General features: G+C 41.9%; 2 protein-coding genes across 2 annotated transcripts; one reads left to right on the top strand and one right to left on the bottom strand.

Annotated features, from left to right (window-relative positions):
- Positions 1 to 11,834: 11,834 nt before the first annotated feature.
- FASTKD2 (FAST kinase domains 2) lies at positions 11,835 to 30,026 on the bottom strand. The gene is made up of 12 exons (XM_047085653.1): positions 29,979 to 30,026; positions 28,364 to 29,184; positions 24,752 to 24,855; positions 23,951 to 24,059; positions 23,530 to 23,653; positions 23,120 to 23,259; positions 21,814 to 21,986; positions 17,461 to 17,624; positions 15,698 to 15,907; positions 15,215 to 15,302; positions 13,413 to 13,527; positions 11,835 to 12,051 (listed from the first exon to the last, which is right to left on the bottom strand). The coding sequence occupies exons 2-12, from the start codon at positions 29,084 to 29,086 to the stop codon at positions 11,932 to 11,934; spliced, it is 2,070 nt and encodes a 689-aa protein (XP_046941609.1). The 5' UTR covers positions 29,087 to 29,184; positions 29,979 to 30,026; the 3' UTR covers positions 11,835 to 11,931.
- Positions 30,027 to 30,341: 315 nt separating this feature from the next.
- On the top strand, positions 30,342 to 55,168 carry MDH1B (malate dehydrogenase 1B). The gene is made up of 11 exons (XM_047082181.1): positions 30,342 to 30,363; positions 34,187 to 34,299; positions 37,570 to 37,704; positions 37,900 to 38,042; positions 39,626 to 40,122; positions 43,157 to 43,298; positions 44,614 to 44,777; positions 47,181 to 47,320; positions 47,862 to 47,913; positions 50,418 to 50,498; positions 55,137 to 55,168. Exons 1-11 carry the CDS (start codon positions 30,342 to 30,344, stop codon positions 55,166 to 55,168), a joined length of 1,521 nt encoding a protein of 506 aa, XP_046938137.1.
- Positions 55,169 to 67,803: the final 12,635 nt, after the last annotated feature.

The raw sequence follows: 67,803 nt of genomic DNA on the forward strand, positions 1-67,803 counted from the left end.
TTCAAATAACTATTGTCTTTCAAAGGAGTCACCTTGAAGCCTGTACTGTCATTCTAACGACTAATACTCATAACACTTCTGAGTGTCTGTTATGGAAACTGCCTGCAGAGCTGTGAGTTGCACCACACAATCTCCTGTTATATGATGTCACGTGTTTAATGAAAACCTGGCAGAGATTCCCTGATGTCAAGTAGTGTACGTTTTTCAGGCCCATCCTCTGACGATTTTGATTCAGTACATGTGGGAAATAGTCCAGGAGTTGGTATTTTCATGAGGAATTGAAGTAAATGTCATCTTCAGGAAAGTCTTAGAAATACAAGTGCAATGATACCTGCACGAGCTTTGGGGTGACACAGACTTGGGTTGTGGATCTAGGTCAGTCTTTCTTCTAGTTGTGTACCCCTAAGAAAGTCACTAAAGTCCTGAAGTATCAAGTTCCTCATCTATAAGATGATATTAATATTTATTAATAGCCACCAAACAGAGTTGTGGTATGGAATGAATGAGATTATGGATGTGAAGTGCTCATATGGCTTATAGGAGGCACTTTGTAAATGGTCATTGCTATTGTAACGTAAGCATCCTTTCGGTCATCAAATTTGTTCTATGTGACAAATATTTCCAAATATTAAATCCATGGTGAAAGGATATCAGGACGCATAAAATATACTACAGTAACATGTGCTTAGTTCTAAAATTAACAACTAAAGACTCATAGGAGAGAAGATGAAAGATAATAGATCGATAGGGACAGAAATATGTAATCTTTAGGGTATGCAAATGCTTAGGAAATGAGAAACCGACATTTAAAACAGTTTGACATTCAAGAGAATAACACGTTTCTGGGAAAAAAAGAAAAAACCCACACACATTATACAAGAGATGGAAGCAACCCAAGTGTCCACGGATGGATGAATGAGTAAGTAAAATGTGGTACATACATACAATAGGATACCATTCAGACTTAAGCAGGAAGGAAATTCTGACTTATGCTACAGCCTAGATAAATGTGAAAGATGCTATGCTGAATGAAATAAGCCATCACACAAAAGGACAAATACTGTATGATTCCACTCATGTGGGTGCATTTAAAAAATGGTTCCAGGGGTTGGCACAAAAACAGACACTCAGATCGATGGAACAGAATAGAGAACCCAGAAATGGACCCACAAACATATGGCCAACTAATCTTTGGCAAAGCAGGAAAAGAATATCCAAAGGAATCAAGACGGTCTCTTCAGCAAGTGGTGCTGGAAAACTGGACAGCGACATGCAAAATGAACCTGGACCACTTTCTTACACCAGACACAAAAATAAACTCAAAATGGATGAAAGACCTCAATGTAAGACAGGAAGCCATCAAAATCCTCAAGGAGAAAGCAGGTGAAAACCTCTTCAGCCTTGCCTGCAGCAACTTCTTACTCAACACGTCTCTGGAGGCAGGGGAAACAAAAGCAAAAATGAACTGTTGGGACCTCATCAAAATAAAAAGCTTCTGCACAGTGAAGGAAACAATCAGAAAAACTAAAAGGCAACCGACAGAATGGGAGAAGATACTTACAAATGACCTATCAGATAAAGGGTTAGTATCCAAAATCTAGAAAGAACATATCAAACTCAACACCCAAAAACCAAATAATCCAGTGAAGAAATGGGCAAAAGACATGAATAGACACTTCCCAAAGAAGACATCCAGATGGCCAACCGACACATGAAAAAATGCTCAGCATCACACATCATCAGGCAAATACAAATCAAAACCACAATGAGATACCACCTCACACCTGTCAGAATGGCTAACGTTAACAACTCAGGCAACAACAGATGTTGGCAAGGATGTGGAGAAAGAGGATCTCTTGCATTGTTGGTGGGAATGCAAGCTGGTGCAGCCACTCTGGAAAACAGTATGGAGGTTCCTCAAAAAAACTAAAAATAGAACTACCCCACGACCCAGCAATTGCACTACTAGGCATTTATCCACGGGATACAGGTGTGCTGTTTCGAAGGGACACATGCACCCCCATATTTATAGCAGCACCATTAACAATAGCCAAAGTATGGAAAGAGCCCAGATGTCCATCGATGGATGAATGGATAAAGAAGATGTGGTATATATACAATGGAGTGTTACTCAGCAACCAAAAAGAATGAAAGCTTGCCATTTGCAACTATGTGGATGCAAGTAGAGGGTATTACACTAAGCGAAATTAGTCAGAGAATGACAAATTATCATATACTTCACTCATATGAGGACTTTAAGAGACAAAACAGATGAACATAAGGGAAGGGAAGCAAAAATAATATAAAAACAGGGAGGGGGACAAAACATAAGAGACTTTTAAATATGGAGAACAAACAGAAGGTTACTGGAGGGGTTGTGGGAGGGAGGATGGGCTAAATGGGTAAGGGGCATTAAGGAATCTACTCCTGAAATCATTGTTGCACTATATGCTAACTAATTTGGATATAAATTTTAAAAAAATTTTTAAATTATAAAAAAATAAATTAAAAAAAAAAACAGTTCCAGGGGCGCCTGGGTGGCTCAGTTCATTAAGCATCCAACTTCAGCTCAGGTCATGATCTCACGGTTCATGAGTTTGAGCCCTGCATCAGGCTCTGTGCTGATGGTGCAGAGCCTGTTTGGGATTCTCTCTCTCTCTCTCTCCCTGTCTCTGGCTAACTCTCCCTCTCTCTCTCTCTCAAAATAAATAAACTTAAAAAAATTGGTTCCAAAATATGTGTATTCTACCACAATTAAGAATATTTTTAAATTTTAAAAAAACCACATGGGTGTCAAAATCAAAATGAAATGTGGCTTCTAGATTGTCTTGCTGGGTTTGTGTTTCTTTAAAGAGTGCCACGTGAGACACTCTGGCTTAGAAATGCATAGAGCACATTTTTTTTTTTTTAAATGAGCAAGTAAATTCACAGGTACTTTTACGTCCACATTCTCCAAACTGTGACCAGCACCGCCTTGCTCGCCTCTGTTTTTCTTTAAAGCTACATGGTTACCCACGATCACCCAAGAAATATTACTGGGCAAGGTGGGAGGCTGAGCCTGGAAAACCTGTTCTGAGTTCACTGCCCGGGCTTGAGGCGGGGCTTCGAGAGAAATGGCTGAGGAGCATGGCTCTCCCGGAGAACATTGAGGGAGTGCGCTCTCTTACAACACTGCAGCGTGCACAGAGTCCTGCCCAGGGGCAGCTGGGTGAAGAGGAGGCGCATCAAAGGCACAGCCCATCCAGGACTGGACTGTGTGAGCCCCTCTCGACTGCAGCCCGCAGCGGCAGAGCGGATGCAACTTGATTTGCACCGTAAGCTGGTGAAGAGGGCATTGCCTCGTTTCAGTTAACTGTGATTTTCCTTGAGACCAGCATTTAATAAGATAGATGGGGTCTTTTCTGATGAGTCTACGTGACATCGAAGCTCTTCAAAGGTCCCCAAACTATGATGGCGTTGGCTTTTTGTCTAATTTAACTTAAAAGTCATTACTTTTAAGATGAAAGTACATATTTATCAAATTCCACGTCTTTCCCCATTTGTGGCACTTTTCACAAAAAAGACGAATGGATTTCCTGAAACAAGTGGGCAAAAGTTAGATGCCATTCTTTCCCTCTTCAGGGTGACGTGGGTCCTGGCGTACAGAGGTCACCTGAGATGGAACTGGTGGGCTTCCGGAGTTGAAAACTGGAGAAGTATGGTGACAGCTGGGTGCACGAGTAGAATATAAAGGCAGGAGGGCTGGTTTCACCTTTCAACTGCCAGGGAAAATTTATTGCTGTCTAAAAGAACCCCCTGAGGGTGAGGGACGTGTAAAACCAGCTGGCAGCATCCATGGATGGCCCTGGTGGCTCTTAGTAACGTAATGGATGTCTCTAGCCTTGAGTGAGACTCTTCAGAGCAAAATTCAGAAAGTGTTTTTAAAAGGTATCCCATTTTTGGCTCTGGGATAGATAGATTAGATAGATAGATAGATAGATAGATAGATAGATAGATAGATAGATAGATAAGATAGATAAGATGGATAGATAGATAGATAGATAGATAGATAAGATGGATAGGTAGATAGATAGATAGATAGATAAGATAGATAAGATAGATAAATAGATAGATACATACATACATAGATAAGATGGATAGGTAGGTAGATAGATAGATAAGACAGATAGATGAGATAGATAGATAGATAGATAGATAAGATGGATAGGTAGATAGATAGATATATAAGATAGATAGATAAGATGGATAGGTAGGTAGATAGATAGATAAGATAGATGAGATAGATAGATAGATAAGATGGATAGGTAGATAGATAGATAGATAAGATGGATAGGTAGATAGATAGATAAGATGGATAGATAGATAAGATAAGATAGATAGATTAGATAGATAAGATGGATAGGTAGATAGATAGATAAGATAGATAGATAGATAGATAGATAGATAGATAATGAGATGGAGAGGTAGATAGATAGATAAGATAGGTAGATAGATGATAGATTAGATAGATAGATAGATAAGATGGATAGGTAGATAAGATAGGTAGATGATAGATAGATAGATAGATAGATCGATCGATATGTTATAGTTCCTTTATCCATCAACACTCGGTAGCTGATAACAAAAAGCACTCCATCTAGCTCCATCTAAGCTTAAACACCATGTGATTGGATGTTAACTTCTGGCCATCCACAGAGCTTGCTTCCTCTTTCTTACAAGATGATTGGGAGAGCTAACAGAGCAGCCTTTAGTCTGACTTCCGGGTGTGACTCTTGGACCACCAGCCCGGAACTGGCTGTCTAGAAGAGCTCCTAGCCCTGCCCACAGCACGGACATCGGAAAATCACGGTGCCGCTGCCTGCTTGTTAGTTCTAAGGCCACAGAACCTACCGGCAGAACGCTGCCCCACATCCCGCTGGAGCATGCCCTATTTGCTATCCAGAAAAATCAGATGCTCCACAGTCGTGGCCAGAGAGAGCAGACATAATGGTTTCCATCTCATCTGGGCTTCCTAATCTCAAACAGGAACATCTGCTTGGAGGAAACCAGGTCACATCTGGAATTCAAGCCATAAGGGGGTGCTTGGGAAATGTACAGACTTCAGTTCCCTGGGCCCCTCCGCGAGCCGTAGCGCATCCATGTGCCGCAAGTGGGTTAAAAGTGTATCACACACACGCGCTCAGAACTTCATCATTACTTGGAAATACCTGGTGTGAAAAAAATTCAATTGCAATTCAAACCCATTTGTATTAGCACACACACACAAAAAAACCCACTTCTCATTTGTCAATGGCAGAACGAGAAGAGCTATTAGGCTTTAAATAGAATTTTCAATTTTTGAATGGATTTTAAAAAATGGTTTCAAATTGTTTCAGCAGCTACTTACATAAACCAAGTTTCTCGTCAATGGTGATTGCCAAGAATTCGAAGAGCTCGTCATTAAAATATCTTGATCAAGAATTGGATATAGCCATTTCAAGCATACAACTTGATATTTAACAGTCTGGAAAGCAAGATCAAGTTTCTCATTAAGGCGTTTTAAAAAATGTATTTGGGAATTTTGCACAAAATCAATATTCCTCTCAAATACTTTGGATTTTACTGATTTTAGTTCTTATAGCGTATGGAGAAAATACAATATTTTGTTCTACTAAACTCCAAATAAAAATCTCAAAATAATCTTTAGCTTTGTGCTATGAAAACACTGTCAATTTCTTTTTTTTTAAAGTTTCTTATTTACCAAATCTCATTCTTTTTTAAATGTATTTTAATGTTTATTTATTTTTGAGAGAGAGAGAGAGACGGAGTGTGAGTAGGGGAGGGCAGAGAGAGACACACACACAGAATCCGAAGTAAGTTCCAGGATCTGAGCTGTCAGCACGGAGCCCAACACAGGGCTGGAACTCACAAATTGTGAAATCATGACCTCAGCCAAAGTAGGACACTTAACAGACAGAGCCACCCAGGTGCCCAACACTATCATTTTCTATGTGCACCACAACGTTAAAAAGGGAGGACTTGGAATGGAGGAGAATGAGCCACAGTCTACAAGATTTCACAGTAAATTTAAGAAAATTATTTACTTGCCACATTGACATTCTAAGCAGAGGATCATGCTCTTGTCTCCTTTCCCTTTTAAAATTTAGTTAGCAGAATGTATTACATGCACCACCACCATCACTATTGTTCCATCTCATAAAAAACCCGCAAGAAATTTTCAGATTATATATAGTCTCTCTTTGTATGTTACCCAACCTTGTTCATTCTCCTCTGTACAGCCAGCTCTGAAAACCCAACTCGGTGACCCTTTCCCTCTGACCTCCTCTTCCCTGTTCTTTGGGCCTTTTCGCACATCTCTTGACAAACAAAAATGGCATCTTATCTCATAAGCAACTTGAGAGAATCCCTGTCTTTTTTTTTTTTTTTTTTTTAACGTTTATTTATTTTTGAGACAGAGAGAGACAGAGCATGAACGGGGGAGGGTCAGAGAGAGAGGGAGACACAGAATCTGAAACAGGCTCCAGGCTCTGAGCGGTCAGCACAGAGCCCGACGCGGGCTCGAACTCACGGACTGCGAGATCGTGACCTGAGCCGAAGTCGGACGCTCAACCGACTGAGCCACCCAGGTGCCCCGAGGATCCCCGTCTTAACGTCTTTATATCCCCCCATTATTCTAGGTATACACTAAGTAAGCTCTTGGTGGTTATCACTAATTGCTAAAATGCTGTTTGGAGAATCAAACATTAAGAACGGATGGAGATGAACTCATGATTTGTTTTCTGATTTTAAGTGTAATACATATTCATTCTTGCAAATATGAAAAATAAGGTATGAAGAAAATAAAAATCACAATTCTGTTTTTAAATTTTTTAAATGTTTATTTTTAAAGTTTATTTATTTGGAGAGAGAGGCAGCACGATTAGGGGAAGAGCAGAGAGAGAAGGAGGGAGAGAGAGAATCCCAAGCAGGCTCCATGCTGTCAATGCAGAGCCTGACGCAGGGCTTGAACCCACAAAACTATGAGATCATGACCCGAGGCAAAGCCAAGAGTCAGACACTCAACTGACTGAGCCACCCAGGTGCCCCAAATGTTTATTTTCTAGAGAAAGAGATACAACGTGGGTGTCACGTTGGAGAGGGAGACAGGATCAGAAATGGGCTCTGCACTGACAGCAGAGAGCCTGATGTGGGGCTTCAACCCACAAACTGTGAGATCATGACTCCAGCTGAAGTAGGACACTCAACCTACTGAGCCACCTAGGTGTCCCCATAATCACAATTCTATTCAGAACTATCATTCTCTCCATCTCTTTCCTTCCTATCTTTTTCTGTACTACTATGCATTATATAAGCTGCTAAGAAAATTTTTTTTTGTTTATTTATTTATTTAGAGAGAGAGAGAGGCAGAGTGAGAAGAAGAGAGAATCCCAAGCAGGCTCTGGACTGTCAATGAAGAGCCCGATGAAGGGCTCGAACTCATGAACTGTGAGATTATGATCTGGGCTGAAATCAAGAGTTGGACCCTGAACTGACTGAGCCACCCAGGCACCCCTAAGCTGCATGTTTTAAAAATAATATTTGGATCCCAATATGGAGTTGGTGTTTGCTTTTCCATTTAATATCATTGTAAACTTTCCCCGTCAAGTAAATTGTAGCACATCCAGATATTTTACAACTATTAAAATGATGTCTTAGAACAGTGCTTCTCAAATTTTAATGAGCATACATTAACCTGGGATATTGTCAAAATATGGGTTCTGGTTAGTAGGTCTTGAGATGGGTCCCAAGATTCTGCATTTCTATCAACCTTCCAGATGACGCCAACACCATGGGTCCATGGACCACACTGAGTAGCAAGAGCTTAGAGAGTATATATATTCCAGTAATGATGAACACACATAATTTTCAATGTCTGGCTCATATGTGGTGAAATATCACATCAATGGAGCGATAAGAATCCTTACACACAATGCAGGAGTAATACAAATATTTATCACGTATATACTCTGTATGCATATAGGCACAAAGATCATTAAAAATCTAATGCTGGTCAATTTCAATCCATATCAATATTTCTAAGATCTGGATGCATGCACCCAAAGGACATTCCATAGAGACAGAAAGCAGATCAGTGGTTTGCAGGGAACAAAGGCAAAGGCAAAGAAGGAAGAAATTTTTAGGGGTGGTGGATATGTTCACGATCTTGATTGTGGTGATATTTTATATGTAAAATCTGATAAAACTGATCAAATTGTACACTGTAAACATACGCAGTTCATCGTCAATTATGCTTCAATAAAGCTATTTCTTTTTTTAAATCCAGGAGGGAAGCCACAAAATGCATCCCACAAAGGTATTTACATTCCTCCAGCAGTATACACAAGTGCGTGCCTCATTACACCTATGGCAGCATTGTAATTCTTAAAAGGAAGAAAAAAAAAAACCACTGCTAATTTGAAAGGCAAACATACCTCATTTGTTTGAATGTGCATGTCTCTGATTGGTAGTCGACTGAAATTTTTTCATGTTGATCAGCTCTTTGCTCATTTTTCTTTTGTTATGTTAGTGTTTCTTGCCAACTTACAGGAGCTCTTTCTTTAGCTAGCTGTCAAAAATATGTCATCTATATTTTCCCCTCAGCTTGATGTTCACCTTTGTGTATACTTGATGGAATGTAATATAAGTAGACATTTTAAAGAAGCCCAAGAATAAAATAATCATAATAATCATCTTGACACTGCTCCAAATACACACAAAGCTCAGAGTCTGAACACAGAATCAGGTATAAAGAACATGGAAGTCTTTTCTAATCACCTAATTTCTTTCACGAGGTGAAAGACCGATTACCAGAGACTACATGAGAAGCAAGCCGTCTATATAAACACGTCAACTTCTAACTTTCACATTCATGCTTTGGTTGGTTGTTACAGTAAAATAGGTTGGTTCATCCTTTCTAGAGTGGAGTTAGTGGTACTAAGATACAAAATGTTTTGTGACTTGATCAAGAGCAGTCAGAATTTGAATGTATAAACTCCCACCTTTTATTGAAACCTCTCAGTGTATGAGAAATGAGTCCATGAAATCAAACCGGGGTTGTGTGGTTTGGGTTTTTTCGCTTGTTTTGTTTTCTTTTGTTTTGATCCACTGAATACCAGGAAAGGAGAATATGTAAATATCCTCCTGGAATGGGAAGTAAATGTTTCTATCCTGAGAAGACTTATATATTATTACTTAAACGTTCCCCCTTCACCATACCTGGAGTCTCACAAGATTGTTTTTAGACCAAAAACCAACGAAGAGTGCCGACACTGGTAATACCTATTTAAAGAGGAATGCCTTTTTATGTACCACGACAACTGGTACAAATGCAAGAAAACGACTTCCCCAAAAGGTAATTACAAGTATTCATAAAACTGTCCCATCCTGGGCACCTGGGTGACTCAAGTCAGTTGAGCGTCCAGCTTTGGCTCAGGTCATGATCTCATGGTTTGGGAGTTCGAGCTCCGCATTGGGCTCTCGGCTGTCAGCACAGAGCCCACTTCGGATCCTCTGTCCCCCTCTCTCTCAAAAAAAAAACAAAAACTGTCCAATCCTTTGACTATGAGCCATAATTAAGCCACTAGAAGCAACAGATACACACAAAACATTTAAAGAATGAATTTTGGTTTCTTTAGTCAAAGATTTTCAAACTTCATTCTGAAGCTTATAAGGGTTAAAATCATTTGGCCGAGGCCACAAAGCTAAGTGCCGTCCAATCTGAAGCCAGAATCCAGATCTGCTGAGACCCAAGCTAAAGGGCAGTAGAGGATGAAATGAAGCAGCAATCAATGATGGGGCTTAGACTCCAGGAAAATCAAGTTCCTGGAGCTTTAACCTCCTCATCCATAAAATGAGGTGAGTTAAATGATTGCTAAACTTCCTTTCACCCCGAACCTTTTCTAAATGCTGGATAAGCGGGTAAAACCTCAAGAGTTGCAGTCCTGTGCTGGACCTTTATTGCCACTCCAGGGTTCCTCGACTCTCTCTTAAGCCCATGTCACCTCAGGCTCACACTCCAGCCCTGCCCTATGATCTGCATCGCCGTGGCAAATAATCTATCTTCGTTTTAGAGATAAGGAAGCAGGGGCCCCAGGAGGATCATAAAGAGAGTTACGATACTGGGAAAGAATACATCTGAATACTTGGCCGGGTCTGGCAGAGAATAAGGTGTCCAATAATTGCATGTCTGTGTATTTGGGGTATCTTAGTCCATCCGGGCTGATGTTAACAGAATGCCATTAGTTGCGTGGTTTATAAACAACAAAAATTCTCAATAGATCTGGAGGCTGAGAAGTCTTGAGATCAAGGCTCTGGCAGACTGTGTCTGGTGGAGGCCCTCTTCCTGGCTCACAGATGGTCATCTTCTGTGTCCTCAAATGGCAGAGCACCAAGGGAGCTCTCTGGGGTCTCTTTAGGAGGACCAACACCACTCATGAGGGCTCCACCATCATGGATTAATCACCTCCCAACGCTCTACCTCAAACACCATCATGCTTGGGTTAGGATTCGACATAAGAATTAGGAGGGATGACAGAAACATCCAGTCTTTTGCATTGGGATAAAATACTTATTAAATTACATGGCACTCGGGTTTCATAAATGAAATTCACTATATCCACAGTGAGTCAAACACTAGGTAGACAGCTATACTGCAAATTTGAACAAATGTTGTTTGGTTGTTTTTGTTTTTTTTTTAACATTTATTCATTTTTGAGAAAGAGAGACAGAGCACAAGCAGGGGTGGGGCAGAGAGAGAGACACACACAGAATCTGAAGCAGGCCTTTAAGCTGTCAGCACAGAGCCCGACGAGGGGCTTGAATTCTAGAACTGTGAGATCATGACCCGAGCCAAAGTTGGACACTTAACTGACTGAGCCACCCAGGCGCCCCTTGAATAAATGTTTCAATGAAGGAATAAACAAGAAAAAAACGGGGGGGGAGTGCACCTACAGGTGGCTCAGCCGGTTAAGCATCCAACTCTTGATTTCGGCTCAGGTCATGTTCTCACAGTTGTGAGACTGAGCCCGTTGGGCTTCATGCTGGGTGTGCAGCCTGCTTGGGATTCTCTCTCCTCCTCTCTGTCCCTCTCCGGCTCACACTCTCTCTCTGAGGGGGAAAAAAAAAAAGGAACAAACGTAACTGAAAAATAGTCCTCAGCTCTGACTCACAACATAGCTCAGCTATATATTTAATTTAAAAGACTTCCTGAAATGGTGGGGAGAGGGGAAGAAAGGGAAAAGGAACGACCTCAATAATGGCAACAACAGTTACATGTCAGCAACCCACAGCCTAGCAGTTTTAATAAATTTAGACTCGTTGCCATGTCTGTACTGTCTTCGCTGTGCAGTTCTTAGTGTGGCTCACGAGCCACTTCCACCTAGAATGCCTGTTACAAAAGCAGACGCCTGGCCTGCAGGCATTTGTCACATCATTTCTTAAATTCTGTGATTTGAGCACCGGGTCCAATGGCCACGAAAAAGGCAGTCCGTGCCTGAATTCTAGAACAGCGTATGCAGTAAGAGTGCAAATATGCAGGTCTCGAACGCAAGACCACCGTGCCACCTTAGCTGCTGCCCTTCACAACTAAGAAGCCAGTGTTCAATGCATCAAAGCTCACGAGCCAAAATAAAACCTCATGAATCTGTCACATATCTGTGCACTGGAGGAAACAGGTTGGGTTGGAAAAGTGATCCCCCTGGAGTTTTCTTAGCACCTTCTAAAATGCCAATAACAACACTCTCCCACTCTTCAAATTAATTTTAACAGTGAACTGAAGTGATACTTTTTGTTATAGTGACTAGTCAGGTAGATTCCACTGACAACTGAATTACAGTCTTTATTAAAGTTATTTTACAAATTTACGTCTCCCAATATGAAAAGGCGGCTTCCATTTTAACACGTGCTTTGCAGATTTACATCAGCAGTAGGAAAGGCTTCAGCTGAATAGAGTTCAGTCTTCAAAAACGTGACTACATCCTTCATCTGCAGTCTTTCTATCTCCCAGTTATGGACCTTACCAAAGAAAGGAGAAAATAATCAGTTTGCAAGAAGACAACACGTAAAATAAAAGCTAGTTTCAAGATCCAAGCATATCAACGTGATATCAAGCCAACTGCTCTTCAAAAGCAAGTGCTGGGGCGCCTGGGTGGCTCAGTCCATTGAGAGTCCAACTTCGGCTCAGGTCATGATCTCACAGCTCGTGAGTTCAAGCCCCGCGTCGGGCACTGTGCTGACAGCTCAGAGCCTGGAGCCTGCTTCGGATTCTGTGTCTCCCTCTCTCTCTGCCCCTAACCCACTCGCATTCTGTCTCTGTCTCTCTCAAAAATAAATAAAAATATTAACAAGAAAAAATTTTAAAGCAAGTGCTATCTTATGATTACTCATATTTTACAGGGTAAGAGAATGTGCCAGGTAGGGTTGAAGAAAGCTCTATCAGTGAAAATTCTAAAAAGTTTAAAGGTCTCTGGGGCACGTGGGTGGCCCAAATGGTTAAGCATCCAACTCTGGATTTAGGCTCAAGTCATGATCTCATGGTTTGTGGGATAGAGCCCCATGTCGAGGGCCCTGCTTGGGATTGTCTGTCTCCCTCTCTCTCTGCACTCCCCTTCTCAAAAATAAATAAACGTTTAAAAAACTAAGGTCCTCTAAAGGGTGAAAAAATCCCTTTCTTGGGATAATCTTCCTTAGAATACATACAATATCCCTTATGGGGAAAAAGCTTAAACAGTAGCCCATTAAGAGAAATGTGGCATCTTAACCTCAGTAATATACATGTAATCCATTTTTGGATAGGAAAGTATCATAACGTAAATGTGAATGTTTACATTTCACATAATATGCAGGACCAAATGAGTGGCAATTAGATAGATCCCAATGCTAACATATATATAAACTCATTCACAAGGTTCTTGCTCCATACAGAGACATCTGGAAAGGCTGGTCACGCAAAGCTGTGGAGTTGGAATCAAGATGAGATGTGAGCTCCCCTCTTATAAGCAGCTAGCTTTTCCTGGAGACATACTTCCTACAGTAGCCTCACACCAGCCCATGAAAACAAAGCTTAAATTCTCATCTTTCTTTCCCTTAAGGAACTCTGCGAAATGAATATGATGTCATGGGTCTTAAATAAGAAATTTTTCCTCTTACCAAAAAGGATTAAAGTTGACCAAATGTAGCATTTATAAAACTCCTAGTAAATGACAGCTATCAGCTGAGTAAAAACCAAATCACGTACAGAAATGTTCTTTTCCAAAGAATTACTGCAATACTGCTGACGATTCCTCTAGAGTCCTTGTGACCACCCTCAACCACAACATCCCCAGCAGAACAGACATCAGTCACTGAAGAGTATCTCATGTGCATTTTCTTCTTACCAAGATTACATGAAAACCCATTACTTTCAAATGCCGCATTTTCATAGCAAGGAATCCTCTGGGGTGGGTTAAATCCAAACAGTAAGTAGATCTAGGAACACACAGCACAGCTACTCTGAAGACAAAAATGCACAAAAGGAGACCCGTTATTAATGAGATTGCACGTACAATCTGCTGTGCTCCTATTCTTTGCAGATTTCATGGCTGAGCTCTCTGCCAACCATAGGCCTCACCGTTCCCCACTGCCCCTCCCGTCCTCCACCTCCTTGTTACTCGGCCTTTACAAACACTCCAGCACATGAAGGCTGCTTTAGAAACCAAAAGCTTGCAATAATGCTTTACGCAGCTATCCCTCAACCACCTTCAAGGATGGCTACATTCTTGATGAGGAAAATATCCAGATAGGAAAGCATTTCAAGGCTTTCCTGTGCAGTGTTCAATCTCTGACCCGAATATAATTATTTATGCTACTAGAAGTACTGATGTAGAAAAACGAAATGGCAAATGTTCTCCTTGTATACACATGGTCCAGAGAGAGCAGCATCTGAAAACCAGAGAGACCAAATACAAAACAGGAAACGCTAAGAGAAAGGCCAAACTGTTAAAAAGATAAAATCTGTATGTGTAACAAAATATGGAAGGCGTAATTTGTTTTTTCATTGTTCTTGGCCTTTTGGAAAGATTAAGTTGGCTGGGGGGAAAATAAGACATTTGTATCCTTTCTCTCTTCTGTTATACTTTGGCTGTTATCTGAGATAACATAAGAGAAATTTTATCTTTTAAAGGAATGCTCACATTCCTTACTTCTCCTCAGGACTTTAGGCTGAAAGCTTGTATATTATTAGGCCAGAACAATGGAGTACCTGAAAAAGAACAATTAGCTTTCACAGAGGTCACAGAGAAAGCTATTCCTTCAGGGGAGATGGGTGACAGTACAGGGAAGATCACAGTGAAACAGATGGACAAGGAACAAGCTAGATGGATTCAGAAAAGGGTAAAGTTAAAGAGTCGTATGAGAATGGAGAGGGATGAGCAGGTTAAGAGTCTGAACGCCTACAGATCTGTTTCTATACCTCTCCCTACTGTATTTACGTGCATGTCCTATAAAGCAATCGAGAGACAGTTTCCTTGGGGTCGGGATCCACGTCTGCCTCTACTTCGTGCACCCCGCAGGGCCTAGCAGAGCCTTTGTACGAAGGCTGACCGAACACGGGGTGTCGCAACATGACCGGAAGCACCTGCTTCACTGGCTCGGCAGGACATGCTCTGGAGCACAGTATCACAATTCTCCAGAGACACACGGTTTGTAGTATGCGAGTCAAGGAAACGGCTTATGATTAACTTCAATACAGTCTGACCCATACACGATACAACTTCATTAAAAAGCTAAAGTTTCTCTACCTTTGGAAAGATCCTGGTGGTAGAACAAAATATTTACTGGGTATTTAATTTTCATAGATGCCTTCATTTTTTATGATGACTATTACACTATCTTGTCAAAAGTTTATATTGCACTGATAGTTTCAATCATGTTGACATTGTTTTATTGTAGTATTCAGCTTTAAAACCTGATTTTTAAAAACTTCCTATTAAAAAAGAAAACACACACACTGCCTATTTAACAGCTCAACTCCAGTCCACTGTCTTTAATCAATGTCCACATTTATACCTAAGGAGATTAATGGATGAAAAGTCTCTTGGTACATTATAAGTTCTACACAAATATAAGGTCTTAGTATTGTTACTGCTACTTATTATGAAGTCTTTGAGAATTAAGATTTAAATGAACATATGCAAGCAACCTTTGAATATCTGCAGCAGAAGTTACCGCATCCATATGGGAAAATGGAAGCACTTGACTCCTGTTAACATCCATTCTGACTTCAAAATCTGAAAGAAAAGAATTTTTCAAACATTGCTCAAAGTGATTTTCTGTTTCAAAATGTATACTACCACTACTAATAACGATAACGGCATCAGACAAAAACTATGTTGAGCTTACCACGTGCCAGACTCTAGTCTGGATTTCACACATATAATCTCATTTATTCACCATAGGAACCCTAGGAGGTGGGCACCACGTTTACTGCCGCTTCACGGACAAGGGGCCGGGGGTTGGGGAGGGCCCGAAAACACAGCACGAGTACGCACAGAGCAAGAGCCCAAATCAGGCAGCCCAGTCTGGGGCCAACGCCGCACTAACCTGCTGCGGAAAACCCATCTTTGTCCAAAATAAAGGAAAATAAATAAAATACGATAGAGGAAAATCTCATAAAGCCCCATACCGATATGGTAATTATGTGGCAACTGTACATTTCTTAAGAAGTATCCTTCTCCCAGAAGGCTACTTAGTGCGTCTGCCACCTTCGCGTTTGGAAATAGTGGTGTGGAAGGCAGCGGCGGCAGCGCTAAGTCTATGGCCTTGGGACAAGAAGTATCAAGTTTTAGGCAAGCGGCCAAAATACGAAGCTTGTGAACGTTCCTCTCTATGTCACCTAAAAAAAAAGAGAAAGAAAATCTAGAGTTAAGAAAAAATATTTAGTTACCAAAAAACACTAGTGCCACAGTTAAGACATTCTATTCACGTATGTATGTTTCTGATGATTTGTTTCCTATCGAGAGGAGTCTTTGTGTCTCCCTAGTTCCCAGAGTCTAGATCAGTGACCAGATCAGTTCAGTCTAGATTAGTTCCCAGTGTTTAGATCAGTATTTGATGACCTCTTACAGTTTAAAATCTCTCTCAAGATCATTTAGTCTAAACTCTTCACTGAGTGATGAGGGAAGGCCCAGGAATGTTCAAGTGCCTCATGATTACCGAAAGGCAAAGTCGGGACTAGAATCCAGGTTTCCTGGGTTCAAGGCTGCTTCCCCCACAGTAACCACTTAAAAAAATCAGCACGTGGTGTTCCTCCTTCACAATTCAACTTCAGAATTTCCTAACATTGCTTTTTCAAAGAATTTAAACTTCTCTGTTCTCAGACACATGATCAAATTTTGTACATCCGGCCAGATATTGCTTTTCTTTGCTTAATATAAAAGACCAAAAGTCAAAAAATAAATTAATTAATTAATTAATTAAAAAAAAAAAAGGGGGCGCCTGGGTGGCGCAGTCGGTTAAGCATCCGACTTCAGCCAGGTCACGATCTCGCGGTCCGTGAGTTTGAGCCCCGCGTCGGGCTCTGGGCTGATGGCTCAGAGCCTGGAGACTATTTCCGATTCTGTGTCTCCCTCTCTCTCTGCCCCTCCCCCGTTCATGCTCTGTCTCTCTCTGTCCCAAAAATAAATAAACGTTGGAAAAAAAAAAAAAATTAAAAAAAAAAAAAAAGACCAAAAGTCAACAATTAATTTCGTTTCAAGAGTAAATAAATTCACTACTTTGGGAACTATTTGATTGCTTGACCTAGGGGGTGTACCCTCGTTGTAGGCCACGAGTGACAAAGTGTTTAGAGCTGCAGAAGCTGACTGAACTTGGCTTCAAAGGTGACACGTAAGGATTAGGAATTACAAACATTTCCGATCAAGGCATAGAGAACACCTTGAACACTCGGCCTTTGTACAGGTGCAGACAGCGTAAATAAAAGGAACAACAGGGGCGCCTGGGTGGCTCAGTCGGTTGAACGTCCAACTTCGGCTCAGGTCATGATCTCACAGTCTGTGAGTTCGAGCCCTGCATCGGGCTCTGTGCTGATGGCTCAGAGCCTGGAGCCTGCTTCCGATTCTGTGTCTCCCTGTCTCTCTGCCCCTTCCCTGCTCATGCTCTGTCTCTCTCTGTCTCAAAAATAAATAAAGAAATTAAAAAATTTAAAAAAACATTAAGAAAAAAAAATCTTAAAAAAAAGGAACGATGACGTGTTTCTTATCCTTGCCTTCTGTATCTGGGATCTGTCATTACAGGAGGCTGGTTTGCTGGTTTAAAGCATTGGCCTTCAACTTCATCATTTGTGGTTCTGTCCTCAGTAGCATCTGCTCCACCTATGACCCCGTTCGGAATCACAAGGCAGCCAGGGTATTGCCTTATTTTAGTCACCATCGTACACCGACGCCATACCTGATGTCAGCAGCTCATTGATGATGTCCTTTTGGAGAAGCTGATTAATAAGGGCCAGGGGAAAATGGTTCATCAAGCAAAATGAAGACACAGCTTTCAAGAGGTTTTCAGAAGAGATGTGGTGAAGGTAACCAGTCAGAGAACGAGCCATAACTTCCTGGAACCTTCAGGGGAACAAAGAAAAGTCAGCTTTCAAACATGAACAGAACACAAGGTCATGGTGAGGCGAGTTAGGTGCCAGAGAACCGATGGCTTTAAGGAGTCCAAAGAAAGGAAGTAAGAAAATCAGACTGGCAGGAAGTATTCACATGTCCCTCAGGTCAGGTGGCTACCTCATAATAAAATGCTAGGGAACTACTGTTATATGTCTTATACAGAGCAAATACTTCATAGGCTTTAACTCAATCACTACTAAAGCTTTATGGAGTAGGTATTCTTATTATCCTCTTAAAAAAAGACAAGTAAACAGGTTCATTGAGGTTGAAGAACTTGTCCAAGAAAAAACAGCCAGGAAGTAGCAGAGACAGTGTTGGAACCCAAGCTGTCGGGCTCCAGAGCCTTTTAACCATGATACTGGATTTGTACGATGAGTATGTCTGTAAGGCCTAAAACACCAGTGTAGATTCTCCAGCTACCAATATTCTGAGTTAAAAGTAAAAGAACTGCAAGCCTAATCCTACCACCCAGAACCAGTGTTATACAGTGTAACAAAGCAGTTAAACATGCAAGAAGAGAGGAAAGAGCACAGTAGGAGAGGTCACTTGCCCAGGGTGACACTGGTGATAAATAGCACAGGCAGGTTCTGAACCCAGGTCAGTCAGAATCTTAGACAGAAGCTATCTATCATTATGGGACATGCAAAGCACTGAGATAGCACACAGCAAAGTAAGTAGATAGAGCTTTGGGGCTAAGGAGAATTTCAACAAGTGGAAAAGACAGGAGAAGGGAAGATCATTTGACACTGAGCAAAGAAATGGACCCCTGAGAGTGTGTGCTATCTATGCTATTGTAAGGAGCTGGTGGGGCCACGGTGCGGAGCGAAGGCAAGCGCGCCCGTCAGCGAGCCCTTTGCACAGTGAGCCTGTAGAGGAAAAAGTCTCAGATCAGCTGGTAGGTCCCAGGGGCAGCAGGAGGGGGTGAGGGAGACAGTGGAGGCCAGGGCAGGCTGAGCAGGACTGTGGGAGTTACAATGGGATGGGAAGAAGGGGAAAGATCCCAGAGAAGGCAGTGAGGCGAGAAAGGGCGGGCTGCAGATGACCGCTTCTGGAGCCTGGGTGCTGATCACCTCTCGAATCTTCTCATCCCATTCCTGCCGTTCCTCGTGTTTTAGCAGCACCCAACTGCGCGTCCTTCCCTGCACATGCTCTGCTGTTTCTTTCCTCCCAGACTGAATATGGAGTCCTTTCTGCTCAGAATCTTCCTTCCTGCTTATCTTCCTATGGTTACCTCCTACTGCTCCATCTTTTAAGATCTGCTTAGGAACCACCTCTCCAGGCAGCACTGGTTGGCATTCATCCTGAACCTCCAGGTCACCAGGCTGGCTAGTGTCCTGGCACAGTCTTCCTCTATTGCCATTTATCCTGCATAAAATTCTCTCACTCCAATTTGTATGCTGTATTCAATTGCCAAAATCTACCTTACCCATTACATAGAATCCTGGCAAAAAAGGATTGTGTCTTGGGGCGCCTGGCTGGCTCGGTGGGAAGGGCATGGGACTCTTGATCTTATGGTTATGAGTTCAAGTCCCACGTTGCATATAGAGAGTACTTAAAAATAAAATCTTAAAAAAAAAAAAAAAAAAAAGGATGTGTCTTATTCATCTTTGTCCTAAGTAGCCACATGCTTAGTATACGTTTTCTGACTAAATAAACAAATTTAGATGAGGAAGACATGAGGAAGGTTAGTAGAAAAGAATCAAGAATAATGAGTTAAAAACTCACCAAGTTGGGTGCATTAAACATGTAGTTTTTTACATGTTAATCAGACCTCAATAAAGTGGCTTAAAACATTACTTTACATAGTATTTAGTAAACAGTAAATAACTGCTGGAGGAGGAAGAGGAGGGGGGGAGAAGAGGAGGAAGAAAAGAAAGAAAAAGAAGAGGAAGAAGATACATGGTGACCACATGCAAACCACAGAAGTCCTGGAGTCCAGAGGCACACTAAGGACCAGAGATGCAAATCTGGGATTATTTACAGGGTGGTAAGTACAGATCAAGAAGAAACCAAAGGACTGAAAGGACAGCTTAACCGTTACAATGTTTTCTTCCTTGGGTTTCAAACCCAGGAACATATTCTGGATTTAACACACCCTGTCTCCCAGAGGCCATCACATAAACAAAATGATTAACGTACAACAACAAAATGATTAACGTACAACATGTGCATATACAATACGCTCAGCCAAATCTTCTAACCGTTCTCTTCCAGTCAACTTACTTCCCAAATGCTCTGAGCTGGCCTTCTTTTAAAATCTCTGCCGCTACAGCCTAAGACCCCAGCATCCTTTCTCTCTCTTCCGGAGAGTGTTCATTTGGTACCTACCATTTACTTCCTTCCTTTGGATATCCACGCCCTGTCTCCTTAAGCGGAGTAGAAGAACAGGGAACACAATGTAACAATTTCGACCAAGTTGTCTCTTGCAATGCTTACAATAGGCTGAAAAACTCCCTAACCACCCAGTGCTTTTTCTCCTAATACCATGGAATCTGTGCAGCTGTTTCTGGAGTTTTAATTATCACTGCTTGACGGTGTTTGTCAAGAAAGTGCAGGAGGTACATGGGAGCCAGCCTCAAAGACAAGCGTGGGAGTAGAGAAAGACCAAATTTGGGGGTACTTTTAAACCTTTATTAGATGCCTATTCAGTGCCAGGTCTTGTGCTCAGTTCAGAATAACAAGAACCTGGGTCTCACTCTAGAGAGCTTTCCAACTGAGAAGCAGAGACAGGCTTATTGATAAGTGATTACAACTCTGCGTCAGGGCTCCACCAGAGATTCATAGATACGGCAAGCACAAGGGGTCTGATGGGGACAAGTAGGGAAGGCATGGGAAATGCAGCCCAGACTGAGTTTTCAGTACGATGGAGGGTACAGTGGGCAGCTGCTTTTCAGTGGGCCAAGGATTCTTGGGTTATGTGCTCCAAAGTGACGGGCATGTGACCCAAACCCAGTCAACCAGACTTGCTGTTTTAGAAATCTGAATCCTGAGGGAAAACCACAGGGACAGAAAGCAGCTGCAGTCAAGTAACTTACCTGATGGCAAAGCGATGGCCTGTGACTCTTGCCACTGAGACCCTCAGAACTGCCCTAGTTTATTCCTGCCAGCCTGTGACCTACGCTGTAAGTTTTTTTGTAATCTAACAATTACTATGTGCCAGGCACTGCTTTAAGAACCTAACACAGGTTAACTCGTTTAATCCTCACAACAACCCAATGTGATTAGAAATAATTCTTACTTCTGATCCCCATTTTAATAGATGATGAAACCGAGGCACAGACAAGTAACTTGCTGACAGTTAAGTAGCTAACAAATGGCAGAGCTGGGATTCAAACCTAAGCAGACTCCAGAGTCCGGGCTTTTAATCACTCTTCTAGCAAGTGACATTTTATATGCATTTTGGGTTTCAGTGAATCCAATCTGATCTAGAAAGGGAGAAAAGATGTTCTGGGTGGAAAGCAGAGGTATGAAAGAGCCCAGCACGTCTGAGGAGCTGCTGCATTTAACAGAAGTGCATGGCTGTGGTTAAAAATGAATTACAGGGGCGCCTGGGTGGCGCAGTCGGTTAAGCGTCCGACTTCAGCCAGGTCACGATCTCGCGGTCCGTGAGTTCGAGCCCCGCGTCGGGCTCTGGGCTGATGGCTCAGAGCCTGGAGCCTGTTTCCGATTCTGTGTCTCCCTCTCTCTCTGCCCCTCCCCCGTTCGTGCTCTGTCTCTCTCTGTCCCAAAAATAAATAAACGTTGAAAAAAAAAAAAATTAAAAAAAAAAAAATGAAAATTACAGAAAGCAGTAGTCTGGGACCAACTGAATAGTCAGGGTGAAAACTGAACTATGAACTCAGGAGCTGAGGGAATAAGCTGGGAGAGTTTGAAATGAAGACTCCTGTGCTGAATTAACAAATATGTCATAATGAACAAAGAAACAAGCAAGGCAAAAAAGAAAAAAGAACAGCAAAAATAAAATGAAGTTCTGTTTAACTTCTCAAATAAAGTATACTAATGTTTTATTTGTTGATATAGATAATGACCATGGATGTGTTCACTTGTAACAATCCATTAAGCTTATGATAATATGTAATCTTCTGAAGTATGTTATACAGCAATAAACAAACTAAAAAAAAAAAGAACAAGTACATACTCTTGGGTCTGGCATTTGTCGAAGTGATTGAGAGAAGAATACACGTGAAGAATAGAGATAATGCTTTTCATGTTTAGAGAAGCAGGATCATCTATCACTTTTTTCATGAACAAGTCCATCAAATCAGTATGTCGGAAGCCAAGGTCTTCAAGTAAAATGAGGAGAAAGAGAACCTTTAAAAGAGTGAATTGAGGAAAAACTTTTAATAATTATAGTATGCTACCAGTAATTGTTTTAGATCTCAAAAAATTTAAACAGCAATAGAACTGTCTGAAGAGAATATTCTCCACAAAGAAACAGTTCTCTCTTCCTCACAAAATCTGTTCCAGTAATTCTTGAATCAGATATTAATACTATCTTTTTATAAGCTGAGAACCAGAGCATACAATGGTTTCCATATTTCTAAATCATTTCCTATAGGTTTTTCATACAACAGATATGAAAACTACTTTAAATACACCTTTTCTGAGGTTTTTCAAAATGACCGAATCATCTTGAACTATTCCCTCTTCCAAACCCAGACACTTCCTACATCCAAAAGGAAGAGAGAACATGTAAGAGAGAACTCAAAAATTTCTCTATTCCACATTGAGCTGTACAAATGAGAACAGAGATGAAATACTATGATTAAATTAAAATTTTCAGTCCACTTCTCATTTCCCTCTTGGAACTTCTCACAATTAGTGCTTCTCTTTCCAAAGAAAATTTCCATGGCAATCTCAACATATACTTTACCCTCCAAGGTAAAGTGAATCTAGTGATCTAACGCAATTACCACTGCTTCGTCACAAAAAGAAATTTTTACCAGCTGCTTCTAGATATTTATATCGCTAACACAGCCCCCAAATTTAAAGGTTCTTACTCTGGAGGAAACAAGACAACTTTTCATAAATAGAAAATAGGCATGATCATTAAGTAATGTCATTTTATTCTTCCAAATGCATAAGCCTGCCACATTACCCATTTTTATTATTCTAAATCTAAAAAAGTAAAAGCAGAAACGGAAATAATCCTAATTATCCAGAATACCACACAACTGGTTTTTTTTGAAAAACAAATAGAAGAGCAAACTTTGGACAATATAATTTTTATTTCAGAAAGATAGTCAAAAGATTGAATAGTATATTAACAGGTAACTCCTAGACATAAATGATAAGGAGCTGATTTTTCAAAAGTAAATCCAACATTGGAATATTTTGCTCTTTTAACTGCTATAAAGCTGATAGAGAAATACTCAGAATGGGAAATGAATTGATACGCTTCTCCCAAGTTTCTGAGGCTTATTCTAAACTGCTAACAAACTTACTTGTTTTAACTTCCAGATGTCAATAGTTGTAGCCACATAATCTGCTATTCCCTTAAAAAGATCTAAATTACGGTATCGGAGGTCTCTGCAAGACTGCAGTATGTTGATCAATACTTTAAAAGGACACCCATGGATATTACCTTTAAGAATGAGTTAAATAAACAAACAAAAATTACCACATGGCTTTGAACGTAACATCCAAGACACTCTACACTCGATACTTTTGTTTCTTTAGAAAAAAAAAAAAATAGCACTGTACTTTGTAAAATACAAAGGCAAAAATAAAATTCAGATCTAATCATATCATCAGATAGTGTCTGTATAACAGCAAAGATCTTAAGACAAACAAAACAAATACAGTCCTCAACAGTAGGTCAGATGCTAAGAATCATGAAAGAAAAATTCCTTACCTATGACCATCTTACTGCATTCATTCAGAAGTGTAATAGAGCGGTGATTCATGGCAGCTAAAGCCTCAAACATGTGCTGGCTATTCAAATCGGAAAACCTGTCTAATTCTCTCAAGGCTTTCATCTAAAGAAAACAAACTTTAATTTATAACTTGTGGCAAAGTAAAATAAATTTATCTTTAAGTAAAAAGGATAAAGTTTGAGCAGAATGACTCAAATAGATACACAGGTTAAATACATATATTTGTATATACAAAAAATATAAATCTGCATCTATTATTTCACTTTAGCAAAGTTATAACCCAAAAGCACAACAATGTCCTCCTAAAAAACTGACTTCAGGAACTGATAGCAGGTCGTAAGAAATTTTTTTTTTTTTTTTTCAAATCCTGCCACTAGAGAAAATCCAAAATGTGCTTACCTCCAGTTTCCTTTTCAGAGCAATTGGTGCGTCTTTTCCAACACATTTCATCACAGCTTGTAATGTGAAGACACGTTCAATTTTCCAGACTTGCTGATCGGCTAGTATCCTGTAATTATACACAATAAACACCACAATTCTAGTATCTGAAAACCAAAGTTATCTTAGAAGTCATTTGGTCCTGCTCCTAATTCTAGGCAGGGAAGATGAAGCCCATAAAAATAATGTGCCTACCCACGGGGGAGTGTAAGTAGTTAAAGATGCAGGGCCAGCCCAGCACTGTCCTCTCACGTTATTCTGCTATCATTATGAATAAACAAATCACATCAGGAGATTATAATAAGATATCCCAATGCACAGTCAATGAAAAAGGAAATTAAGTACTATCCTCACAGACCTATGACAACAGATCAGTTGCAGCAATTTTATAAATTATAAAACTCAAGCCCCTTTTCAGGCCAAGTCAGCGCCACGTAACCTCCCCATGGTGCCCAAATAACCGTGATGAGCGGAACACATGTCAATTCTCCCCCAGCCCACATCAGTACTGTGTTTTAAGATCAATTTAGAATTCACTATTGCCCACACTTTTTTTTTTTATGGTAGACCCTAAAAGAAGTATTATTTCTAGCTTTTCTGATCCAGAGTCAGGATTTGAAGTTTACTAAGGTACTGAAGACTATACTGCAACAAAGTCTCCCCCCACCCAAAAAAGGCAGGTCAGCTTTCCTCTTGGTTTTTGATTGGAGATATAAAAGGGATAGAGAATGCCACATGAAGAAAGCGTAAGACAGGACTCACCGCACTCCTGCTCGAAGAACATCCACATTCTTGCATGGCTCCATTGCCTCTAAAACAGTTGACAAAACTGAAAGACATTTCTCATCACACTCATTGATACGTTCCTATTGAAATATAATTACAAGAACACTGCAGATGATAAGCCCAGAGCACTCTAAAACAGTTGACAAAACTGAAAGACATTTCTCATCACACTCATTGATACGTTCCTATTGAAATATAATTACAAGAACACTGCAGATGATAAGCCCAGAGCAGACGATCTCACCAAAGCAAAACTGCTGAACTGATGCTTTCAATTATATGACTAAGTATCAAACCCATAATTCATAGCCAGCCCACAAGAAACAACATCTTTGGGAAATGAAATGTATTATGAAGTGAATTTCCCAAATAACCAACACACGCTTTTGTGCACCAACACTTTTTACATTCATCATTACCACTGAAAATCCATTTGGTACTGATCATATTCAGAAGCTTCTGAAGTGACTTTTATCAAACATTATTTTGACTTCTTCTTAGGACTCAAGTTCAGCATGAAGACAACAAATGCAGTAACGTAAGAGCTACTGAGGTATACACGGTAATCTGTCCACCCCCAAAGAAACTCAGATAGCTGTTCTCTCACAATTTCTCTCTGTCCTTTCCCGGTTATCATATTGTAGCTTCAGTTGTGAATCTTCTGATCCACATCTGCTATCACATTTTACCACTGGGTCCCAAGGGGGGCTCCAGGCCCCCAGCTCCATCTCTCAGATCTCCTGGATTAGGGTACTAATCTAGATTCTAGAAATGGCAGTGGGCATAATTCGGAAAGTTAAAAGTGACAACACAGTGTATCTAGTACTCTACAACTTAATCACAACCAGTTCATACACCTCACAAAAGTAGTTGTGAACACATGTGAGAAAACTTAGGCTGCAAGAGGTATGCTCTTCTGCTAAAATGGCATGACTAACAAGGCACAAAGTCTTAGCTTAGAACCAGGTAATGAGAAGAAATGGAGAAGACCGAAAGAAAAAGAAAGGTCTCATTCCCATGGGAGGGTTTCCATATCAATTTGCAACATTCCATCATTATCTGCTGTGAAAGGAAAGATCAAGTAACTGAAGGACAAATTCAGCAATGACATACTGAGCTTTCATCTCTAGCCAAACTGTCTTTACAACATTCCAACAGGTCAGCAAGACACGATTGTACCTAAAGATATACTGACTCCAAATATCCACTGCTCATACCTCACCAATGCAGAGGCTATGCTGATGGGGATACTTGTCCAAAATCCAGTAAGAGCATGGCTAACCAGGTGGTGACTAACTGGAATCACTTTTAAATAACTGTGCAGAGAACACAGTCTACCAGATAAACAGAATAAAGATATATTCTGTGGTTTAAGCACACACACACACAAATAAAAATTCATTCTTAATGAAGGATGGATGGAAATCAGAGTAACATAAAAAGTTAAAGTTAAATACAGTTATATGCCTATGAGCTTAATTCTTCAATTCTATAATAGGAAGGACTACACGTGAGATCATCCTCAAGAAATGTAAAAATTATTGGGACACCTGAGTGGCTCAGTCGGTTAAGTGTCTGACTTCAGCTCAGGTCATGATCTCACAGTCTGTGAGTTTGAGCTCCACATCAGGTTCTGTGCTGACAGCTCAGGGCCTGGAGCCTGCTTCGGATTCTGTGTCTCCCTCTCTCTGCCCCTCCCCTGCTCATGCTCTGTCTCGGTCTCTGTCTCTCTCTCTCTCAAAAATAAATAAACATGAAAAAAATTAAATAAAAAAGAAATTTAAAAATTATTTAATTCTGATCATTGAGTTTAAAAGACGAGATGTCCACCCTTAAAAGGTACACAATTAGTTGAATGGGCTATCATTTCATCATCACATCTGGTGGTGTTTCCACTCATACAGTGATCTAAAATATAAATTTGAACATGTTGACACTTTGCTTAAAATACTTAATGGATCCCCATTGCCTATAGGATAACTCCAAACTCCTTACCCAGACATAAAAGGCTCTTCATGATTGAGCTCCGCCCCCCTTTCCAGTCTCGGTCTTGCCTCTATACTCATAACCCCTCCTCCTTGACCACAATAACACAATTTCCTCCGTACTACCTCAAACACACAACCCCAATATTCTACACTTCAGCACCACTGAACTACTTTCAGCTCCCCCAAACCTGCCAAACTTTTCTTCTGAATAGGCAATCTTCTCTGCTTCAAATACCATCCCTTTCACTATCAATCTCTCACAAGCTGCTGCTCATTCAACTTAGATATCATCTCCTACTGGGCTTGAATCCTTGTTCTACTATGAACTAGGTATTTGCTAATTTACTCAGCAATTCAAGACCTACAAAGAGTGACATTCACAGAAAGGTAACTTTGGCCAGATTATTTAACCTCTTTAAGCCTCAATTTACTAATCATTAGTAAGATGATAGTATCTATTTAAAAAAATTTTTTTTAATGTTTATTTATTTTTGAGAGACAAAAATAATGAGTGGGGGAGGAGCAGAGAGAGAGGGAGACACAGAATCCAAAGCAGGCGCCAGGCTCTGAGCCATCAGCACAGAGCCTGACGTGGGGCTTGAACCCACGAATCATGAGATCGTGACCCGAGCCGAAGTCTGGCGCTTACCCACTGACTCACCCAGGCGCCCCAGTAGTACATATTTTAAAGGCTACACTGAGGATTATATGAGACAATTCTGTTTTCAAACTTTGTACGTGTGTCTCTGCCTCAAACACTAACCCTGTATCCTCCTCCCCTGTCTCTTCTTCCCATCATGAAAGCCATCTCCTGACTAAGCTGTTAAGTCTGTTACACACTCTTACAAGACTATAGTTTTCCTTCATTGCACTTAAAGCTCCATGCGGCCGTTATTTTGTTCATAATTATATCCCCTTGCACTCAGCACAGTGCCTATAATTTAGTAAATGTACGAGTTATTAAACGAATGTTGGTTATTTTTATAATTGCCTACAAAATATTTGTCTTCCCTTCCCTTTCCCTTTCCATAGGGAAAACAGGCATGAGGTCTCCTAAATCTTTCTCTCTAGTAGCAACTGCAGTAACTGATACACTATTGATACGAAATAAATGTTAATTGTATGAATAAATGAATCCACTAGCTGTCTGACTTTAGCCAAGTTGTTTAACATCATCAACTCTGTTTTTTCATCTGCAAAACTGAGGTAAACATCGACCTTGCAGGGCTATTGAGAGGATTAATTAAACTAGGAAAAAGTGCAGGTACTCAACAAATATTAGTTCTCCCCTCTTCCCTTCTCTCCTGCCTTCAACTAACCAACATTTCCTTGTATGTTTTGTATCTCTCCTCATTTTAGTCCTCACTATTGGTTAACTCTGGAGAAGAAAAAACGGCACAAGCTTTCATAAATGTCCATAGCAAAAGGAAGGAAAGGCCCAGTCAACTTAAGGTCTCTAAATCACATATATGCAAAAACAAATATAAACTACCATTCCACTGATAATCTCTTTCAAGGAGGATACTTCTCTATTTCCCCTCAGTCTTTCAAAGTATGCCATGTCAAGAAAAACGGTATTTAAGTCGCCTTTTGATTTTACCTGGACCACTCTCAGCAAAGTCTGTACCAGCAGACTGTTCTGAGGAATTCCCAGCTTCACTACAGCATGAAGACTGAACAGCAGGTGGTCACAGTGCATGATCTTGGCTTCTCTCATCACTTGTTCACACAGTTGGCTAAATGCAGGGTGGTTAAACATCAGTTGTTTCTCAATGCGTTTCTGGTCATCAGACATCCTTTTGGCAATGGTCCACATTGCTGAAATATAGTTACTACTGGGAAAAGTAGATGCTTCTGAAAATGTATCTAACACATCACTCAGAGAACTACACTCCTGAGACAGTTTTCTATAGTTGACAGGGGTTGGTTTTGTTTCCTTGGTGAGAACATTTTCATTGGAGGCCTCGTGATGAAAGTTTATCTTCAATCCCTCGTCAGAGAAAGGAGAGTGTTTTGAATCAAAGGAGAGTCTTCTAGGACAAAGCACTCTGCTAACTGTAAGGACTGTTTCAGTGCTTACGCCCTTTGTTTGAAAGTCGTCTCTTGATTTAAAAATTAAGGCATCCTGAAAAAGGTGCCTAATAGATGACTGCACTCTATTGCCAAAGTCACTTAAAAGAAGGTTTCTTAGGTTTGAATTGTATGAAAAAACAATTCTGGGTCTGGAAAATCCCAAAGGATACAGCCTCATAGTTCTGCTTGTTGGAACGAAAGTACTGAATTGTCTGAGGTTCCATAAAAAGGAACTTGCTCTGTTCATCATTTTGCTATCCACTCAAACACTTTCAACTCGCTTTAAAGTAGTCTATGCAACACAAATGCCACTTCTATGAGTGAAAGAGAAGACATGCCGTTGTTTTCCTGTGGGGGAAAGGGTTATAAAAGGAATACAAATCAAAGCAAAACTTTTACTTAAAGAAACGAAATGAATTTAACAGAGACTAAAGTGAGAACCAATGGAGACATTAAAGATTAAAACGGTAAAAGTGCTTTACCAACATGGGCTTCCTCCGCATCCACCAATGTGTACACTGTCTCAGAGAAGCCAGGTTACTTTGGAAGTAGTCATCGTATAAATGAGTTTTAAAAATAAGTAAGTAGAGTGGGGTTTCTGGTGGAAAGTGTTCCCACACAGTGTCCTTTTAATAAAGGAATTTTATGTTACCATTGCCTGGAGAGAGCTTCACTGAGAAAGTTTTAACGTTGGCGGATACTTTTTTTTTTTTTAATGAAATTTATTGTCAAATTGGTTTCCATACAACACCCAGTGCTCATCCCAACAGGTGCCCTCCTCAATGCCCATCACCCACTTTCCACTCCCTCCTACCCCCCATGACGGATAGTTTTCAACATGAAGATTTAGCAACTGCCAAACCCGGACTTGTAAGAATAGGGACTGGGACAAGTAGAACCGCTGAGGAGAGGAAGCAATAAACCAAAGTGACGCTCGCATGCGGCCTGCGCTTAGGAGATAGATACATGAGCCAGTATCACCAGATCTCAGAAAATGTTAGGAGCCAGTGCTGAGCCACCCAATATTAACCCACCTCCCTAAACTTAATGCCCGAGCAACTCCTGAGACTTTTCTCCAAAAAGCAAGAAGTCTATGGTACAGGGCTGCAAACTGTTCCCGCCTATGCTCGTCGCCCACTCACCTGAGGTCAGAACCCCGTGGTTCTATACAGGCGCAGCCATGACAGCTTCCCCGCGAGCTGCGTGTATCGCGAGGTTTTACGGATCCCTCATAGGTCAAAAAGCTACCGTTCGCGGTAGTTGGAGAGGTTAAGTTCCTGAGAAGAAAGCCTACCAAAGAGAATGACTAGTTTTCTTGGGCTTAGGGATAGGGACAGGGGAGAGCATAAGGCTTTTAAATACAATGTGTGATCGTGTACCCCAACACCTCACGTCTGCGACAGGGCCTCAGACCCCGCGCTCTGCTTCAAAGTGCGCCTGCGCCACGCCGTGGTTGCTAGGGAACCGCTGAGCCGCCGTTCCTGGTCCTAGGTCGCGGCTTTAACATGGCCAAATTCGTGCTTGCGGGTGAGTGATCCCCAGGTGCCCCCCCCCGTAGGTCTCTCAAAACACCCAAACTCTCACCTCCTTTGGCCAATTAGCAGTGATATTCTTAACTTTTGTTCTAGCGACTCCAGCATCTATATGGACCACCTCAAGCTTCTTCTGCATTTATTCAAAGATGTTTATTGGGCAGCGCCCTGTGCAAAGCACTCCCGCCCACTGGAGATACAGTGGGGGAAAACAACACCAGGGCCTGCCAAGAGCTTTCGGTCTCACGGAGTACAGCAGCATGTAAACAAGAAATTTAGATCCACTGGAATTAATGAAATAAGGGAGATGTGCACAGGACTCTGGGAGGCATTCCAGGAGCTGATTTGTGAATATTTGCGATAGGGAGGCCATTCCAGATAAAAGCTAGAAGAGGCTAGAGGTCTCATGGCCTAATGGAGGAACAGTCTGGACCTGGGGCTAGAATGGGAGCAGCAGTCAGATCCTTGCACGTAAAGTACACCAAACAAAGGTGTTTGAACTGTATCTTGAAAGCAATGAGGAGTCTTAATTTTTTTTTTTTAAGCAGGAGAGTATGTGTTTGCATTTTAGGAAGCCCACCTGTGTAGCAATGGAGGGGGAGGATTGAAAACGTCCACTGGCGTCCAGAAAAACCACTAAAGGGTCTCAGGAAAAGCAGCAGGCTATTGTACCTGCCTCCTTCCCTTTTCTCGGCAAGTTTCTTGAAAGAGCAGACTGCTTTCTTGTCTTCAGGTCCTTCCATTCAATCTGGCTTCTGCTTCTACCTCCTTTCAGATATGGCCCTCACCAGAGTCACCAGTGACTTTTACAGAAGCTGTCCAGTCCTTATTTGAAGTTTCTGATGCATTAACACAACTGGAATCTCCCATCTGCCTGGAAACCGATTTTGCTTGCTTCTTTATTCATTCAGAAGAACATTTTTGATCACTGACTGACTATTTGCTGAGAAAGCAGTGATACAGAAAACTTACAGAGACGGTGCTTGTGTGTCAGTGACAGAGCAGGTTCTGTAGGAGTAGTGTGGCAGGAGACCTCATTTAGTGGAGTCAAAGACCTCCCAGAGGGAGTGGTTTTTTAAGCAGAGATCTGAAAGATGGGGAGTTACCTAGCAGAAAGGAGGTAGGGAAGAAGAGAGGGATTAAGCATAGGAGTGGGGTTGGAACGAGGAAAGCTAGTTTGGTGATGATTGAGAGTGTACAATAAGCAGAAGATGGAAATAGATTTAGTAGGATTGGAGTAAAGGGTACAAAGGAGAGAGTATCGTAGGCTGAGGCCAGAATTAGTTAATATAGATTCTTGTGAGCCATGTTTAGTATTTTAAACATTATCCAAAGTACATGGAAGGCTTTGGAAGGAGAGAACATAATCAAGTTTTCATTTTACCTGAATGTTATTCTCCATTGGAAGAGAAAGATTAGATGCCAAGACCCCAGTTAGGTGCAATAGTCCAAGAAGGAGATAGTGGCCGGCCTGGTCTGGGATGGTGGGCAATGGAAATGGAAGGAAGTGAATGGACTGGAGGGATATTACAGAGACATAATTCACAGCACTAGATATCTAATTAGGTCGAGGAAGAGAAGTAAGGGAGAAGAAATAGTTAAAATTATTTCCAACCAATGGTTTGGAAAAATGGGTAGATAAGGAGTCACTGAAAACAAAAATTGGAAAAGTAGGCTTAATACCCTGGATACTCTTAATTCTCTTAAATAACTACGTAGTCAACATAAAGAACATAAGAGAAGGAGCAGATTCAGTGGGGGAGTTTGGGAAAAATCTGCCCTAGACATGCTGAGTGCCTATGAGACATTTAGAGGGAGATGGAAAACTACAGGAAGGTGTAAACATCTTGGATAGTTCTGAACTGGATGTACAGATTTCTACCTGAAACCAAGAGAGTGGAGAAGATTAGCCAGAAAGAATGCAAGAGTATGAAGATAAGAGGCAGTGAAGAATGCTCCTTTTAGGGGATTGATAAAGGAATAAGAACCTACAAAGTATGGAGAGGATGGCCAGAGAAGTAGGATGAAAACCCGAAGAGTGACCTGACCGTAGTGGGTGTTTCAGAAGGATAGAAGAGGGCAAATGCCAACAAGAAAATGTCAATGAGAGAAGGATCAAAAAGTATCCATTGGATGTAATGACGTGGAGGTTCTTCCCTGATGTCCCTCCAGAGAGTCATGGCTAAAGCCAGATTGAAATGGGATAAGAAATACATGGAAGTGAAAAACTGGAGATGGCAAATGTAGAGGACTCTTTCAAGAAATTTTCATAGAAAAGGGCAGGTAGAATGCGTTAGCTAAAGAGGGACATAGGCTTTTTGGTTTTTTTAGGACAGGAAAAACTTAAATATAACTGTACTATATTTAAATATGATGGAAAAGGAACATTAAGAACAGAGATAAAATGCTGAAAGAGAGGCAATTCTGAAAGCAGAAGAGGGTGGTATTCAGAGCATAAGTGGTGAGATTAGACCTGGAAAGGAGGTAGGAGCCACCTTCCATTGAATAGGAGGAAGAAGGAAAGGATGAGTCCAAATGCAGACAGGCTTATAGGAATGATGGTAGGAGGTTGGAGGATTTACCAGCTGATGCCTTTTTGTATGATTTGGGTTTGTTTTTGTAAAGTAGAAAGCGAGGTTTTCTGTCACCTTCCAATAGTAGTGGGAAAATGGAGACAAGAGGTTTGCAAGAAGCGGGCCAAGTTTAGAAGGGTAATTGTGAAGAACAGAAAAGAGTGATGATAAAACAGAAGGAGTTCCAGGCAGAGTTGAAGGCCAGTTGAGGCTAGTGACCATGAATTTATAATGGCGCCTCTCTGTTTGGTTCTACCATGTTTTTCCAGGGGTGCCTAGCAAATGGAACCCAGCAACAGGAAAGGCAGGTACGCTTTTACCGGGCTGATTTGCCAGAAGCATAGTAGGGCAAGATAATTTACAACATGAGCCAGAGAGTGGTTGAATTCATGAACCATGGATTTGAACTAAACAGGGAGGCTAACAGACAGGGAGTGGGTGGGAAGTTTGATGATTGAGAAGTCACCCTGAAGTTGAAGAACTCATGATTGGGAGTAACTGGGGAAGATTGTTGCAGAGGGGGTTCTGCCCTTGGCTCCTGCCCCTCTCCTCCTACTCCCTCAGACACCTAATCCCATCTACTGTGGTGGCTTTAACTTCCTGTGTGTTGATGGCTACAAAATCTGTATCTTAATCCCTCACATGGGTCCTGTACTTGAGACTTAACATGTGAAGCTACCTGCTGGTCATATTCGATTAGATATACTGCACATACCTCCAATGCACTTGTCTATAATTAAACTTCTTACCTGTGGTTTCTCTCTAGTAAGTGCAGGATCATCTGCCCAAGCCAGAAAATAGAAGTTATCCCAGACTCGTCTTTCTCCCTTCGGCTTCTCCTCCCTTTAGCACCATGTGATTTTACCACCACTCCTCACTTCATACTTGGCCTTTTAGTGGATACTAATGAGTAGTTCATTACTAGTAATTCATGCTTAGTTAGTAGCACAGCAACCCTTTAGAGAGAGTGAGATCTAGCTAATGCTGGAAGAGAGTAAATATCCAACAGTCTTTATTTTCTTTCCACATTTTATTACTTAAGATCCTGACCTTCTATGAAATAATTTTATGTTTACTGCTGTTATAAAAATCAAAAGTTTACATGGTGGCAGTTATATAATAATTCTATGTAATAGAATATATCATAACTATATCATTATTTCTGTAATTATATGGCAAATACTTACAACTACATGACAATTTCTGTGTAATGTAAGAAAATGTTGCTATTTTGAACTCTTTTAGGTAGAGCAGATTGCCCATATTATGCTAAAGCAGAACTTCTGGCAGATTATTTACAAAAGAATCTTCCTAATTTTCGGATACATAAAATTACACAACATCCTCATGTTTGGGAGGTAAGAAGCCTTTCTAGTGTGTTAAACTCACACACTCACAAAATGTGTTCTAATTGAATGAAATATTAGCCAGTGTATCAGATAGGCTTCCAATAATAAACGTTCATGTACTACTGATATTTTAACACTAATAAAATAAATTTCTACTTACCAGTCTCAAAACATTATGTATTTTTTTCCCCAGTAGCTAGTAGAACAAATGAGGCCCTAACCAATCAGTGGAATAAATTTCGCTATTTTTTTCTCCTAGAATCCAGGTAACTTATATTATCCTTTTTAACTTTTCATTGTCCTTCATCTGATTTCTAATGACACGAGACACTACCATACTGCTGCGTCAGAAGGCTCAGCCAGCCCTGAACTCTGAAGCTGGGTGGCCCTTCAGAGATACTCTAAATACAGGCGAGGGGGCTGGGCTTTTGTACTGGCACAACTAACAGTCCTTGGATGCAGGCTGCCCTTGGGGAAGGGACTTAACTCTAAGCAAGGGAACCTCTCTGAGGTCGGTTCCTGTAGAGAGACTCAGCACTGAGCCATCAGCAGCCAGTGCACCTGGTGGCCCAGGCAGTGCGTGTCTTGGTCATGAAGAGGAAATCTGAAAGACATATGACACGATCTGCTACAGTTCACCAGCTGTGCCTTTTGGATCCACATTCTCCAAATAATAATTTCATACCATCTGGGAACAGCTTTTCTGAGGTTCTGGTTGGCGTCTTTCCCTGAGGAAACTTTACAAGAAGATGGTTAGTCAAAAGAACCATAGTCTCCACTGCATATCATTTTAGGCCTATAACTGACGCTCGTCACCTTTCTGTCTACGGCCCAATGTCGATCCCCCTCCCGCTCTGCTGGTCTAGGTGACTTATGAGGCATAATGAACTAGACCTGTATCCTTAGGGGTCTGAGTCCTAGTTTCTAGCACATGCACATTTGCTGTCAAAACTGAGCAAAGCAGTACCAAGGATTCCCCAATGGATCACCTAGATGCCAAATATTCTTTTCTGCCCACATGCCCCAGATCAGCAGTGGCATTTACTCCTTCCAGGATGGTAACTCCTTCCCTTGACTGCTGTCCCTTGGCACAGGAGCTCCAAGTGACCAAGCAGAAGCCATAACTTAAAGTTTAATGGAACTCTTCCTGATAGAACCACCCTTGCACCTCTGGAACTTAGGACCTCCAGACCCATAGAATCTAGAGTAAGTAGGTTAGGGGAAGCACGAATTCTCCAGGTGGGTCACTGGGAGTGATGGTAAGCAGGATCACTCTTAATTCCATCTCTTGGTTCCTGGATCCATATGTGTCACCTATTGGGGAAAAAGCACTATATTGATTCATGGTATATATTGCATCCTGAAAGACAGTGCTTTATCCCTACAAGGTAGCAACCTCTAAGCACCTCCAGTGGGCTGTCCTATCCCTCTATCAGGCTGCCATGTGATGTGACTTAGGATAGGGCCAGTGCATCCCATGGTTACATGCCCAGTTCTACACATGCTTTAATCCAAAGTGGTTCAGAGTGATGTCACACAGCATCCCGGGTGGCTAGGTTGAATATTTTGTAAGCTCTTGGGCAGGGTGCTGGCCAAAGCCCCACAAGCAGGAAAAGCAGTTCTTTACCCAGAATATTGATTGTGATTGTCATTGCAAAGCCTGGTCTACACAAACCAGATTGTTGATTCCAGTCAGGATGAATCACTGCCCTTTCTAGGCTCAAAGGGGTGAAATGTAATCACCTTGCCACCAAGAAGCTGGTTAATGTCTTTGAGGGATAGTGTCATTATCACTGGGTCAGTGTTGGTCTGTATTACCATCACAGTGGACATTCAGCAGCAACAATGGCCAGATCAGCTTTAGTGAGTGGTGGCTCATTCTCTAGGGCCGTAGCGTAACCTCTGTCTCTTTTGTGAGCCCACTGTGCCTTCAGCTAAGTCACCTTATCTGCTGGTTGTCTCATGCTTTTATCACAATATAGATGTTCTCTGGTGGACACTGTCCCCAGCCTCTTTTATTTCAGGATTCTATCACCCCAATCCCCAGGGGGTCCAGCTCTAGAACAGCATGTCCTTTAATAGCCCTGGCCAGTAATGGACATCCATACCAGGCTTCTCAGTGATGCTGAAAACATATCACCAGCACAGTTCTTATCATTTTGATGAAAGTAGTGTCCTCCAGGCCCTTCCGGAGAACGTAACTGACTAGTAGGTTCCATGCTTCCATAGTAGCATATCCATACCAGCATGCCCACTTTTCTGAGCTTTTTGATTCCTTCTCCTGTTGTCTTCCATGGACGTTTTGGCATTTCCATTTCATTTCTTGTGAACCATCACTTTCTCCAAGCTTCAGAGAGCCATTCTAGAAACGTGTTACCACTGTCTTCTGAGGTTCTTGCCAGGATGTATACCACTGAGTTGTAGAAGAGTGATTCATATTGATAAATTCTCCCCTATCCGACTGTATGTTCCATTCTTGATTCTGCACCCTCAGGGTCCAGACCTATACATTCACTGGTCAGGCTGTATAATGACTAGGGGAACCGTGGTAGAATCCTCACAGCAGCATTATTTGCTTTAAGCGGTGATAAAGGCACAGAGATCTTCAGCATAATCAAGATAAATTAGTTTCTAAGATTTTATGCGTAAGGTAGTCTCATTACACACGCCTCCGATGGCAAGAATGCTATCATGTACTTTACTCACAAGAAAATTGCTCTCTAGCTCTACTCAGCTCTTGTCATTGGAAAGCCTGGTCTACACAAACCAGATAATTATGATTTAAACTTTTCCTAATGAATATTATTAACATCCATAGATGATTTTTAGCTCATTAATGCAGTCTGAATGACATAAACTATACCCACATATTTGGAAATCGGGGTCAAGTTTACGTGGCCCTAAGACTGGAAATATCTCATAGAGAAAAGCAAGGGAAGAACCAGTTGAATTTTTTGGATATCAGAGGAGTTGGGACACTTGGCTTTTCTTTTAAAGCTCTCCACTTTCATTCACGGTCTCCTCAGCAAAGAGAGCAACTTTCAGTACTTTCATTAGGTCAGCAAATTTGAAGAATCATCTTTCTGATTTGATCAATTTGTTACTTAACTCACTACTATTTTCTGCATATACCTTTTACAGTGTAAAGATGTCTAAATTTTATTATGTATACTCAGTGGTAGTAAAAAAACAAGCTAGTTTGTGTTTGAATTCTGAAGTATTGAACTAAATTCTGACACCGATTCAATGGATGACGTGTCTTGGAATATCATTCAATAGGAGTGGCTAGAAGATTTGTGTGAAAAGAATAAGTGGAGTCACAGAAACTCCCCCATCATCTGGAGAGAGCTGTTGGATCGTGGAGGAGAGGGGTTGCTTTTAGGAGGCTATAACGAGTTCCTGGAGTACGCCCAGGTATGCGAATTAAGTTGGTTTATTTGCTCAAAACATTATCCTTCTCTCACGCTGTTCTTCAAATGTCTTGCTTTCCAAAGTATTCCCTCAGCTCTCCTTTTACGCTCTTCTGGCTTTAAATAAGAACTTCCCATTATAATTACTGTCAGCTAATTATGTATTCTCGGTGTTGACTTTTTCTTTCCTAATATTTAGCTTTACTACGGTGTCACCTCTAGCATGACTACTGAGCTGATGAAGATAATTGCTCAAGAGAACCTGGAAGCACATATAGAAAAAGAACTGCAGGAAGAAGTCAGGAAAGATCTTGTCAATCCCTTGCAGGTCTGGATCACCAGGTAGCACAGTCAAACTCCAGGATTCGTGAGATTGGGTGTTTATATTTTGAAAGAACAATAGCGTGGGATTAAGTCCATGATGGAAGAACATCTGAATGTCAAGTTCGAGATTTGTATGGATAGATAGATAGATAGATAGATAGATAGATAGATAGATAGATGCATATATATCCCTCAATATAGCTTCATATTTGTTTTATTTTTTTAAGATTTTTGATTTATTTATTTTGAGAGGGAGAGAGAGTACATGTGCATGGGCCAGGGAGGGGCAGAGAGAGGGAGAGAGAGAATCCCAAGGAGGCTCTGCACTGACAGTGTGGAGCCTGATATGGGGCTCGATCCCACCAACAGCAAGATTGTGACCTGAGCTGAGATCAAGAGTTGGATGCTCAACCAACGGAGCCACCCACGTGCCTCCATATTTAAGCTTTACAATATAGTGTGTGTATGCACACACACACATGCAATCGAAGAGCAAGGGTATAGCAAAGATAAGTACTTTGATAACCCCATCTCCAGCTCTTGTCCCCTCAGTCTGTGTCTCTCAGGCCCTCTGCTGCTCTCATTCTTGCTCTTTGCCTTGCTGTCCTTCCTGCCCTTTCCCTCACTTTCTGTCTCCTCCCCCACTCCCATCTCATTGCCCGCTGCCTTCCCCTCTTCCCCACTTGCTAGAGCTGACGTTGACTCTTCCTTGGCTCTTCCTCTGTCACCTCCTGTTGTGTGCCTGCCTCACTAACCAGTGTTGTGGCTGGACCAGCCTGTGGTTCTTACCGTGACTGCAAGACACCCTCAGCAATAACCGTCAGGAAACTTTGGAAAAAGGGGTTTGTTACTTACACCTCCCGGAACTTACATGGCACACCTTGAGCCACACAGTGATGTCAGTTACAGAAAGAGAGAGAGAGAGAGAGAACATATAAGCATGCGTGGGCCTGGGGCTCTGCTTTTCTTGAGGCTGAGAGTGGGGGGCCTAGGGTTTTGTGGACTCACTCTGGATTGCCGAATTTAAAACCTAAGAGTGGAAATTTAAAGCTTGGAAAGAGAAAAAACTAGTGGCCCAGATGGTCAGCTACCCAGATACTTGCTGAATTGTGGACACCGACCCATGATGCCTAACCTATGCTGATCCTAGCCTTCTTTGCAAGGATTTAGAAAAGATAGCCCTTTCCTCCAAAATGTCATTACTTTGTAGATAAGAATATGAAGTAGAAAAGAGCTATGGCTAAATAAAACTTGTTATTTCTTTACCTTTTTAAGACAAAATGTAAACATGTAATCAGAGTGATATGACACCATTCTTTTAAAATCTGCTTTCTGCATAATCTATTTTATTTGAAACTTTTGAAACAGGTACATTTCTTATTTGGGGATTGTTTTCAGAGGGCCAGAGTAAGGGATTAGTAGTGAGCATTTTTTTGTTCAACTTTGGCTTTCTAGTCTTAAAAAGTCTATGCAGCTATGGACGCTGATTTAAGCTATTAGATCACCTGATTACTGCACATGCTGAAATATCTATTAAGAATAAAGGCTTAACAGGGGCAAAAGATTTAACTATTCGTAATCTGGCTTTGCATTTTTATTAGTGCATCTGTCCCTGCCTGCTACAGCCTAATTCCCATTTTGGTAAGTGGCGAGGTGTTCGGAATGCGTACGGAGATGAGCATAAATCTATTTGACAAGGAGCAGGCGGAAGAAGATCTCCACCTTCTCATGACTGAGACTCGGAACCTGGTGGCACCCTTGCTCCGGAGCGTCTCCGTCTGCACCAGAGTGGAGGAGGCCTTCCGCCAGGCCCACGTGATCATCATCCTGGACGACAGCGCCGACCGGGAGGTGTATACTCTAGAAGGCTGCATCCGAAGCAGGCTTCCTCTGTGTCGGCTGTTTGGACAGCTGATTGAGAAAAATGCTCACGATTCCGTCAGAGTTATTGTGGGAGGAAAAGCCTTCGTGAATCTGAAAACAGTTTTGCTTATGAGATACGCCCCAAACGTGGCACATAATATCATCGCTGTGGCGCTGGGTGTGGAAGGCCAAGCCAAAGCCATGCTGGCCAGGAAACTGAAAACAGCCCCCTCCAGTGAGTGAGCTTCCGTTTCTGTTTCTGGTTTTAAACAGGGCGATCTCAAAGCAGCTAGGAAGACCCTACCCGTTAGGATTTTTCTGGGTAAACTTATTGTGTGATCTGACTATTGTACAAACTGGTTTTTGGTTTTTTACTGTTTTTAATGACTGGCTGACTTTGTCCATCATTGTAAAAATTAGTAAACAGGGGCACTTGGGTGGCTCAGTCGGTTAAGCGTCCAACTTCGGCTCAGGTCATGATCTCACAGTTCGTGAGTTCGAGCCCCACGTCTGGCTCTGTGCTGACAGCTCAGAGCCTGGAGCCTGCTTCGGATTCTGTGTCTCATTCTCTCTCTTACCCTCCCCTGCTCACCTGCTCATGCTCTGTCTCTTTATCTCTCAAAAATAAATAAAGACTAAGTTTTTTAAAATAAAAATTAGTAAACAAACGTTTCATATAAGACATATTTTTCAAGCTATAATTTGAAACCTAATGTTCCAATTTTCCATTATAATAGTCAACTAAGGTAATCAGTGTTTTTTTAAAAAAATAATCAGGGGTGTATTTAAGTGGCTCTACCTCACTTCCCACCTGTGTGACCTTGGGCAATCACTTAACCTTGCCTCAGTTTCCTCATCTGTAACATGAGGATGTTAATAGCACTTACCTCCTGGAACTGATGTGAGGATTCAAAAAATAATGTTTCCAAAATGCTTGGAAGAGTGGCCAGCATGTGGTAGACATTTGCGAGGGTATTTCACTTGTCCACGGGATTATATCTGAGCTGTTTTTGCTTCTGTTGGTCTTTGGAATGGCAGGCATCAGAATCCTGCAAGGATGAGACCAGTTCAGAAAATGGATTGGTGTATTTTTTTTAATTTTTTTTTAACATTTATTCATTTTTGAAAGGCAGAGAGAGACAGAGCGCGAGTGGGGGGAGAGGCAGAGAGAGAGGGAGACAGAATCCCATCAGAGCTGTCAGCACAGAGCCCGACACGGGTCTCAAACTCAAACTATGAGATCATGACCTGAGCTGAAGTCAGCCGCTTAACTGACTGAGCCACCTAGGTGCCCCGGATTGGTGTATTTAAAAGCGGGGTGCTGTATTTAAAAATGTTTGTTATATTTGACAAATTTCAGCTATTGGGTAAAGGAAAGAGAGACATGAGAGGGACGGTAGTCAATTGGAATTGTCAGCGGAGTAGCAACAAGAAACTCAGCACCAACAAAGACATTGAAGCAGAGGGACCTGAAATCTGAAAAGCATCAAGGAGAATCATTTGGGGGAAGATTCCAGATGCCAAGGGGGTAGCAGACCTTTTCGGGATATCCCTTGAGTTCAGTTCACACATAACCCTGTTTCTCAGACCATGTGCATTGGCTTAGTTGGAACTCTTTCTGTTGCAGGTGATAGAAAGTCCACTCAAAGCAACTGAAGTCAGAACATTTTTTGTGGGGTTTTTTTTTTTCAGGCATAGATGGATGCTGGGGCTTAAATGGTGATGTCAGGTCTAGCTGGTTCTCTCTCTTGACCTATCCCTCAGCCCTGCTTTCCTCAGCGTTGGTTTGACTCTCAGGCAGGCTCTTTATAAAAAGTGGCAAAGTGGCCACGGGTGTCTCCAGACTCATACGTTCATAGCTTAGCCATCCCAGTATAAAGAGGGTTTGCTTTCTCAAGTGTGCATAAGTAGCAGGATAATATCTCATTGGCCAGGCTTGGACCATTTGCCCATCTCCAAAACAATTGTTGTGGCCAGAAATCTGGAATCTGGGTCTCGTGCCTATTGATAGACCTGAGGGGTGAGGACAGCCCCACCCAAACCATATGGACTGAAATTGAGAAAGGGTAGTTATTTATAGGAAAACCAGGATGCTGTTAAAGAGAAACATTAGGAAGAAATGTTAGGAGAAAAAACAGCAGATGTCCACTATGATTTTCTCTAACAGAGCTATAAAGAGCCTTAAATCTGATAAGCAGAATTCTTCTTCCTACTGCCCGCCTTTGCACACAACTATGTGAGAGTGTGATACTTGGAGCTGATGCAGCTGTTTTAGGACCACGTGGGGCAGGCCAAGAGAGTAGCATCTTCTGAGCCACGGAGCAAACCCCCGTGTCACTGCCTACCTCAACCTGTTATTATAGAAGAAATGCGAATTCCTTCTAGTTAAGCGAAGTCACAAGGATATTCTGTTACGTGAAACCAAACGGCAATCTTCCCTCATGCAGAACAGTAAAGAATGTAATCTCCACAGTAGGAAGTAGTGTGAACTTAGAATGAAGTCTTTAAGCAGATAAATAAGTGAATCAATCAACCAATCAAATTACTTATTTTTCACTTTGGATACAATATTCTTAAAAGATCCACAGTTTTAGAATCATATTAAATCTTAATCACTATTTATCTCTGACCCCTATCCTCTTATTTTCCTTCATGGTACACATCACTTTGTATAGTAAGTAGTTTTGTCACCTGCTCCCCTCCACCCCCAGAATGTTGCAAGGATTTGGGCTCATTTGTTTTCTTCCAAACGTACCACCTAAAAGCACCTCACACGTAGAAGCCAATTCAATTATTTGTTGATTAGGACGTTCCTGGGGTCCTCTGATTATAACACCCTCATTCTGCTGGAAATGAAACCAACTCAGGGGTTAAGTGATTTGCCAAGATGTCTATTCCAGTGTAGAATCAAGGACTCTGTCAGAACCAAAGCAGAGAAAAAGTTCTCTTAATGGCAAGCAGAGTGGTAAAAGGATCACACCGGTGGTACGATTTTCAGTAGTAATTCTTTGAGGGAGCATTTCAGTATTTCTTGAATTCAATGATATGCCCGTGCCCTACACAGAGCGCGATTAGGAATTGCCAAACCCCGATGATTAAGGAACTTATCCACGCCATTTCCACATTTTGGGGGACCATAAACTAAGATCATCTTATAGCAAAAAGATCGATCAATCCTAAGACAAACGCACAGTCAAAAAATAGACTGCAGGCAACTTTTTTATATTAATGCTCATTATTATGTTAAACATTTTTTTTTTTCTTCACAGGCATCAAAAATGTGATAGTTTGGGGCAATATTAGTGGAAATAACTACATTGATCTGAGAAAAGCCAGAGTTTACAGATGTGAGAGTGCTATTTGGGGACCTCCTAACTATTCACGTCCTGTTTTGAGCTTGATTTTTGATAGGTATGGTATATTTTTAAGTCAAGTATACTAACAGTGTTGGGTAAATGTATAATCGTTGTTATAATCCTTTAAATCATCTTAGAAATCATTGTACAAAAATAACTTGACATTATTCACACCCACCTTTGTTTATGTGCTCTATTGAAGAAACATAGAAAATTCCACAGAATATCAATCAGTCAATCCCCATGCCCAACTTATTTGATTTTGCAATTATGAATTTTTGTGTTAGACTATCCTTCAAGTAGCCCACATGCTCCTTTAAATTTGTCTCTAAAGCAAGCATACGGAAAGTGAGCCTTCATTTAACACAGAGACAGAGACATGTATCCAAATTGAAATCGGTGGGAACATTTCAAGAATAAGGAATTAAGGTGGTGAGCGGGCCCAGGCCCGTGCTGGGTGCTCTGTCCCAGGAGAGGCAGAACCCAGAAGTGGTGAAGAGCATGGTCTCAAGAACCAAGCCACTTGGATTGGAATTCTCAAACAGCCACCTATTAGCTGTGTGACTTCAGAGAAGGTCCTTAACCACTCTAGGCCTCAGTTTTTTCGTCTACAAAATGGAAATGCTCACATAGTATGAGCCTTATAAGGCTGTTGGGAAGATGAAAGGGATTAGCACAGGCAAAGCACTTAGACCCAAGCCTGCCACAGTCAGCACCCCCAATACGATGGGGTGGGGAAGGGGAGAGGAGGAGTGACTCTGAAGTGTTTTTTTCTAAACTTTGCAGCCCTTTTCCAGTTGCAGCATTTCCTTCCCATTGCCCCTTCCTCAGATCAGAGGCACTTCACCCATGCCCAGAAATTATGTGCCCTGAGCCCACTCTCCTGCAGCATGCTTCCTCTGGGTAGGGGCAGTGTCTCATGGAGCTATCTCCAGCTGGCTTAGCGGGGACAGCCGTTCGAGGCTTTGTTCTAGTCTAGCTGAACTACTCCCTGAATTTAAACTTTATAGATTCTAACAACTTAGTTATTTCCCCGGTCTCAATGTGAATAGCTCAAAGTCTTATGATATCATTCTATTGAGGATGAAAGATACCACTGGTTCCAAAGATAACATCTACATATAGAATAAATTCTTTGTAATGGAAGTAATCGTTCTTGCAGTTCTCTGACCATGTTTGTGTGTTTCATATTTGTTATCATGTTTTTCATTTGACACTTCGGGATTCCTTTCTGCTACAGTTCGTTACTTTTCCATTGACTTTTTATGAGATTGAAGAAGCTTGAATACTTAGATCCTTGACCCAAGGAACATTCTTTTTCACTTGCATTCTTCCCTCCGTTGTAAAATTGTTTCTTTGTCTCCTTATAGGGAGTGGGTAAACGGACAGTTTGTGGCAACTCTCAAAAAGCTGACTGAGACAGGAAAACAATTTGGAAGCATCTTAGCTGCACACAGTATAGCCACCACGTTGAAATACTGGTACCAGGGCTCACCTCCTGGGGAGATCGTATCTTTAGGAGTACTAAGTGAAGGTAAATCTGTTTTGTTTTGTTTTTAAACCTTGTATTATTTTCAAACTTCCAGGTATGCTCTGTGCTCCTACTTCCGTTTCCCCACCTCCTGCCTGACGTGAACTATAAACTGTCCGGACGTCCAGAGTTCTATTGCCATTTATTCACCATGCATTCATTCAGTTATCCATTCAGAGATCCAGGAGTGTTTGTGCGAATGCACAGGGAGCACACAGGGATCAGACCTGGCCTCTGCCTTCAGGAGATCTCGAGCAGAGTAAGAAGAGCCAGCTAACAGCAACTAAACCATTCCATTAAGTTTTTCTCACTGCATCCCCGCTGAGGAAGGGAAAGAAAGGTTGATTTTAGGCAGATGGCAGGAAGAATCAGGACAGACTTCAATAAGGAGGTGACACTCCAGGAGGCCTTCAAGCTTGAGTAGTGTTGCTGTGGCAGACAAGTGTGGGAAGAACATCTTGCGGATGCCACAGGAGCAAAGGCACAGGGGCAGGATCCAGAGAGCACAGCAGGACACAGATCTCAGGTGCCAGTGGAAATGCGGAAAGCCTGCTCTCCAGCCACAAATACCAGACATGCATTTTTACAGCCTCACTGCTTTCATCTGCTAAAAACCATTTCAGAGGACTGCTACCATTTTTGCAAAGTAGAAAGAGCGAACAGTTGGCGTTCTGTGTTCTGTGGGTTCTTCTATCGAAAGCACCTCTTTCCTTTGTGTTTTATTTTCTCCCTGTGCAAACTCATTCACCCCTAAAGCTTCAGGCCTCACTCTCTGCTGCGCTGCAGCCTATGCAAACATTGCCACCTAGATGTCGCTTCAAACCAAACTACACCAAACTGAACTGTCTTCCTCTCCCATGTGATCTACCTCTTCTATTCCTTATGTTATCAGGAGAACCACCATCTTCCCTGTTATTCCAGTGGCTGTAGTGCAACTCAAGGTAATCCCCCCAAGCCCCCCAAGTCAGAATCAATCTGTCTGTCCTCTGTACACACATAGCATGTTGTTCCTCTGTCAGACAGCATATTCCAGCCTGCCCTCACTGGTGGCATGGTTGATTACATACGTCCCCACCATTAGGAGGCATATACCCTGAGGGCAGGGCTGTGGCTGGGTCTCCTCCTTGCTGCTTGATGGTTAGACAGTGTGGATCTTGTTTCGGTTGCAATTAAGGTGAGAAGCACCCTTTTACTGAATGAGGTGAATTCAAATCAGCATGTGACCTTTTTTTTTATAGTTCTTTTTTTTTTCAATGTTTTTATTTTTGAGAGACAGAGAGAGACAGAGCATGAGCAGGGGAGGGGCAGAGAGAGGGGGAGACACAGAATCCAAAGCAGGCTCCAAGGCTCCGAGCCATCAGCGGAGAGCCCGACGTGGGGCTCAGACTCACAAACTGCAAGATCATGACCTGAGCCGAAGTCGGACGCCCAACCGACTGAGCCACCCAGGTGCCCCCAGCATGTGACCTTTTTAGGGTAACAGGCATTTAAAACCTTGTCTTTATTTGTAAACAGTTTGATTAAGCTGTGTAGGAATTCACCAGCAAGCAATGGGATCAATATTGGAGGTGAGGAGCACGTAATCATTATCTTCCTGAAATATATAGGTAAACTCTCATATGTTGTCCACCCGTAAGGCTGGCTTTTTACAGATAAAAAACAGACTGAACAGAGAACCTGGGATGCTCTCTAAGGAAAGGCCTTTTAGATCCCAGTTTCTTGATTATCCTCCCATTTTTGTCCTACTGGCAACATTTTTGATGACCAGATGGCAAGAATAACTTTCTCATTTGATTGACTCACAAAAAGAGGGGGAAGTTTTATCTGTATGTTGTTCAGTTAGTGGTAAGTATTGTTGATCTTTTTATTTGGAACACATCCAAACTGAGCCCTGGGAACTGCGGGGAAGTCATCCACTTTCCCGTCCATCCCCCCCCGGCCCTCACACCAGAGCTATGGACCAGCCACATTCAGGCTAGCAGAGCAAGGCCAGGTGGACAGATGCCTTGGAGTCTTGGGCTACTGCGGTGTCAAGGAAAGGCCACAAGGAGCAGACAAAAGGAATCCAGAAAAAATGGAGGAGAAAGACTGCATTGGCCCCCGAAGCAGAGGCAGGGGGTTTGAACCAAGCCAGAGGCAACAGAAGGCACAACAAGACGAACAGTAGTTCTTCTTTCGGAGAGAAACACAGAGGAGAGAGTTGTCAGAACTTGGAGAGGTGCTCAGGCAATACTTCTGGAGTAAATGTTTCGATCTTCCCAGGAGAGGAATTGCCAGAAATATAGTTCCGCCATTATTATCATTAAAAACCATATACGATGTCTGTCCTTTTCTACGGTGCTTAATGTGGAGGGTTTATTGTTCTGAGCACTTTGTTTTGCTTTGCTTTGTGTTTGCTCACTGCAGGCCAGTTTGGTATTCCTGAAGGGATCGTCTTCTCTATGCCTGTAAAATTTGAGAATGGAACTTGGGTGGTTCTTACGGATCTCAAAGATATTGAAATCAGTAATCAAATGATGACCAGAATGACAAGTGATCTAATTCAGGTAATGTCCAAATAAATACAGGAGAGCTGACTCTGATACTGACTATAAACTGATTTTCTCTGGGCCAAGGCAAATGCTGATCTTCTGTGGATTCAGTTGCATCTTATCCCTAAAAACAATAAGAAGGCAATAAGAGTTTGAAGAAATCAACAGAAGAGCACTACTCATTAGATTATATAATTTCTGGCATGTTAAAAATATTTGTTGGTTACCGGGGCGCCTGGGTGGCTCAGTCAGTTAAGCGTCCGACTTCAGCTCAGGTCATGATCTCGCGGTCCATGAGTTCAAGCCCCGCATCGGGCTCTGTGCTGACAGCTCAGAGCCTGGAGCCTGTTTCAGATTCTGTGTCTCCCTCTCTTTCTGACCCTCCCCTGTTCATGCTCTGTCTCTCTCTGTCTCAAAAATAAACGTTAAAAAAAAATTTTTTTTTTAATGTTTGTTGGTTACCTAAAAATCAAGACTCAAGGTGCTTTTCTATTGAAGAATGATTAAGTTAGCAATTGTGGTCATTTACTTCTCTGATTATAAAATTTTTCAACAGGAGAAACTTGTTGCACTTGGAGATTTGATCAGCTTCCAGCCCTATCAATCAGGTAATCTTTTAGATGTGACATTTTATTGAGCTGTTATTAAAAGACTACTAAAATAGTTGTAGAAATGAAATATTACTCAGCCATCAAAAAGAATAGAATCTTACCATTTGCAATGATGTGGATGGAGCTAGAATGTATTATGCTAAACAAGTCAACCGGAGAAATACAAATACCACATGATTTCACTCATGTGGAATTTAAGAAACAAAACAGATGAACATATGGGAAGATGGGGGAAAAAAGAAAAGAGAAGAGAGAGAAACAAACCACAGAGAATCTTTTTGTTTATTTTAAGTGTATTTACTTAAGAGAGAGAAAGCATGCACATGCGAGCAGGGGAGGGGCTTAGAGAGAGAAAGAGAAAGAATCCCAAGCAGGTTTCTTGCTGTCAGCACAGAGCCTGACATGGGTCTTGAACCCACGAACCATGAGATCATGACCTGAGCCAAAACCAAGAGTCAGATGCTCACTGACTGAGCCACTCAGGTGCTCCACAAGAGACTCTTAATGACAGACAACAAACTATGGGTTGATGGAGGGAGGTGGGTGGGACACGGGCTAGATGGGCGATGAGTATTAAGAAGGGCACTTGTGATGAGCACTGGGTGTTGTATGTAAGTGGTGAATCACTGAATTCTACTTCTGAAACCAGTATTGCACTGTATGTTAACTAACTAAAATTTAAATTAAAAAAATAAGATCACCATAATCATCCATGAAAAAAATAAAATATTTGTTGAAACTGAATCACTATTTGATATTGGTAACTATAATCTACATTTTATCACATTTAAATGAAATTATTGACAAAATAAACTACCAAGTTCAGTGTGTCCTTTGAAATAAAATATCTCATAAGAATGCTAAAGAAATTACCTCTTAAAAACACTATGACCTTGGGGCACCTGGGTGGCTCAGTTGGTTGAGCATCTGACATCAGCTCAGGTCATGATCTCACAGTTCATGGGTTTGAGCCCCACATTGGGACTTTGCGCTGACAGCGCAGAGCCTGCTTCAGATTCTCTGTCTCCCTCTCTCTCTTCCCTGCCTCCACTCAGGCTCTCTCTCAAAAATAAACATTTTTAAAAAGCTTTAAAAAAAAGCACTATGACCTTATAAATGCGTATATCATAAGTATTCATTTCCCAGGGCTGCCATAACAAATTACCACAAACTGGGGGGCTTATACAAGGGAAACTTATTCCTTAGTGAATAAATGAGACTAGAAGACCTACAGCAAAGTGTTGACAGGGTCATGACCCCTTTGAAGGCTCTAGGGAAGCACCCTTTCCTGCCTCTTCGAGCTTCTGGTGGCAGTGTCTGGCGGTCTGGGCTATAGCCGCATCACTCCAATCTCTGGCTCTGTCTTCACATGTCAGTCTTCTCTGTGCGTGTGTCTGTGTTTCTTCTCAAATGGTGTCCATTTGAGATGAAACACAGACACCAGTATGACCCCCTGTGAACTTGATTAGATCTGCTAAACCTTATTTCTAAATAAGGTCACATTCACAAGTATCAGAGATTGGGACTTCAGCATGTCTTTTTGGGAACACAATCCAACTCACAACATCCCATTCACTTTTAGATCACTTAAAAAAAAATAAATTTTAATAAGCTTATTTTTCTCATGGGCAGTTTCTCGAATCCTAAACTGACAAGGAAATGTTATCATCTTTCTTTAATCTCTAAATATTGAAAATGTTTAACAATCAGTGTGGCACAGATTTCACCCAATCTGCCTCTTAGAATGAATTAACTGGTAAAAAGAACTGGGCAGTGGACAGAGGACTTCCTTGGTCCAGACTAGAGAAGTTTTAGTGAGGTCAAAGCATGGCCATAGGGGAAGGGCAGAGAGACTAGACCTCAAGGAAAAGAGATTCTGGGCAGAAAGGTGGGCTTTGGGAATTCAGACCTGGTTCTGCCTGGTAGTCAAGTCACCAGGAATGGGCCAAAGTCAATGAAGCCCAAAGACAGCATGGAATCCAAGGGTATGGACTCAGAAGTCCAAAGAGCAGTCGATTTTCACTGGAACTCTTTTATTCCCAGATTTTTGAGGCCCTCTGTGAGGTTTCCTGCTTTTGCAGGGTAGAGCTACAAATTCCTTTTCTGAGAATGGGGTATAAAGCAGTCATTCTAAATTTGACTCCTTTGACTGGTAGTTAGTCCTAAATTTTCCATAATACTTGCATTATAGAGGGTTTTGTGAAAAAAGAACAACCTGATTTTATGCTATTTTCATTAACAAAGGTCAAAGCATATATGTGTGTGTGTATACATATATATATATATATATATATATATATATTTGATTGATCTTGACTCTGTCACCTGAAGGTGACCTTGACCAAAACACTGTTCCAGAGATTCCAAGATCAGAGCATTAAAAATAATCAGAATTTTGCTGTTTGGAGATCTCTGCTTATTAACATATCAATGAGATGATTCGTGTATGAGGTTTGTTTAATCTTTTCCATTAATTTAATACATAATTTCTTGACTTTTAGAAACTGACTTAGACGAAAGAGATGAAAAGACCACCTTACCCACCACATACACCAACCAGGAAAATCAAAGAGTCTCAGATGGTAGGTATATCAATTGAAAAAAAAAATGTCCTTTTTATCCAAGGTTTAACACTAAATTTTGAAGAAAGGAATTTGATCATCAATTAACCATGAAGGGGAGGTAAGCCTTTCATCACCCTTATCCTATATTCAAAAATCAGATCATATTTAAAATCTATTAAAACCTATGAAGGAAATTACCAGCGATTCATTGAGCACCATCTGTATGCTGGCCACTGTGAGAGACACTGGGGGACACAATAACAGAGTTATGGCCACACAAACACGTCTTGGGAAAGGAGCCATAAGAATATTAAAAAGTAAATGCAAAGATGCACAATGAATTAAAAAGCTCAATAAAGCAAAGCAAGACAGGTCAAAAGTAAAGAGAGTACATAATAACTAATCTGGAAACTCACAAGGAAACGAGAGGTCCTTGTAATATATGGAAGAAGTTTAGTCATATCTTCAAATTTAGTTGGGACTTACAGTAGCTAAAAATAACCAAATGATCATACATTTAGTTAGAAACTGTGCTAGTTCTGTCACACATGGTGAAAATATTCTAGAGATTATTGTACAACAATGTGTACCTGGTTGATATGCTCGTGTACACTGAAAAACATGTTAAAAAGGTAGATTTCACGTTACATGTTTTTAGCATAATAAAAAAAGAAGAAATAAAGAAATACTAGGTTCTAGAGACATGAACATAAATCAAATGTTGTTCTTGCTCTCAAAGTGCTCACCATCTAGCGTGGGAAACAGCAAAGCTGACTTAAAACTACCCAATTGAGGGGCACCTGGGTGGCTCAATTGGTTAAGCGTCCACCTTCTGCTCAGGTCATGATCTATATAGCTCGTGAGTTCGAGCCCCACATCGGGCTCTGTGCTGACAGCTTAGAGCCTGGAGCCTGCTTGGGATTCTGTGTCTCCCTCTCTCTCTGCCCCTCTCCTGCTCGCTCTCTCTCTCTCAAAAATAAATAAAATTTTTTTAAAAATTAAAAAAAACTACCCAACTGAGAAGGCAGTGGTATGCAGAGAGAGGCCCAGGCATAATGGAACCACATTGGGGGTCTCCTGACATAGACAGGAGTGTTAGCAAAGGCTTTCAAGAAGAAACAAAATGGGAGTGGAGTCTAGAAGGATGAGTAGGAATTACTCATGTCATGTAGTGAAAAAGAAGCATGCTCAGAGGAAGAGTAGAAGAGGCTGTGGGAGGTGCACCACCAGAAGGAGACACATGAGCCAAGGAGACATGTCAGGTGACCAAGGCATGACCAGAAGTGTGAACCTGAGGCAGTGTGGAATTGTATTCAGAAGACATTAAATAGAGTAGCTGGGCTAGAGCAGAGGGTCCCAAGAGGATGAATGGGACTGGAAAAGGTGGATGGAGGACATCTCCAGTTTGGCTGAATGGTTGGCTGAGAGCTCAGCAAAACAGCCGGTGGATGGCCAGACAAATCACGGAATGGGTGGGTCAGGCTTAGAGAACTAGTGTGGCTTTATCATCGGCCCCTAGAGGATGATCACGCAGCCCAAGTCAGTGTCCGCAGGACTGTGCTGAGCTCAGTCCCAGACAGAATAGGTACTTTAAGAGGCCCAGGGAGACAGTATCTGCAGGGATCAGAGTGTCAGCACTATTGTTCCAGTGAGCCTGCTGGTGCTAAGCAGTACTCAGGAAAGGAGTGAGGTCTCCAAGGCCCTTGTGAGGGAAATGAGAAAAACTGGAAGACCTGTCATGATGGAGGTGACTGGCAGCTTTCCAGAACAGATGGAGAAAAGCCAAATTGTAGAGGATCTACTCCTGAGTTTCGACATCAGAACAATCTAAGTGGTTAATTAAAATGGTAGATTCTTAGGGGGCACCTTGGGGGTTCAGTCAGTTAATCAAGCATCCAACTCTTTATATATATATATATATATATATATATATATATATATATATGAAATTTATTGACAAATTGGTTTCCATACAACACCCAGTGCTCATCCCAAAAGGTGCCCTCCTCAATACCCATCAACCACCCTCCCCTCCCTCCCACCCCCCATCAACCCTCAGTTTGTTCTCAGTTTTTAACAGTCTCTTATGCTTTGGCTCTCTCCCACTCTAACCTCTTTTTTTTTTTTTTCCTTCCCCTCCCCCATGGGTTCCTGTTAAGTTTCTCAGGATCCACATAAGAGTGAAACCATATGGTATCTGTCTTTCTCTGTATGGCTTATTTCACTTAGCATCACACTCTCCAGTTCCATCCACGTTGCTACAAAAGGCCATATTTCATTTTTTCTCATTGCCACGTAGTATTCCATTGTGTATATATACCACAATTTCTTTATCCATTCATCAGTTGATGGACATTTAGGCTCTTTCCATAATTTGGCTATTGTTGAGAGTGCTGCTATGAACATTGGGGTACAAGTGCCCCTATGCATCAGTACTCCTGTATCCCTTGGATAAATTCCTAGCAGTGCTATTGCTGGGTCATAGGGTAGGTCTATTTTTAATTTTCTGAGGAACCTCCACACTGCTTTCCAGAGCGGCTGCACCAATTTGCATTCCCACCAACAGTGCAAGAGGGTTCCCGTTTCTCCACATCCTCTCCAGCATCTATAGTCTCCTGATTTGTTCATTTTGGCCACTCTGACTGGCGTGAGGTGATACCTGAGTGTGGTTTTGATTTGTATTTCCCTGATAAGGAGCGAAGCATCCAACTCTTGATTTCAGCTCGGGTCATGATCTCAAGTTCATGAGTTTGAGCCCTGAATTGGGGTCTGCACTGGCAGTGAGGAGCCTGCTTGGGATTCTTTCTCTCCTTCTCTTGCTGCCCCTCCCCTGCGCTTGCTCGCTCACTCTCTCTCTCTCTCTCTCAAAAAATAAACAAACTAAAAAAATTTCTTAATGGTAGATTCTTAGACCCTCTACTAAGTCATAATCTTACGTAGACTGAAGAATGTTAGTGGTGATAACATAAAGAAAATGGGGTTGATCTCAGGTTGTTTCGGGGCTAGCTGTTGAATGAGCATCAAGAATCAAATATCACTTGATAGAGCTTTCCAGTGTGAGTTCGGTGAGTTGTCAAAAAATTTTGTGGGTGACAAAATCAGTATAACAACTGGCATTTTTTCCCTGAACTGGAATAAAATTGATAAGTAAAGAGCAGTGAGAAGACCAGAATTTTCTTCCCGGTGCACTTGAATAGAATAGAAAAACAAAGATGAGTAGTAAAGATTAGAAAAGGGTAAGTACTGTTTCCTGTAACTTTTTTGTTTTATTATATGCACACAAGTGCACGTACTGGACTATAATGTAAAATACATTTTTCACTGTAAGTCCTGGTCAACAAAGATGGAAAAACACTGACCTAGAACATTTCAGAGGTTGTTATAGTCTACAGCCAATATGTTTTATTTAATTTTGGTTTCAGAATACAAAGATAGAATGTATTCTGGTCTAATCCAAGATGAGGAAAAAGATCTAGTTATGCCAGACAGTAAGTCAGTCGAGTAAGAAACGATCTCTGTAGTGCTAATGGTCATGACTCACATTGTCCAGTCTTAGACAATAACGTTGCAGTCAGAAGAACGTAGTCCAGCTCTTGAGATGCCGTATGAAAGTGATCTGGCATCTGGCAGCTCCTAAAGAGCAAGGCTTTCAGAGAAACTTGGAATGGAAGAAACAACATAGGAGAAAATGAGAAGATCTGCAAAAATCAATGTGTTTTAGATACTAAAATCTCTGTTCTTTTCATTCTCTATTTACTATGGTGGGTTTTTCAGATGTGACGCCTCTAACCATCTCTGAAAAGCCATACAGTCAAGCACCCATAAATGGTTGGTGGGAAACAAAACATTAACTAGTCTGTTTCTTATTCTATAAGTAGAACTGGGTAGAAGAGATCAAGTTCCCCCCAGATACAGTTCTTTTCAAACCCTTTCCCCATCCCACATCCCCAGGTCCTCAACTTTGCTCACTGATGCTTCTGGAACCTACCTTAATACATTTATAACCAGGGCTGTGTCAATGACAACTGAATCATTCCCTTAGAATGAATATGTAAGGAAATGGACACAGATAGATCTGTGAGTCCAGATTTTCAAAGTCTATAACCTAGTTGTCACGGTATTGTACGAAAACAAGGCTGATGCAGACTTCTTTGTGGTTGACCAGTCAGGATATTCACCCACGCCTCCACACTTTTATTTAAATGTCCAATAAAATGAACAAATCAATTGTACCTTCCATTCTGAAAATGTACAGTATGATGGGCTTTGAAGTGGGGCTCACCACAGGGAATTGGAATTGGTGCATACATGAGAAGCAGGGCCAAGAGAATAAATGGAACTGACAACATAGCTGCAAACAAAATCGAGAATGGGAAGCAAAGGAGCCAAGGGACACTGCACATAGAAATAGATTGAGGTGAGGAGGGAGGCCAGAATTTAGTTTTGCTGTATAAAAATACCTAGCAATGGTCTCGTGGTTCAATGTCCCTCCTAGATAGAATCCCTCTCACACACACACATACTCCCTCAATTGAATCAGATGGAATACAGGAATCCAGGGAACAGAAGAAAGAGGAGAGCAACAAAAGCTAATACAAATATAGGTTATTAATAGATTTTTAAATAGTTATACCTTTTACCCTCTTCCTTTTACAGGTTCTGAAGGCAAAACTACGGAAGAGCAATAGAGCATATTAGACCAACTGTAAAGTTCTTTAGTAATGTAATAAATACGGAAAGACCCATGAACGTCTGTATTTAGGGAAGAATAATTTGAAAAGATTGGCTTTCATCTTAGATGATGTTATGCTAGACAACGACAGTGACAGCACACACCCACGAAAAAGTGAGTCCAGTCATTTTGTGTTACCCGAATCCACCCATAGGTTTCCTTACTGTCCCATTTTCTCATACAGTTCGGTGTCAGTTGCTATTTTGTAAACCACATTAAAATACAGTTGTCAGTCATTGCATCCTTGCCCATATATCCTTCTAGGAGAATCTGCTTCCTCCCACAGGCCACACCTAAGTCATGGACATAAGCAGCCATGTTTGCTCAGCTGGTCTCACCACCTTTGGCTTCATCTGATTGTACCAGAATAAACATACTTTACTCAGAGAGAACCAACTAGATTTTTTCTCTCTGTGTCCAAAAATTTGCACTGAGAAAAATGGATAAGTAACTTGGTGTCTGGATGGTGGTAATGACAATAAACTAGAGAAGGCCACACATTTCTGCTGTGAGGTCTTCAGAGCTAGTCAGGTTCACCACCTTCATTAGGTCTGGCTGTGTATCCTTTCTCCTTGGGTTTGCTTGGGATAATTATATTTACAATAAATCGCACTTTTACTTTAACTTAGATTGAATGGGTTTCTGTTTCTTGACACTGAAAATAAATAGAATGTTGAAAGGAAAGCCTAATATTTTTACCATATAATTGCATGGTTTAAGTAAAAATTACAGTCTTTATTAAAGCAGTAGTAGTCAAACCAATATGCTCATATATTTTCAAGCTAATAGAACCCTTTACAAATGCCAATTAGGAGCTTTTGAAAGCCCAGGAGTCATGTTAGAAACTGCTGATATCTGTGCTTTCCGTGTAGTTTCAATAGATCTTACAGTACAAATTACTTTCTGAAAATTCAGGGAAATTTTGGATACTTCTTCATTGCTTCTACACCCTTATGATTCAAGGCTGTGACCAACTTCAGCTTGTTTCCAAAGTCAGCACCTCATTTGATGTTATTGTAAAGAAAACTTAATGTCTGTCAACGTTGACATTGGGTGAGGTGTCGTTCCCTGATCCTACCATTTCCCCTGCCTCTCCTTGTGCTATTCTCAACCGAAGCAGTGTGACCACAAAGAACAATAACTGGATGGGAAGTCACGTGGTGCTCTACGCATCACGAGGCCGGTATGTGGTGGCTATTCCTCAATATACAGGGCTTCTTTATGGGAAAACCACACTAGATTGGAAAATGTGGCTCAGACCAAGAAACCTAAGTAAGGCTTCCTATTCCATTCTCCTTGAATCAGGTATGCTATTCACTTATCAACAGGAACCAGCCAGAAAACCTGGAATAGAGAATATAACCATGAAGATCCATCACCTTTCAAGGCAGTGGTCCTGCCCCTTAGTGATAGGCTTTCCAGTGGGTGAAGCCCTGACCATTCAGATATTCAGCTGCTCCTCTAATAGGTGGACATCTACAAGGGGCTATAGAGAGACAGGGCACAGTTTCTCCTTTTTAGAGATGCTGTAGGACACATCCAGTCCCATCTCCAGCAGGCTATTCTTTCTAGCATGAACATAAGCTATTATATGTTTGAAACACTATAGGATGACCAGGATATTCTAGGATAGGCTCCCATCGGAGCACAGACCAAAGTGATATTAATCATTACACATAGTATCACACATTTGTCCCAGATTGATAGAAGATATGGAATTACACCAGAAGGAAAATATTAGCGTTTGCTATTTGTTTGACAATAATGCCGGGACCATTCCGAAAACATCTCTCAGAGAGTTTTGTTTTGTTTCAGCTAAGGCACTAGCTGTCACAGTAGCCTGATAGGTATGGTCGGCCAACTTGGGAAATCTCAAGTCTGGTTTTCCCATTAGAAGTAACTTTAATAGGAGGTTATAAAAATGATTTCTCTATGTTATTACAACTGTCCTGATAAAGTCATGTGGGAGAAATATTCAGTAGAAAATTTAGAATATTACTCAAACAGAGGCATTATGTGAATAAAGTAATTATTGGTCCCAGAAATATAGGTTAAGTGTATATGTTCTTATAACTACAGCAAGCACTGTTACTTGCTCCCCCTACAGCCCTGTCCCCATTACCTTGACTAACAGAACTCCAATTTAATTGGGATGTACAAAGGCCCAACCCTAGGGATGCATCTTGCTAGATGTCATCTACTCTCACGTCCTGGTGATTGGTCCGGGGGCAGGCATGGGATCCAGTTTTGTGCATTGACACAATAAGAAGTCTTCTGGAGGTGTGTGGGAGGCAGACAGGGTTGGAGATGAATAAACGGCATATGGAAAGAAAGCACTTGGGCTTCCACCTACTTCCTTCCTGCTTAAAAATTTGCTCTTCTATCAGGATAGAATGCTTGCAGCTTGGGCAGCCATTTTGTGGCCATGAGGAGACACATCACCAGTATGGTGCCACCAGGAAGGTGGTTGTGTGGAAAGAGAAAAAGCCTGGCACCTGGGACTGAGACCTTGATGAATTAAAAGAGCCTCTGAACCAACTCTGGGCCAACTTCAGAATTTCTGTCAAATGAACAATGAACAACTTTATGGCTTAGGCCCCTGTTAGTTGTTAGCCAATGAATATATACATATATATATGACCATATACACTTACGGCCAACAGCTATGTAACCTGATAGAGAAATATCTTTCAATTTACTATTTGTCTCAGAGGAACGAATAAGAAATGGATTTATATAATTTAAACAACTGACTTCTCCCACTCAGCCAAGCTCAAAACCTTTATTGACTCCTATATTTGTAATATTCTTCCTAATCCCAGTTAGTAAATGCCTCGTTTGGTCCTAGACCTGTGTTTTCCAACATTAGCATGTATCATAATCATCTTTTTAAACAGATTGCTGGGCTTTGCCTCCAGAGTCTCTGATTCAGTAGGTCTCAGGTAGAGCCTAAGAATTTGCATTTTTAGCAAATTCTCAGGTGATGCTGCTGATCTGGGGAAGCACACTTGGACGGACACTGCCTAGCCTACAGACAGTCACATCCTAAGTCAGCCATATCCCCAGTTCCCTCCACTCACCTACACCCCAGACAGTTGAGTCTGAATTTCATTTTCTGACCACAGGATTCCTCTCCATACTCACCAGTAAATTGTTCTAGGTCTCCTTGATGCTCTCCAAACTGGTCCGCCACGATCCTGTGAGCCTTAGGTTTGTGGCCTGCCTGCTTTTACTTATACCATTTGCCCTGCCTGGAGTGTCCCCAAACCTGACCTCATTGAAGCCTCTTTGGGTCTCACACAGTGGGTGGCCTTCCCTCTCTTGACCAAATCCTTCTTTCTTTCTTTTTATCTCAGAGAGAAAAAAATTGTGGGATGTCAACACCTAGAAAGAGGTTAAAGAGCCTTTTTCCTCCCTCTGTACTCCCTACCAGGTACAAGCGGGGGATAACATCCCACATAACTGTCATTTGCTCCTTTGCTGGCCTTAACACAAACATGTTTAACTCTAAAATTGCCTTGGCCCAGAGCCGAACGTTCACTCATTCTGCAGAGGACACAGAAACGTTATTCAGGCTTATGGCTGAGCTACTGGAAGCTAAACCAGTAACCCTCCCAGGAGTAAGTGCTTGCTGCATCCTTCACATTAATTTCCTCCGGGCAGAAACTATGAGCCCACAGACACATCTGACCACCACTTTCTCCCTTCACTGGTACAAAGAAGAGTGATTTCTGTACAAAGGGTCCATAAGCAAGGTTTTTGCAGAATGCACGCAGTCTCCTCCCTTCTCACAGGTGTGCTACCTATCCCTGGGACAGTGGCCACAAACTGGAATGTGTCTTGCTCAAGAACAACATGCAACGGTCACACTCAAGTAATGCTACCAGGCAAGTTTTCATCCTCGGTGCCCAACAACTACCCATTGTGAGCTCTCAGTCCCCGTGCTGACTTGACCTATCAGCGGTATCTGACATGGTTGATAATTTACCTCTCTCTGGTACCTTTCACTTGCCTTCAGGGCATGACTCTCTCTTGGCTTTCTTCCTGTGTAATCTCCATGAAGCACCTCACTTTTTCCTCAGTATCCTTTGCTGACTCTTCCTCTTATCCCTTCACAAGGGTGGAGAGACTCTGAGGACCTGCCCTCGGTTGTCTTCTCTACCTACACTCATCTATTAGTGATCCTAACCAGTCCCATGACTTTACAAGCCATCTATATGTAAGTAATTCCCAAGACTGTATCAGCAGGGTGTCATTGTTTCCAAACCTCAGGTTCATCTATGCTGCTTAATATTTCCAGTCAAACGGCTAATCGGCAAAGAAACTATCAAGTCCCAAATATGTTGGGGCGGGGCCCCGGGCTCTGCGCTCTTCCAGAGCCCTTTCTCCACTGTGGCGTGGGCCCTGTCCAAGAAAGGGAAGGGGAAGCCACCGAACGTGTCCCCGGCGGAGGTCCAACCCAAAGACCGGCCCGTCCTCAGCAGGCACAAGTGTCGGGGCAGTCCGCCTCCACGTTTACCCGAGCCCAGCCAACTCGGTCACAGTTGAAGTTCCTGGTGCCCGTGTTGGACCCGCGACCGCGTCCCCACGCATCACACCTTCGTTAGCCGGGCAGGCCCTGGTGACAGGCCGCGCACAGCGCAGCGCGGGAAGACCTTCTCGGCGAGCACTCTTCAGGTTCACGAGCGGACGCACACCGGGGAGAAGCCTTTCGTGTGGAACATTCGCGGGCGATCTTGTACCATCAAAGGCAACCTGAAGGTGCACATAGGACGCATGGGGCCAACAGCAGCTCGGCACGCCCCGGGGGGAAGGAGGCTGGCCATCCAGGACACCCGGCCTCTGTTAGGAACTGATGAGAAGAGAGTCCCCGAGAGGTTTCCCAAGGAAACCCTGACCCCCGCATGGAACGTGGGCCCTGTCGTCTGGAGCCAGTACAGCACCGTGCTCGGGGGAGGTCTGGCCGTGATGACCAATGAAATCTCTGTGATCCGGAGTGGTGGCATCCCGGCCCACAATGGGGCTTGCTGCCTTGGGGACAACACCAATGTCTCCACGATGGGTGGCTCCCAGTCGGCTATCAGCGTCCAAGTGGAAACCCCGGGCGCTGCGGACAGCCTTCCCAAACCCCAGTTCCCTCACTTTCGGAAGAAAACAGGATTGCAGGCCTCTATGCTCTAGGAGAACCCTTGTTGAAGCAGAAGGGCCGGGAGAATGACCCGGCTAGAACTGTACTTCCTTTTCCTTTTTATTTTTCCTTTTTAAAAGAACCCATCCCTTCCTGTGTGTTTTCTTACTGATGTGCAAATGATGTTTTTACAGTTGCGATCACAGCCTCAGGCAAGGCTTACAATCAAATGTTATGTTGCTTGGCAAAAAAATAAATAAATAAAATAATAATAATAATAATAATAATAATAATAATAAAATTGAAAAAAATTGAAAAAATAAAAAAAATTGGAAAAATATTGAAAAACATACAAAAAAATAACACCCCAAAATGAAAAAATACAAACCACAACAAAAACAGACTAGATTTTTTTTTTTTTTTTTTTTTGGAAAGAAGCAGGTCTTGCAAAGTAGCTTTGTTACTTTTAACAAACTGTATGCATAAAAACCTTTGTACAACCTAGAGCAACTGTTTCCAAAGACTGTTCCCTTATTTCAAGCTGGAACTTACTGACCCGGAATGGAAAAGACAACTGTTAGCCTAATTGGGGGCTGGGGATGGGGGGGGTACTATATACTTCCCTGGTGACTGACTATATGCGCATCCATGGACAAGATCGGTCATCTTTAGAGTCTTTTTTTGTATAACCCCCAACACTGCACCCATCTTTTTTTTTTTTTAACTAAGGTGGTAGAATTTCAAAATTCCTTCAACCTTGGAACCTTAAATAGGATGATTTAAAATTTTTCTAAGTTTATTTATTTTTGAGAGAGACAGAGAGAGACAGCGTGAGCGGGCAGAGAGAGAGAGGGAGAGAGAGAATCCCAAGCAGGCTCTGCACTGTCAGCATGGAGCCCGATGTGGGGCTTGAACTCACAAACCATGAGATCATGACCTGAGCTGAAACCAAGAGTCGGATGCTTCACCGACTGAGCCACCCAAATGCCCCTGGCCTGATTTTAGTCCTTAGGGAGTCAGTGTGTGTTGCTGCTTTATCGAAATACAGTTCAGTTGGAGCCCCAAACATACTTCCTATGCTTTCCAGATGCTTCCTTCCTGAGCCACCAGAAGAGGACCCTCAGCTGACTTAATTTGGTTCACGTGTGCCTACCCTGTTGAAAAACTGGGTTTTCATTCTTGAAGAAACTCATGGGAAGGCATGTTTCTTATAGGTTCACAGACTAATTTGCACGAAAATGTCCTTGGTACGACTTAAGCCAAGTAATTATGAAGATTGTTTTGAGTATTTCATGAAGGCTACGAAGTTGAAACAGGTAAGTCATGGGTGTGAAAGCTTTCATTGGTCTGCCTCGTTTATTTTTATTTTTGTAGCCATCATTTCTATTTTCCTATTTTATGACCGCTCAAGTGTTCTGACGCCTTGTCTTCAACCTGAGTTGGTGCGGTGAGAGTGACTGGACATTTAAGATACCGGGGCGCCTGGGTGGCGCAGTCGGTTAAGCGTCCGACTTCAGCCAGGTCACGATCTCGCGGTTCGTGAGTTCGAGCCCCGCGTCAGGCTCTAGGCTGATGGCTCAGAGCCTGGAGCCTGTTTCCGATTCTGTGTCTCCCTCTCTCTCTGCCCCTCCCCCATTCATGATCTGTCTCTCTCTGTCCGAAAAATAAATAAACGTTGAAAAAAAATTATAAAAAAGATATCTTTACGGGTCTTTGTTTTAAACTCCCCCCTTTGCGTATATGTAATATGCAGCAAATGAGGACACATTGCTCTAGTGGATGAACAAGAGAGAAGAAAGAAACCTTAATTTCTGAGTGGAGAAGTCTCCTATGTGGAAAAGTAGATCAAGACTGTTATCAAAAGTTTGTCTTCATTATTGCACTTTCTTACGATCCCCCCCCCCAAAAATTTTTTTGCCACATTGTGCCTTTCCTACTGGAATTGTAAATTGAATACAATTTTAGCACCTGCTTACACTGTGAAGTGGATATTGTCATATTGAATGTATGATCTATGGAGAAACCCCTGTAGTCTTACCTGCTGATGCTGTGTTGATGGAGGATACCTTTTGGATGGTTTTTTTCCCTTCCCTCCCCACCCCCCAGGATGTTTTTGATCCCTGTCTTCTAAATTCTGACAATATTCATTATTAATTTTTTGAAGTATGAAAGAAAAGGAAAACCAGTGAGTGTCTAAGGAGGTGGGAAGGTTACTACAAGGGTGACATTACCTCGGTAGAATCCACCACCAAAGCCTATGCTTCATCTTTGCAGGGTTAGAGGTATAGTTTGCAGGCACCAGTAGTGACCTTCACATAAGCGAGAACAAGACTGATGATGGAACAAGAATGCCACTTTATAAATCTTAGAGTCAAAATAGAACTACCAAGGATACCAGATGTCCGTAGCTCTGACAGTGAGTTCGCTTCCTGTGCAAGCTAGATGGAGGCAAGGTAACAATCCGAAGTCTTAGAACAAGGAAAAGGATTCAGATGTTTTGGAAATCGGATAGCCTGAAACTCTAACTTTCATCTCCATAAGAAAGCCATATACGATACAGGCTGGTTGAGATGGGCAGGGTGCCCTCTTTCTGCTTGGTGCCAGTCTCTCTTGATTTATTTTTTCCTGAGTGCTTATGATAGGTGATGCAGTGCGGGAAGCAAGCACTGAGGACACAAAGCATAATTCTGCTCCCAGTTCTGAGCTGAGGGGTTTCCTCAGCACAGAGCAAGACTCCTACTCCAGCTGGGTGTTCTACAATTTAGCTCAATTCTGACACTATCTACCTGGAGATAAGATCAGATCTCACAGGTGAAGAGCTGTCTTACAAGACTGCCCCCCCCCCCCCGCCACCACCCCACTTAGGTACCAATCAAGTTGTCACCTGTGCTTCTGACCAACCAGCTTACAGATCAGAGGTCACAACAACCCTCTCCCTGGGTTCAATTAATTTGCTAGAGGGGCTCACAGAATTCAGAGAAACATTTTACCTACCAGATTACCAGTTTATTACAAAAGGATATGTAACTCAGGAGCCAGATGGAAGGGGTACATAGGGCAGGGTATGTGGAAAGGGCACCAAGCTTCTGCACTCTGTCCAGTGCACCACTCACCCCAGATCTCCACGTGTTCACCAATCCATGAGCTCTCCGAACCCCACCATGTTGGGATTTTCTGGAGGCTTCGTTGCATAGGAATGAGTGATTAAATCACTGGCCATTGGTGATTAATTCCATCTCTAGCTCCTCTCCCCGCCCCCCACCAAACCAGGGGTAAAGACTTAAAATTTGGTTCCCCTGGCAACCAGTCCCCTCTTTTAGAAGGGGCCAATAATCGCCTTGTTTGCATAACAAAAGGTATGTTAACCCTCTCATCCCTTAGGAAATCTCAAGGGTTTTAACAGCTCTATATGCCAGGAAGACAAAGACCACATATATATTACTTATTATAAATCATAATGTCACACAGGGACAGACAAAAGAAAAGGGCTCTTGTTCCCGCCTTTGAGGAGCTTGCTTTCTATTAGAGAAGAAAAATAATAAGCCAGTTAACCAGTTAATATAAAAAACCAAGATGACCACAGTTTGTGCTTGCTTATAAGCTATGAATCAAGTAGAGTGACGTATTGAAGCCAGTTGAGATGGGGGGGTGTCGTGAAAGACCTCAGCGAAGCCTAAAGGATGAGTTTGCAGCCTGTGATCAGTGTCTCCCCTTCTACCCACCCCCACCCATCTCTGGAAAACACCATTCTACTCTCTGTAACTATGAGGTCAACTTTTCTTCTTGTTTTTCAAAAAAGCCCGCATGTAAGTGAGATTGGGTGGTATTTGTCTTTGTGCCTGGCTTACCTCACTTAGCACAATATCCTCCAAGTTCATCCTTCTCGTCGCAAAGGGCAGGATTTCCTTCTTTTTGAAGGCTGAATAAAACTCTATTGTATATACATACCACAAAGTCTATACTCATTCCACTAATCAACACTTAGGTTGTTTCTATATCTTGGTGACTGTGAGTAATGCTGCAATGAACATATGAGTGCAGCTATCTCTTTGAGATACTGATTTTATTTCCTCTGGGTATATACCCAGAAGTAGGATTGCCGGATCATATGGCAGATCTATTTTTAATGTTTCTGAGAGATCTCCGTATTGTTTTCCGTAATGGCAGTACCAATTCACATCCCTACCAACGGCACACAAAGTGTTCCCTTTTCTCCATTCTAATCTGAGTCGATTTTCGTAACAATTTTTCCTTGAAGTTGTTCATGCGTATGTAAATATGTGTACAAAGCCATCCTGCGATTTACGTAAGGGACTACGTACACATGTTAGGGTGCAAGGTGTCAAGCCCCTTCTTTCTCTCTTGGGAGTTAGAGTCTTCGCATGTATGTGCAAAAAGCTGTCAGATAGAGGGTGAACAGAACCCTGGCTGCCTCAAAAATCAGTCCCCGTGCGCAATAAGCAATGGTCACCCAGTCTCTGGTCGGTGTGCAGCCTGCTATGTCCAAACCAGGGCATGCTGGGATTGTGCGGGAAGTTTGAACCCTCTGCCTCCCTGCTTCCTCAGGGTGGCGCTGCTCCGTTTCAGGAGGCAAAGAATATCAATTATACATTACGATTTACGGGACCTACTGTCATATGCCAGCGAAAAATGCCCCCTCGCTGAGGATCTATGGTGTAGTACAATCACAGTAACTGGCTTTGATTTATAACCCAAAACATCCTATGAAAAAGAAAAAAATCTTACTGTGACCAAGTCTACCTGAGCCTGAACCGGGAGGTGCAACAGTTAACTAAACCTTTCCAGAAGTAAGTGAAACCAAAACAGTCCTGGGAGCCCTCAGCCTGTCCCAAACAAGCCAGCCTTGCAGCTCAGACTATCAGTTGCTCATGCTCACGTGCTTACGTTACTTTCCGACAAACCGTGGTTCATTTGTATGTACTTAAATACTTGTCTGTTCAATGATGTCATTTTGACTGGAACTTTGGACATTTTTTTGTTGTTGGTGGTGGCGCTATGATTCTTGAGCCACATAATTAATCAACACCAGAGGGCTGCTCAGATCTCAACAGTGCAGCATTTAGTAAAACATCCCTCTATCACCAATACCTCTGATACTATATTCCTCGATCCAGACATAGTGGAACATGAACCTCGTAAGTACGATTTCAGCTTTGAGTCTACAACACGCAAAAGACAGAGATTTCACGTGAGAGAAACTTACTCTCTTCCCACATTGTCTTATCTGTTCCCAGAAAAATCAATGTAATTTATCTACGAAAAGGCAAATGGCGGGTTGATTTTTTCCCTCCTCTTGATCCACGTGAGCCCCATTGTTAATCAGTTTTTCATTCTTTATTTTTTTAAACACAGAGTCAATTTTATTCTTTTTTTTTAATGTTCATTTATTTTTGAGGGAGAGAGAGAGAGAAGGAGGGAGAGAGCATGAGTGAGGGAGGGGTAGAGAGAGAGGGAGACAGAGAATCTCTGACAGTGCAGAGCCTGATGCGGGGCTCATATTCCTGAACCAAATCGTGAGATCATGACCTGAGCCAAAGTTGGAGGCTTAACCAACTGAGCCACCCAGGCGCCCCCATTTTTCATTCTTTAAAACGTCCCAAGTTTGAGTTTAAGAAACCAATAGTGTGACACTAATACTTTTCAAAAAGACAGGAATACATTGACTATCCTTGGATATCACACTTTTGAAAACTGATTTTTACAATGAGATATTCTGGAGTGGATTCATGACCACTTGTCATAATTGTTTTGAGTGCCTCGGTTGGGACCATGGACTCCCAGACATTCTGGCTCTTCAGGGCAGAGAAGTAATATACTCATAAAGTAATATACCCACGTTTTGGGTTCTAACCCTTTTGAAAGGCATGTTAAAATCAGCTCTTTACTTCCCCGGCAGTCTGAAAACATTAGTAAAGTTCTAATACATTTGGTTCCTGAGACGTCATTTTTTAAAAATTTATAAAACCGTGTTAGGATTCCAACAGGTTTATTTTTCATCTGAATTTCTTAAAAAGTAAAGACATTTTCAGGTGCTACTCAAAACTTCAGAGGAAATGTGTACTTGTGACAAATCATTCCCATTTTGAAGACCTGCGTTATATTTGGTGACTTTTAAACTGTGTAGCAATACCTCTGAATTTATAAAAGAGTTAATCAAATGAATTAGATTTCATTCCCAGGTCACTCTTATCTGGGATGGCCAGTAAGGTGGCCATTAGCTGGGATGTGGAGGCTTTTTTACTGGTTCATAATCTCTACGGCAACCTCTGCTCTCCATAGCACCCAGAAGACGCTTTACTTGCCTCTCCTACGCATGAAAGTAATGCAGAAATAGCCATTGAAACAGAGATGTAGAGTAGCCTTAAATTATTCAAGATCTTTATTACTAATGAATGCACTTTTGTGAGGCCTTAAAAAGCGTGCAACCTCAATGTCATTGTTTTACAGGCAATTGCTGCGCAGTCAGAACAAGACATCAGCTCTCCGTAGGAATGCCACGTCTGGAAATCTGTTATGACTCAGCTTTTCTCTCTTTCAAAACTGCCGAGTAACCTATACGGACTGTTTGCTAAACTGCTTCTTCCATAAAGTCCGAAAGGTAAGGAGCAGACGGGAAGGTGGATCAATTTCATCTCCAGCTGTACTGTTGATGGTACAGGAGGCTGAAGCCTTCTCACCTACCTGGGGGCTTTAGGAAGAGCTCAAGGGAGCAGTTGTATGCCCCCAAGGAGTTCTAATCTGATTGCCCTTGCTAGAACTTTTGAAAACAAATCTTACTTGAATATATTTGGAACTTTCCTAGTTTGGGGCAAGTCAGGGATGATCACTATCGCTGTCATTTTAAATAACTTATGCAATCAATTTTTGTTTGCAAAACTGTGCCATTAAATAACTCATTCATTAGAAGAGGAGGAAAGTGCTATTTAAATTTAATTGTCACGCAACTTTAAATTCTTTTTTATGTTTATTTATTTTTGAGACAGAGACAGAGCGTATGTAAGTGGGGGAGGGTCAGAGAGAGAGAGGGAGACACAGAATCCAAAGCAGGCTCCAGGCTCTGAGCCATCAGCACAGATCCAACACGGGGCTCAAACCCACGAACCGGGAGATCATGACCTGAGCCAAAGTGGGACGCTCAACCAACTGAGCCACCCAGGCACCCCAATTGTCATGTAACTTTAAAAAACAGTTCTCAACTGCTTATGTTAAAAAATGGGTTTTTGGGGAGCCTGGGTGGCTCAGTCGGTTAGGCGGCCAACTTCGGCTCAGGTCATGATCTCGCGGTCCGTAAGTTCGAGCCCCGCGTCGGGCTCTGTGCTGACAGCTCAGAGCCTGGAGCCTGTTTCAGATTCTGTGTCTGCCTCTCTCTGACCCTCCCCCGTTCATGCTCTGTCTCTCTCTGTCTCAAAAATAAATAAACGTTAAAAAAAAATTTTTTTTAA

This window comes from Lynx rufus, unplaced genomic scaffold (genome assembly GCF_022079265.1).
Source record: "Lynx rufus isolate CCGP_SWC_20201006 ecotype Redwood Valley unplaced genomic scaffold, mLynRuf1.p SCAF_2, whole genome shotgun sequence".
In the NCBI taxonomy this organism is placed as follows: domain Eukaryota; kingdom Metazoa; phylum Chordata; class Mammalia; order Carnivora; family Felidae; genus Lynx; species Lynx rufus.

What these genes read in the sequence shown, in the direction of transcription:
- FASTKD2 (XM_047085653.1), bottom strand. Translation starts at nt 29,086, where the DNA reads ATGATGAACAGAGCAAGTTCCTTTTTATGGAACCTCAGACAATTCAGT. An exon ending in GACAAATGCCAGACCCAAGA is followed by an intron (nt 17,625 to 21,813) that starts GTATGTACTTGT and finishes GTTCCCCTGAAG; the next exon opens with GTTCCAGGAAGTTATGGCTC. An exon ending in TGGGTTTTCATGTAATCTTG is followed by an intron (nt 12,052 to 13,412) that starts GTAAGAAGAAAA and finishes TTCTTTGGTAAG; the next exon opens with GTCCATAACTGGGAGATAGA.
- MDH1B (XM_047082181.1), top strand. Translation starts at nt 30,342, where the DNA reads ATGGCCAAATTCGTGCTTGCGG. An exon ending in TTGCAGGTCTGGATCACCAG is followed by an intron (nt 38,043 to 39,625) that starts GTAGCACAGTCA and finishes CATTTTTATTAG; the next exon opens with TGCATCTGTCCCTGCCTGCT. An exon ending in TTTAGGAGTACTAAGTGAAG is followed by an intron (nt 44,778 to 47,180) that starts GTAAATCTGTTT and finishes TGCTCACTGCAG; the next exon opens with GCCAGTTTGGTATTCCTGAA.